Source organism: Triticum aestivum, chromosome 5D (genome assembly GCF_018294505.1).
Source record: "Triticum aestivum cultivar Chinese Spring chromosome 5D, IWGSC CS RefSeq v2.1, whole genome shotgun sequence".
Classification (NCBI taxonomy): Eukaryota; Viridiplantae; Streptophyta; class Magnoliopsida; order Poales; family Poaceae; genus Triticum; species Triticum aestivum.
The window spans coordinates 450,241,813-450,313,901 of NC_057808.1; the positions used below are offsets into that span (position 1 = coordinate 450,241,813).

Sequence of the window (72,089 nt, forward strand, 5' to 3'; positions counted from 1 at the left end):
TGTCCCGGTTGGTGCCACCAACCGGGACCAATAGGCAGGGCCTTTTGTCCCGGTTGGTGCCACCAACCGGGACCAATAGGCATCCACGCGTCAGCATTTCAGGGGCTGGGGTTTTTGTTTTCTTTGAAGGGGGGGGGGGGGTTGGGGGGTTTTGGGGGGGTTAATTTAGGTGTTTCATATATTGTGTTAGCTAGCTAATTAATAGAGAGAAGTGTCCTCTCTTATCTCCGTGCTTGGTCGACGCTACGTACTATATGCGTATGGAGAGGACTAGACACGCTAGCTAGTAATCAAATGAAGGAAACAGAAGATTGTCATGAACATATGCATACAGAGAGAAGTGATATCGACCACCTCTCCTTCTCCGAGAGATTGGTCGAACAACAAGTTCTTGTATATCTATCCGACACTACCGGCTACATATATACAATAATTATCTCTTACAATACAATCTCCTAATTAAATTGTAAGAACACAGGGTCCACATAGTATTCTCTGTTTTCAGCGATCACGTGGTCAAGGAAGAATGCCGCCAATTCCTCTTGAATTGCTCGCATACGATCTGGTGCTAGGAGTTCATCCCGCTTCCGAAACATCTAATTTGAAGAAGGGGGTCAATACATATATATATGAATAAATGAAACTCAACAGAAATGATGGTAATAAAATAAAATTGTGAATATTATTGCTTACGCACTTCATATTGTTCGTCAGAGTAGCCCCGCTCACAGGTCGTGTAGCGGATGGACTCGCAAACGTAGTATCCACAGTAATTATTCCCGGCTTCCTGCCACAACCACTTTACAAGAAATAGAGGTCAATCAAACTGATAAGCAAGTATGCTAAATGGTATTGATGAAACTAGCGTTTGAATCACTAGGAGATGCGCGGAACATGCTACTATAGTACTTACTTTCGGGTGTTTAAATTGCAGCTTCTTCGGCAGTCCCGGAGCTTTTGTGGTGAATTTTCTCCAAACCCTGCCAGACAAAGAAAACAATTACTTGATATCAGGAAATGAACAAAGTTGCTGATATGGTGGATAATGATCGATTTAACTTACTTCTCGAGCATTTGAGTCATGTTCGCATAGTCCTGGGGATCTTTTCGTCTCGAGTCTAAGACGGTTACTACTCCCTGCTCAAGCTTAATCTCTAGGAGAATATAGTGAAGCTGTGTATGCATGCATAAGTCATCAATTACATTATCATAACTTGGACTAATAAGGGAAAACGAATATGCATAAGACAGTAACACTCACTTGAAGTTGTAAGGAAAGAGTATTATATCTTTGTTTTGATTTAATACCAAAGGATACTAATGGCGCATCACTAAACAGTGCGCCATTAGTATGCCGAAGTTACTAATGGCGCATCCATCTGTAGTGCGCCATTAGTATGCCAAAGCACCTGGGTATACATGGCCCCCTGGGAGGCATACTAATGGCGCACTGTTGTATATACTAATGGCGCATCTGGGGTGCGCCATTAGTAAAATATACTAATGGCGTGCTACTAATGGCGCACCACTGATGCGCCATTAATGGCCAGATTAGGTGCGCCATTAGTAGGCCTTTTTCTAGTAGTGAAACACTCAAGAAGAGTAATGGAAGTGTCATGACAATTGCTGGTCGAGACACGGTAATTGTTGGTTCTGGTCAAGCTACAATTACACTCCCTATGGGTACTAAATTGGTAATCCCGGATCCTCTACTCTACTGTATCCAGATTCTACTCGTACCTTGCTGAGTTTTAAGGATATCCGCAAAAATGGTTTCCATGTGGAAACTAATGAAGAGAGTGGGGCTGAATGCCTACTCATAACTCAGCAAAAGGGATTTCGAAAGGAAGTCCTTGAGAATTTGCCTTCTTTATCGTGTGGGTTGTATTATACATACATTAAACCAGAGACACATTTGGCGTATAAGATAGTTTTTCAGAATTTTGATAAGTTCAAGATTTGGCATGGTCGCCTGGGTCATCCTGCTATTGGGATGATGAGAAAAATTATTGATGGTTCTGTTGGACACAACATAACGGATAGAAAGTTCCCAAAATCATCGGATTTTGTATGCACAGCATGTGCAACTGGGAAATTGATCACAAGGCCATCTTATGTGAAATTAAAGGATGAGCCGCTTAATTTCCTTGAACGCATTCAAGGAGATATTTGTGGTCCAATACAACCGTTATCTGGACCATTCAAATATTTCATGGTCCTAATTGATGCATCAACGAGATGGTCAAATGTGTGTCTACTGTCAACAAGGAACCATGCTTTTGCAAAGCTAATTGCTCAGATCATTAAATTGAGAGCAAATCATCCTGAGCATAGGATAAAAACCATCAGAATGGATAATGCTGCGGAATTTAGTTCACGAGCATTTAATGATTACTGCCTAGCTTTGGGCATTTCTGTGGAGCACTCAGTACCTTATGTACATACCCAGAATGGTCTTGCGGAATCACTTATCAAGAGGATCAAGTTGATAGCAAGACCGCTCCTGCAAAATAGTAATCTTCCAGCTTCATGTTGGGGTCATGCAGTTTTACATGCTGCAGAATTGATACAAATTCGACCAACTGCATATCATACGGTCTCCCCGTTGCAATTAGTACGTGGAAACCAGCCAAGTATTTCCCATCTGCGGCAATTCGGTTGTGCGGTATATGTATCGATCTCACCACCGCAGCGTACATCAATGGGCCCTCATAGACGAATGGGGATCTATGTGGGGTATAATTCTCCGCCAATCATTAAGTACCTGGAACCCCTGACAGGGGATTTATTTACAGCTCGGTACGCTGATTGCATTTTTGATGAGGACAATTTTCCGGCATTAGGGGGAGAGAATAACCACAAAGAATGCCGGGAAATAGATTGGGATGTGAAAGGCATCCAGTCCTTAGATCCACGTACGAATGAATCTAAACTGGAGGTTCAGAAGATTATAAATTTGCAAAATATTGCAAATAATCTGCCAGATGCATTTACTGATTATAAAGGTGTCACAAAATCAAATGTTCCCGCTATGAATGTGCCAGAGAGAGTGGATGTGACCCATAGATCTACTCAGCCACCTAAGAGGGGGAGGAATCTGGACACAAAGGACAAGGCTTTGCAGAAGCGTCCAAGGGGAATGAGGAATCCTCAAATAGTAAATGCAAGTCAACAAAATGTTGATAGTCAACCTAGGGTTGAAGGACACATGAAGGATGTTGGACATCCAGAACCCAGCACGAGTGTGCACACAAATTTTGGTGTTGGGACATCGGAAGACCTTGATCCAACTGTTGAGGGAAATCACAAAGGATCAAAAGGTATTGATGAGATATCCATTAATTATATTGATTCAGGAGAATCATACAATAGAAAGACTATAGTGGTCGATATTTATTTCGCCTCTAGAATTGCAGAAGGCCTTGATTTGGATCGAGAACCTAAGTCCATGGCAGAGTGCATGAAGCGCTCAGACTGGTCCAAATGGAAGGCAGCAATTGAGGATGAATTGCGCTCGCTCATAAAAAGAGGGGTATTTACTGCTGTAATACCCACTCCTCAGCATGTGTTCCCTGTGGGAGCAAAATGGGTTTTTGTTCGTAAGAGGAATGAGAACAATGAGGTGGTGAGATATAAGGCGAGGCTTGTAGCACAGGGGTTCACGTAGAGACCCGGCATCGATTATGATGAAACATATTCTCCTGTTATGAGTGGAACAACGTTCCGATATTTAATATCACTGGCAGTGAAAATGAATTTGTCTATCCAACTGATGGATGTTGTGACTGCATATTTGTATGGGTCACTGGATTCAGATATTTATATGGAAGTTCCTGAGGGAATGAAGCTTCTGAATCCAAAGGCTAATTGCAACATGTATTGCGTAAAGCTTCAGAAGTCATTGTATGGCTTGAAGCAGTCAGGAAGAATGTGGTATAACCGACTGAGTATATTCCTTCTCCAGAAGGGTTACTCAAACAACAGTGATTGCCCATGTGTGTTTATTAAGAAATCTAAGAATGGATTTTGCATTATTTCTGTGTATGTGGATGATCTGAATATCATTGGGACTACACAAGAAATACATGAGGCAAGTAATCATCTTAAGACGAAGTTTGAGATGAAAGATCTAGGTAAGACTAAATTTTGTTTGGGCTTACAACTTGAACATCTTCCTTCAGGAATACTTGTTCACCAGTCTGCTTATATCCAAAAGATTCTTGAGAAATTTAATATGGATAAAGCGTGCTCATCGCTGAGACGGGCTGGTTTCACAGGGATTTGTCCACAGATCTGACAGACCCAACGCGTGGCCAGTGGCAGAAGACCATTCTGCGGGTCCCCTTGATTCTCAGTTGGGTGGTGCCGCAGGGCACGTCCCATGATATGAAATACCCCGGTGAGGCAGCCTGGAGAATCTGCAAGAGCACCAACAGCGAACCCAGAGCCGCCGCATATTTTCCAGTAAGAGGCAATTCGTGCGAGTGCAAGGAGGGGTACCAGGGCAACCCTTATATCACCGGCGGATGCCAAGGTATGCATGCATGCGAATCATGTCGTTGTTGTTCATAATGCTACTTTTTGCTACTTTTTTAATAAGACATTGGATTAATTTTTCCATACATATATAAATATAGATATCAAAGAGTGTGATCAGAAAGAAGAACATGGATGTTTCGGAGACTGCGAGGAACTACCGGGGACGTTCCAGTGCCGTTGCCCCGAAGGGTACCAGGGCAACCCTTACCTCACTGGCGGATGCCAAGGTATGTATGAATGTGAATCATGTTGTTGTTGTTGTTGTCGTTCATAAAGCTACTTTGTGCTACTGTAAGACATTGGATTACATTTTCTATACATATATAAATATAGATATCAAGGAGTGTGATCAGAAAGAAGAACATGGATGTTTCGGAGACTGCGAGGAACTACCCGGGACGTTCCGGTGCCGTTGCCCCGAAGGGTTCCATGGCAACTACTCCATATCCGGCGGCTGCTTTAAGTCTGTAAACACAGGTATGCAACAACTGAGAAGTTCATGGTAATTATTTCAGGCATACCATCCAAACGTGACTGAGCAAACAATAGCAGTTAAACAAATGTTGTGTATTATTTCTCAGGTCGCTCGGGTTTAATCATTGGTCTTTCCGTTGCTAGTGGCCCATGCATTCTACTTTTGATTCTTGGCGCACTTCTCATAATCCGTGATATTGAGCAACACAAGGGAAAGATGATGAGACAGAAGTTCTTTAATCAAAATCGTGGACAATTGTTGAAGCAGTTAGTGTCTCATAGGGCAGACATTGCGGAGAGGATGATAATCCCCTTGGAGGAGCTACAAAAGGCCACCAACAATTTCGATCAAGTTCGTAGGCTCGGTGGAGGAGGGCATGGCACTGTTTACAAGGGGATTTTGTCAGACTTGCATGTCGTGGCCATCAAGAAGTCAAATATCGTGGTCAAGAGAGAAATCGATGAGTTTATAAATGAGGTTGCCATACTATCGCAAATCAACCATAGGAACATTGTAAAGCTCCATGGATGTTGCCTCGAGACAGAAGTCCCTTTACTAGCCTATGAGTTTATCTGCAATGGAACCCTTAGTGACCATCTTCACACGGGAGCACTAGGATCACTATCTTGGGATGATAGGTTAAGGATCGCAAGTGAAATAGGCAAAGCTCTTGGTTACCTTCATTCTTCCGTAACAGTGCCTGTTATACACATGGATATCAAGCCTTCCAACATACTTCTTGACGATGCCTTGATAGCAAAAATTTCAGATTTTGGAGCTTCGAGGTACATTCCCATGGATAAAACAGGGTTAACAACAATAACCGCAGTGCAAGGAACTATAGGGTACTTAGACCCTATGTACTACTACACGGGACGCCTAACGGAATGTAGTGATGTCTATAGCTTTGGAGTCCTTCTCGTTGAGTTGCTTACTAGGAAGAATCCATCTTCCTATAGATCATCTGAAGGTGATGGGCTTGTCATGCAGTTTGTTGAACTACTTGCCGAAGGCAATCTGGCCGAGATACTAGATCCACAAGTTTTAGAGGAGGCAGGTACTGAAGTGGAAGAAGTAGCTATCTTGCTGTGTCATGCATGAAACTGAGAGCAGAGGAGCGACCAACCATGAGGCAAGTAGAGATGGCACTGGAAGCTCTCCAAGCGCCCAAGGAGCGTGCCATGGGTGATCTGCCAACAGAAAAAGATGACAGGAAATATGTGGCAGTGGGTTATGCATCTACCATCGGAGGAACAAGCCTGCCGGAAGCGAGCAGGCGTCATAGCCTAGAAGAAGAGTTTAATTTGTCTGCAAGATATCCTCGGTAGTTTTGCCGTGCTTGTGACTGGTTTTATTTATTTTGGAGCAATCCTGCTGTTATTGTTACATGTAGAATCACTGATTCAGTCTGTGATTTGTATGAAGAATATGTGTTGAACTCTTGTATATTTCTTGTTTCTATATGCATCATTATATTTCCATTCTGGACATGCATTACCTTCAATTTGCATTGATCCCTCTTTCTCAACCGCTTATGTAACTAACCACCAAAGATGGTTATTGATTATGGAAAGCTAACCACTAGCCAGTATAAAAAATGGTTAAATCTGCAGATTACATGTGCCTAAGCTTGAAGACTAATTCGCACCATTTATATTTTGTATTTGTGACAGCCTAAAGAGCAATGAATTTTTGACTAAGTCAACTAGGAGCTTAGTTTGTACGTCTGACTTCCTTGCTGACAAAATCGAATCTCCTAAAAATGAGCACCCGGTCCTTGATCTCCCCACAGGAGAGCCAGATCTTCTCCATACGCCACAACCAGTCTGCATCAATATTACAGATTCTTTTTGGAGGGAAGATTAACACAACATTTCTCGCCAAAAAAAGAAGATCAACACAACACCTCACACGTGGAAGTAAGGAAGAGGACCAAAAATTCAAAACAAGTATGAATGCAACGGCACAAATACTTCTTTTTAGAGGTGTTTCACGGTACACTTCACAGCGCTAACAGTAAGGGCATCTCCAACGTCATCTCCTAAAATGAACACACTATTTGTCCATGGACTGATCAGGACCAATCCGTGGACACTGATACGGGAGTCAGCCATCCAACCGCATCCCATAAATGTCTGCCCAAGTCCGGCTAATTTCATTTCAAACACATAGCAATATGAGAATATTAAAGTGTGGTGTTCATAGAGCCCAATCAATATAAAAAAGAAACGGATGTTCATAGTTATTACATACGCCCGATCACAAAAGTTCTAGTCTGGTTGTCCGTGCAAAAAATGGCTATCCGAGCCTCCTTGCTCACACTGCGGCCTGCTTCCCCTCACCAGCTGCCTCCTTCTCCTCCGCCGCCAAGCACTTCCAACATCCTAACACGAATTGTGTGTATGATCATCACCGCATCGGCATCCAACTCATCCATCCTCATGGTCAACATGTTGGTATCCTCCAAACAGGCTGCGAGCACGACCTTTTTCTCGTCGAGTTTGGTCTTCTTCTTTTCGATGTCAATCTTATTCTCGGTTGCCGCCGCCAAGAGGGTAAACATTTCTGCCTCCTTTTCATCCTTCACGTCATAGTGCTTAATATATGACTCCTTCTTTGCCTAGATGTCCTCAAACCTCTAAGTCATCTTGGCAGCCGCCCGTTCTCGCTTCATCTTCTCCTCCTCTCACTTCCTTCCAAGGACCCCCTTCTAACCTTTTTGGGCGACTCTTTTGCTGGTCGGTTGGATCACCCACTTCTTCCTCATTGTCCATGTCGACGGTCTTGATGGAATTGATAATGCCATTTTGTCACTATGGTTGTGCATTCAACTTCAACCAACAATGCTTTAGGATGAAGCTCTTCTTCTACACCTTCAAGAACAAGTTTCATGCACGGAATCACTATAAGAAAAGTCATTGTCAACAATGTGCATATCTGGCTAAATGACCAATACATAGAGCATAGCCGGCCAACAAGTTGCACCTTCGACTCTGAATCATCCACTTGTCCGTCCTAGTAGCAGCCTCCGCCTTCGCCTCCGTCATGGATCATCTCCATCAACTGCATGTCTGTGTTGTCATACACCGTCTCACCCGATGGAGACATACCAGTGAACACAGAACGAGCACCGAGCTGATCCATGCCCGGCTTCCGTGACCAGACAAGATGAGGCAATGATGAGTCAGGAAAACGGAGTGGCGTTGTGTTTACGTCGACGCAATACGTACCCGGCAGAGGAGGCCGTGGGCGATTACTGTCAGCCAAGCTACCTAGTGGCGTAGAAGTAGAGTCGATGCTATTTCTTCGGCCAGGGTGGTGTGTGCATGGACAGCTGCGGCAAGGTGCGCTACTTGTCCCCGGCACCGCCCGGTCCCGACACCTTACCCCCAACCCTGCCAGCGACACCCGCGACCCTTCTTTTTTCCGGCTACCCCATCCTTTGCATTTTCTCTGCGGCGGCGGGCTTGCCGTGTTGCCAAGTTGATCTTCTGGGCAGCCACCTTCTCTGGATTCTCCACTCTGCTGGCTCCAGCAGCTCTTCGTGCGGGTCCATGTGGTAGCCGAAGCGAAAAGGGCATGAATTGGGCGGATAACGGCAGCGATCGGAGCGGAGAGCATGGAGAAAGGGGGTTGGTGCGGAAACAGTGCAAACCGCTCCAAATGCGCGGGCTCTGCCTTGGTTTTGGGTGGGCCGGGTTTGTGGGAGTCCTATGTGGCGGATATTTGTACTCACAAAGCACCCTTGTTTGCTTCCGATTTACGGAAAAGCGGACGTGCGAATTGGTCCAAGGACAAATATGTGACCCGTTGGATGACTTGTAGCGTCTGGACAGCTCGGTCCAGACGCTTCCGGGCAATTGGTGGGTTGGCATCGAAGATGCCCTAAGTAGTATAGTACAATTGCCCATGCCTTGCAAAGAGTGGTAAAATTAATAGAATCTGCTCCGCGTGTCATTCCGCACCACTTCTTATATCCAATTTTGACGGATGTCAGAAATAAGGCAACCCTAAGTACCACTTTCCAGTCCATGAAGTGTGAATGTGAAGAAACCTCCCTAACATCATTCTTCAGGATGTATTTCAGCGACGCCGTCTATTTTCTGCAATAACAACAAATTTTAAGTTAAACCTCCAATTTTAACACTAGTAGGAAATGGGGCTTTTACCCCGGTTTGTAAGGGCCTTTTGTCCCGGTTTTCGAACCGGGACTAAAGGGTCGTTACTAAAGCCCTAACCCTTTAGTCCCGGTTTTTACACGAACCGGGACAGAAGGTCCTCCACGTGGCCGCTGCTGCCAGTCCAGGCAGGGGGGCCTTTGGTCCCGGTTGGTGCCACCAACCGGGACCAATAGGCAGGGCCTTTTGTCCCGGTTGGTGCCACCAACCGGGACCAATAGGCAGGGCCTTTTGTCCCGGTTGGTGCCACCAACCGGGACCAATAGGCATCCACGCGTCAGCATTTCAGGGGCTGGGGTTTTTGTTTTCTTTGAAGGGGGGGGGTTGGGGGTTTTGGGGGGGTTAATTTAGGTGTTTCATATATTGTGTTAGCTAGCTAATTAATAGAGAGAAGTGTCCTCTCTTATCTCCGTGCTTGGTCGACGCTACGTACTATATGCGTATGGAGAGGACTAGACACGCTAGCTAGTAATCAAATGAAGGAAACAGAAGATTGTCATGAACATATGCATACAGAGAGAAGTGATATCGACCACCTCTCCTTCTCCGAGAGATTGGTCGAACAACAAGTTCTTGTATATCTATCCGACACTACCGGCTACATATATACAATAATTATCTCTTACAATACAATCTCCTAATTAAATTGTAAGAACACAGGGTCCACATAGTATTCTCTGTTTTCAGCGATCACGTGGTCAAGGAAGAATGCCGCCAATTCCTCTTGAATTGCTCGCATACGATCTGGTGCTAGGAGTTCATCCCGCTTCCGAAACATCTAATTTGAAGAAGGGGGTCAATACATATATATATGAATAAATGAAACTCAACAGAAATGATGGTAATAAAATAAAATTGTGAATATTATTGCTTACGCACTTCATATTGTTCGTCAGAGTAGCCCCGCTCACAGGTCGTGTAGCGGATGGACTCGCAAACGTAGTATCCACAGTAATTATTCCCGGCTTCCTGCCACAACCACTTTACAAGAAATAGAGGTCAATCAAACTGATAAGCAAGTATGCTAAATGGTATTGATGAAACTAGCGTTTGAATCACTAGGAGATGCGCGGAACATGCTACTATAGTACTTACTTTCGGGTGTTTAAATTGCAGCTTCTTCGGCAGTCCCGGAGCTTTTGTGGTGAATTTTCTCCAAACCCTGCCAGACAAAGAAAACAATTACTTGATATCAGGAAATGAACAAAGTTGCTGATATGGTGGATAATGATCGATTTAACTTACTTCTCGAGCATTTGAGTCATGTTCGCATAGTCCTGGGGATCTTTTCGTCTCGAGTCTAAGACGGTTACTACTCCCTGCTCAAGCTTAATCTCTAGGAGAATATAGTGAAGCTGTGTATGCATGCATAAGTCATCAATTACATTATCATAACTTGGACTAATAAGGGAAAACGAATATGCATAAGACAGTAACACTCACTTGAAGTTGTAAGGAAAGAGTATTATATCTTTGTTTTGATTTAATACCAACGATCGTAGCAAGTTGGCCTCGGCTTCTTTGGCATCTTTTTCAACCGTATATGCATCTATGAGATTTGTGTTAATGAACCCAATGTCACCGATTTGTCTTTTCTTCAATTCGGCGATCTTCAATCTGCATAATATAGTGAGGATAATTATAAATACATGCAATGAAAGAGCTGACCTATATAGAGAGACTTAATGACAGAAGTAGTACTACTTACAGACAGTAGCAAGTGATCGTTGTTTTATCGAGGGCCTTTTGATTGTAAAACTGGAAGAAATCCTCAAATGGAACATTCAGCAGATCAATTCCAACGAGGTCATGCTCCGGTTTAACTCTCAGCGTCAAAGTATTCATCCCATCAGACTCTCTGCAGGTTTTCATGTACCAATCATGTAATCTTCGCATCATCGTTGTTAGAGATCTTTCATCTTTGACGAGAGGCTTCCCGTAATGGTATTTGTGTTCGTCGACCTCCATGATTTCATAATGTACATCGTTGGGTAGATAATCTCCAAGATGCTATAACCGGCCACCATCCTCGGATCATTAGCGACGATGTCTTTTGACACCTTGAGCGGGGGGCACGATTGGTTCGCTTGTTCGCCGAGCTGGGCAATTTTTTTCCCAGCTCGTCGTTCTTTTAACCTTTGATCACTGACAGTACTTCCCGACCGCTCCTTTTCGGCATATGTCTTTGCAAGAATGCGCTCATAGTTGCCTCTCGGCGGAGACTTTGGTGGTTTTGTCAGGGCAGCCAGAGTGCGCTTTGCTTTCACCGGATCTACCTTCTCCTCCGGAGGTGGATGTTTCTTTGCTTTCACCCCTTCAAAGAAGTTTGTCACTTCGGCTCACACGATCTTCCTGGTTTCCTCCTCGGTCCTCTCGTATGGTAACTGCTCTAGAGTCTTCAGAGAAGGACCGAATCTGTATTGCCTCCCGCCTCTGGCAGCTGTACTACTAGACACCGGCAGAGCAGACGGAGCGGCTGCGGCTGTCTTCTTTCCTTGCTAACGAGGCGGAGGAGAAGGACTACGACGCGCCGGAGCAGCCAGAGCGGCGGCGGGTCTCTTCCGCCCTTGCTGACGAGGCGGAGAAGGAGGAGGCTGGCTGCTCTGGCGCGCCGGCGCAGGCGGAGAAGGAGGCGGAGTGCCGCCACGCGCCGGAGAAGGAGGCTGAGTGCCCTGATCACTCGCCGGAGGAGGAGGCGGAGTGCCGCCACGCGCCGGAAGAGGAGGCTGAGTGCCCTGATCACTCGCCGGAGGAGGAGGCAGAGGAGGAGGCGGAGTGCCCTTACTCGCCGGAGCCGTCCAGTTCAGAAGGTTGATGAGCTCCTTCCGCCATAGGCATGGAGTCTTCAGAGCAGAACCCAGCCGAGTCTCCCCTTCACCGGTAGAGTGGTCAAGCTGGAGCTCCTCAAATCCCTCCGTTATTTCATCCACCATCACCCTAGCATATCCTTCTGGAATCGGCCGGCAGTGGTAGGTTGCGCCGGGTTCAGGAGGTAAAACAGAGCCAACAGCCGCCTTGACTTTGAAGTTCTGCCATTCCGCCATAAGGTGGCAATGTTGAGACTCCGTGATAGCATCCACGGGGTAGCTACCAGGAGCCGTCAAGACATGCTCCAGCTGAAGCAGCTCGGTGGAAGCCACGCTGCTTCTCCGCTGAGATGGCGGTGTAGCTTCGGGGGTAGTTTCTGCATGTCGATTGCCGTCTCATTCCTCTAGCGCTTGAACCCTTTCGTGCAGCTTCTGAATTTGGATCTGCTCCACTTTTTTCCTCCTCTCCTGGCTTTTGTAACCGCCCGTGTCCGGAAAACCAGCCTTCCACGGAACGGAGCCTGGCGTGCCTCGTGTCCGTCCAGGGTGCTCAGGATTCCCGAGGGCCATTGTGAGCTCGTCATTCTCTCTGTCTGGAACGAACGTCCCTTCCTGCGCTGCATCGATATATTGCTGAATCTTCTTGACTGGTATTCTCAAAAGCTCGTTCGTCCAAACGCACCTCCCTGATACAGGGTCCAAGGTTCCGCCAGCCCCGAAGAACCAAGTCCGGCAACGGTCTGTCCAGTTCATTGTCTGTGGTTCGATCCCTTTTTCAAGCAGATCATTCTCAGCCTTGGCCCACTTAGGTCGGGCTTTGAGGTAGCCACCTGACCCCGTGCGATGGTGAAGCTTCTTCTTCGTAGCATTCTTCTTGTTTGTCGCTGACATCTTCTTACTCTTTTCCGATGTCTTGTGGGCCACAAATGCGGGCCAGTGATCTCTGATCTTCTCATACCGGCCGATGAATTCTGGTGTCTCTTCTTTGTCGACAAACGTTTTCAGCTCATTCTTCCACGTCCTGAATAGGTCTGCCATCTTCTTAAGAGCATGAGACTTGATTAATTGCCCTTTAACTGGCTTCTCCGGATCCTCCTCTGGCGGTAGGGTGAAATTTGCCTTCAGCTCAGTCCAAAGATCATCTTTCTGCATATCATTGACATAAGACACCTCAGGGTCTTCCTTCTTAGGCTTATACCATTGCTGGATGCCGATCGGGATCTTGTCCCTAACTAGAACCCCGCACTGAGCAGCAAATGCATCCTTTGTCCGGATGGGTTCAATCGGTTGGCCGTCGCGCGCGATTGCTGTGATCTCAAACCTTTCATCCGAGCGCAACTTTCTCTTCGGGCCTCGTCTCTTTACCGCAGTTGTGCTCGATCCGGAGGGCTAGAAAAAAGAAGAAAGACGAGTGTTAATTAATATGTGTACATACCAAAACAATGAATGCATCAATTAGCTAGTCAGCACAGGCTTAACTAATATATTTACCTGGCCGGACTCTGTTCGGTCACCGGAGCCATCACCACGGGCTCCTTCTTGCACCAGCATTGGGTCACCGGAGCCATCATAATCATGTCTTTCCTCCTCCACTCTTCGATCACCGTATCCTTCTTCTTCACCCTGTTCTTCCAGACCATCATTGTCGTTAAGATACGACAAGATATCACCTCCGGCTAAGATTATGTCCCCCAACACCTCTTCTGCTTGCTCGTCTCGTCCGTGCTCCATTGTTTCTGCAAATATTACAACATGGCAATTATTACACAAACATGACAACAGGTGGATATATTAGTGCAAACGTAGACCTAGCTTATTCCGGGTTTGGGGTGGCCTCGGCAACGCTTCAAGGGTAGGGGCGCGGCGGGAGGGGGTAGGAGACCGACATCGTTTTTTTCTAGAGTTTGGGTGTCCTCTAGAGTTTTGGTCGAGCGAGAGGGCCGGGTGGTGCTCCCGTGCTATAAGTTATCACAGTCGAGAGGGGGTATAAATATCGACCGTCCATCATGTCGAAGTTATCTGGGAGGGAGTTATATATATCGACAACGACGACATACATACATGGGAAAATAATGTTATCGGGGAGGGGGTATATCGACCCCCCCCCACGTGTTGAAGTTATCGGGAGGGGCTTATATCGACAACGACGACATACGTACATGGGAAAATAATAATATCGGGGAGAGGGTATATCGACCCCCCCTCGTGTTGAAGTTATCGGGAGAGGGGTATATCGACGACGACAGACCCGATAAAACATAAGAAAACGAAGAAGAAATAAAAAGAGGAGAAGAAGAAAAGGAATAGAGGAGAAGATCGAAGAAAAAAAGAAGAAAAAAAAGAGGAGAAGAAGAAAGGAATAGAGGAGAGAAGAAGAAAAAATAGAATTTTTTCTATTTTTTCTTCTTCTCTTCTATTCCTTTCTTCTTCTCCTCTTCTTTTTCTTCTTTTTTCCTCTTCTTATTTATTTCTCCTCTTCTTCCTCTCCTCTTCTTCTCCTTTCTTCCTCTTCTTATTTTCCTTTTTCCTCTCATTCATAAAAAAATGTTCAAATAGAAAATTTTGAAAAAAGTAAAGGTTTTGCCTAATGCATTGTTCATATGAATATACAAACATTTGCATATTCTACAATAATTAATATCACCAAAAAAATCTATGAACAGAAAAAAATTCTAACTTTTCTAAAAATCTATCTTTTGCATATATACATGAACATATACACAAAGAACATATATACACATAGAACATATATACATGAACATACATATATATACACAGAGAACATATATACATGAACATACATATATACATTTTTATAAAAATGCAATAAAAAGACAGGGAGGAAGGGGGCAGTGCCGGCCCTGACCAAAGCGACGGCGGCGCGTCGGGGCAGGGGCAGAGGCGACGGCGGCGTGGTCGGGGCAGGGGCAGAGGCGTCGGCGGCGAAGGGCGGGGCAGGGCGACGGCGACGACGGGGACGAGCCGGGGCGGCGCGTGTTGGGGCAGGGGCGCGGCTGACGGCGAGGGCGCGGGCAACGGCGACGGCGACGACGGGCGCGGGCGACGGCGACGGCGGGGGCGGCGGGCGGCGTCGGGGCAGCCTGGCGGCGTCGGCGTCGTCGGGGCAAACTGCAGATGAACTCTGAAAAATTTCCTAAGTGTTTGCTTATATAGCAAAGTCTTTAGTCCCGTTTCGTGGCACCAACCGGGACTAAAGGTAGGCATTAGTCCCGGTTGGTGCCACCAACCGGGACCAAAGCCCTCTTTTCAGCAATGCAAAGGGCGGGAAGCGGCGGCCTTTGGTCCCGGTTGGTGGCACCAACCGGGACTAAAGGGGGGGCATTGGTCCCGGTTGGTGCCACGAACCGGTACCAATGCACCCCTTTAGTCCCGGTTGGTGGCACCAACCGGGACCAAAGGCCTCTTGCTGCCCGCGTCGCGGCCAAAATTTTAGTCCCACCTCGCTAGTTGAGAGGGGCTCGGAGTGGTTTATAAGCCCCGCTGCGGCTGCTGTCTCGAACTCTTCTCTATAGCAGGCTTCTGGGCCTAACTTTGGCGCGCTGCCCGTTGAGCCCTCTAGCCCTTCTGGGCCTGTATTTGCAAACCCGAGGGTTGGAGGGCCCATCGGGCAGCGCCCCAACAATTTTTTTTGTTGTATTTAGTTTTTTTGTTTTCTTTTTTGCTTTATTTATTTTGTTTTGTTTCTACTTACAACAAAAAACTTATTTGTTTTATTTTATTTTGTTTCTAATTACTTATTTTTTTTAGTTTATGATAATTCTTTTTTGCTATTAAAGTTTCTATCAAAAAAAGTTCTTTATGAAAATTCTTTTTGCTTTTAATGATTTTGAACAGAAAATACTTCGATAATTTTAGTTGCATCAATTTTATATGATTTTAGTTTCAATAATACTAGAGGTTTCTTATAATGTTTTGAACAGAAAATACTTTGTTAATTTTAGTTTCATAAATTTTATTAAAGTTTATTTTATTTTGTCGGAACACAAGAAGTTCGGAGTTGTAATAAGTTATTAAAAATAAAAAAGATGCGCAATGCTCGTTGATTTGCTTCAAGCCTTTCGGAATAGTGTAGACTGCACTGCACATAGCTCCATGCAGTCTACCTTACTCCTCAAGGCTTGAAGCTAAGCAACGTGAGCATTGCGCCTCTTCTTCATCGTCTCTGCACTCAGGGCTTATAAACTGCTCCTAGTGCCTCTCAGCTCGCGAGGTGGGACTAAAAAACTGCTTAGTAAGAAACTCTAGTACCGGTTCGTGCCACGAACCGGTACTAAAGGTGCTCGTGGGGCCACAGCCTCATTAGTACTGGTTCGTAGCACCAACCGGGACCAAAGGGTGGAATTGGTCCCGGTTCGTGCCACCAACCGGGACCAATGGCCTTGCACAGCGGCGTGGTGGTGGGAGTTTAGTCCCACCTTGCTAGCTGAGAGAGAGCCGCACCTGTTTATAAGGTGCGGTGCGCCTGAGCTGTCGAGCTCCTCTCTAAAGCAGGCTTACGGGCCTAACCTCTCTATACATGCCTGTGGGCCTACTGGGCCTTCTGCGGGCCTGAATCCTGGCCCATGGATGGGTTTCTAATCGTATTCAGGCCGTGGTGGCCCAGTAGGTGGCATAATTTTTAATTTTTGGCCTGTTATTTTTTATGCATTTACTAATTATTTTGATCTATAAGACCCTAAAATTGAAAAGCATTTCAAATGAACTCTGAAAAGGTTGAAAGTTGGCATGGTATCATCATTTCATCCACATAGCATGTGCAAGAAAGTTGAGAGGGTTACGGAAAAAACTAGATGCACTTCGTGTACAAAACGGACAATGGTATCATACTCGTCTGTTACAAAGTTGGCATGGTATCATCATAATAGTTGCGGAAGAAAGTCTCCACTTTTTCTTCGCTTGTGTCATTTGCTTATTGTGCCGTAACCATGGATAATCTTCATCGTTTATCAGGATGCTTGGGTCAGCCTTGACTTTGAAGGGAGGAATTTCATGAAACTTTTCATAATCTTCAGACATGTCTGTCTTGCCCTCCACTCCCACAATGTCCCTTTTTCCTAAAAGAAATATGTGGCGCTTTGGCTCATCGTATGATGTATTCGCTTCCTTATCTTTTCTTTTTCTCGGTCTGGTAGACATGTCCTTCACGTAGATAACCTGTGCCACATCATTGGCTAGGACGAACGGTTTGTCAGTGTACCCAAGATTGTTCAGATCCACTGTTGTCATTCCGTACTGTGGGTCTACCTGTACCCCGCCTCCTGACAGATTGACCCATTTGCACTTAAACAAAGGGACCTTCAAATCATGTCCATAGTCAAGTTCCCATATGTCCATTATGTAACCATAATATGTGTCCTTTCCCCTCTCGGTTGCTGCATCAAAGAGGACACCGCTGTTTTGGTTGGTGCTCTTTTGATCTTGGGCGATCGTGTAAAATGTATTCCCATTTATCTCGTATCCTTTGTAAGTCAATACAGTCGAAGATGGTCCCCGGACAACGAGTACAACTCATCACAAACAGTGGTGTCACCTCTGAGACGTGTTTCCAACCAACTGCTGAAAGTCCTGATGTGTTCACATGTAATCCAGTCGTCACACTGCTCCGGGTGTTTGGAGCGCAGACTGTTCTTGTGTTCATCGACATACGGGGTCACCAAGGTAGAGTTCTGTAGAACTGTGTAGTGTGCTTGAGACCAAGAATATCCGTCCCTGCATATTATTGAGTCCCCTCCAAGCGTGCCTTTTCCAGTCAGTCTCCCCTCATACCGCGATTTAGGGAGACCTATCTTCTTAAGGCCAGGAATGAAGTCAACACAAAACCCAATGACATCCTCTGTTTGATGGCCCATGGAGATGCTTACTTCTGGCCTAGCGCGGTTACGGACATATTTCTTTAGGACTCCCATGAACCTCTCAAAGGGGAACATATTGTGTAGAAATACGGGCCCCAGAATGACAATCTCGTCGACTAGATGAACTAGGACGTGCGTCATGATATTGAAGAAGGATGGTGGGAACACCAGCTCGAAACTGACAAGACATTGCGCCACATCACTCCTTAGCCTTGGTATGATTTCTGGATCGATCACCTTATGAGAGATTGCATTGAGGAATGCACATAGCTTCACAATGGCTAATCGGACGTTTTCCGGTAGAAGCCCCCTCAATGCAACCGGAAGCAGTTGCGTCATAATCACGTGGCAGTCATGAGACTTTAGGTTCTGGAACTTTTTCTCTGGCATATTTATTATTCCCTTTATATTCGACGAGAAGCCAATCGGGACCTTCATACTGAGCAGGCATTCAAAGAAGATTTCTTTCTCTTCTTTCGTAAGAGCGTAGCTAGCAGGACCTTCATACTGCTTCGGAGGCATGCCGTCTTTTTCGTGCAAACGTTGCAGGTCCTCCCGTGCCTCAGGTGTATCTTTTGTCTTCCCATACATGCCCAAGAAGCCTAGCAGGTTCACGCAAAGGTTCTTCGTCACGTGCATCACGTGATTGAAGAGCGGACATCTAGCTCTTTCCAGTAGGGTAGGTCCCAAAATATAGATTTCTTCTTCCACATGGGTGCGTGTCCCTCAGCGTCATTCGGAACAGCTGGTCCGCCGGGACCCTTTCCAAAGATTACATGTAAATCATTGACCATAGCAAGTACGTGATCATCGGTACGCATGGCGGGCTTCTTCCGGTGATCTGCCTCGCCTTTGAAATGCTTGCCTTTCTTTCGACATTGATGGTTGGTCGGAAGAAATCGACGATGGCCCAGGTACACATTCTTCCTGCATTTGTCCAGGTATATACTATCAGTGTCATCTAAACAGTGCGTGCATGCGTGGTATCCCTTGTTTGTCTGTCCTGAAAGGTTACTGAGAGCGGGCCAATCGTTGATGGTTACAAACAGCAACGCGTGCAGGTTAAATTCCTCCTGTTTGTGCTCATCCCACGTACATACACCGTTTCCATTCCATAGTTGTAAAAGTTCTTCAACTAATGGCCTTAGGTACACATCAATGTCGTTGCCGGGTTGCTTAGGGCCTTGGATGAGAACTGGCATCATAATGAACTTCCGCTTCATGCACATCCAAGGAGGAAGGTTATACATACATAGAGTCACGGGCCAGGTGCTGTGATTGCTGCTCTGCTCCCCGAAAGGATTAATGCCATCCGCGCTTAAACCAAACCATACGTTCCTTGGGTCAGCTGCAAACTCAGCCCAGTACTTTCTCTCAATTTTTCTGCACCGCGACCCGTCAGCGGGTGCTCTCAACTTTCCATCTTTCTTACGGTCCTCACTGTGCCATCGCATCAACTTGGCATGCTCTTCGTTTCTGAACAGACGTTTCAACTGTGGTATTATAGGAGCATACCACATCACCTTCGCAGGAACCCTCTTCCTGGGGGGCTGGCCGTCAACATCACCAGGGTCATCTCGTCTGATCTTATACCGCAATGCACCGCATACCAGGCATGCGTTCAGATCCTGGTACGCACCGCGGTAGAGGATGCAGTCATTAGGGCATGCATGTATCTTCTGCACCTCCAATCCTAGAGGCAATACGACCTTCTTTGTTGCGTATGTACTGTCGTGCAATTCGTTATCCTTTGGAAGCTTCTTCTTCAATATTTTCAATAGCTTCTCAAATCCTTTGTCAGGCACAGCATTCTCTGCCTTCCACTGCAGCAATTCCAGTACGGTACCGAGCTTTGTGTTGCCATCTTCGCAATTGGGGTACAACCCTTTTTTGTGATCCTCTAACATGCGATCGAACTTCAGCTTCTCCTTTTGACTTTCGCATTGCGTCCTTGCATCGACAATGACCCGGCGGAGATCATCATCATCGGGCACTGGTTCCTCTTGATCTTCAGCAGCTTCCCCCCTTGCAGCATCATTGGGCACATCGTCTGGTTCCTCTTGATCTTCAGCAGCTTCCCCCGTTGCAGCATCACCGTATTCAGGGGGCACATAGTTGTCATCGTCCTCTTCTTCTTCGCCGTCTTCCATCATAACCCCTATTTCTCCGTGCCTCGTCCAAACATTATAGTGTGGCATGAAACCCTTGTAAAGCAGGTGGGTGTGAAGGATTTTCCGTCAGAGTAAGACTTCGTATTCCCACATATAGGGCATGGACAACACATAAAACCATTCTGCTTGTTTGCCTCAGCCACTTCGAGAAAATCATGCACGCCCTTAATGTACTCGGAGGTGTGTCTGTCACCGTACATCCATTGCCGGTTCATCTGCGTGCATTATATATAATTAAGTGTGTCAAAAACCATTACAGAACATCATGAATAGATAATTAAGTGACCAAATTAATAGAAGTTCATCATCACATTAAAACCAAAGTACATACATAGTTCTCATCTAACAACATATATATAGCTCTCCAGAGCATCTAATGAATTAAACCATACATTGAAACTATGTAAAACATTTCAATGCGAAAACAAATGCGATCATAATCGCAACCAAGGTAACAATTGATCCAACGGCATAATGATACCAAGCCTCGGTATGAATGGCATATTTTCTAATCTTTCTAATCTTCAAGCGCATTGCATCCATCTTGATCTTGTGATCATCGACGACATCCGCAACATGCAACTCCAATATCATCTTCTCCTCCTCAATTTTTTTTTCCTTCAAGTAATTGTTTTCTTCTTCAACTAAATTTAACCTCTTGACAATAGGGTCGGTTAGAATTTCCGGTTCAACCACCTCCTAGATAAATAAAATCTATGTCACGTTGGTCGGCATATTTGTCATAAACAATAAATGAACCAAATAGTTATAAAAAGATAATATATACCACATCCGAATCATAGACAGGACGAGGGCCGACGGGGGCGGATACCAAAACCATCGCACTATGTAATAAGAAGGAATAATAAAAGTAACAAATTAGACAAGTATCTATCTAAAGTAAGAATTTTTTTCCTTTCAGAAAGAAGATAAGAACAAGAGGCTCACCACGGTGGTGCTGGCGACGAGATCGGCGCGGGCGATCGACGGCGGTGAAGACGGGGACGGGACGTGACGGACCGCTAAACCTAGACAAATCTCGGGGAAAATGGAGCTCGGAGGTCGAGTTTCGAGAGGAGAAAGATTAACTAGTGTGGCTCAGACATTTCATCGAACACCTCATGTGCATAGGAGGTGAGCTAGAGCACCCAAATGCCCTCCCCTCGCCGGCCAGAAAAAATAGAGCATTGTGGAGTGCTATGCTGTGGCGACGGGGTATATATAGGGAACTCATTGGTCCCGGTTCGTGGCACCAACCGGGACTAAAGGCCTTTGGTCCCGGTTGGTGCCACAAACCGGGACCAATGACCCCCTTTAGTCCCGGTTGGTGGCATCAACCGGGACCAATGGCCTTGTGCTGCCCCGCGTCAAAAGTTTAGTCTCACCTCGCTAGTTGAGAGGGCTCGAGAGTGGTTTATAAGCGCTGCTGCGCCCACCCTCTCGAGCTCCTCTCAACTGCAGGCTTTCGGGCCTAACCGTTCTCTTTGCCTGTGGGGCCTACTGGGCCTTCTGCGGGCCTGAATCCTGGCCCATGGATGGGTTTCAAGTCGTATTCAGGCCGTGGTGGCCCAGTAGGTGGCATAATTTTTTTCCTCTGTTTTTTGTTTTCTCTTTTGCTTTATTTGTTTTGTTTTGTTTCTACTTACAACAAAAAACTTATTTATTTTATTTCTAATTACTTATGTATTTTACTTTAATTATTTTATTTTTTTAGTTACTATAGTTTATTTTATTTTATTTTATTAAGGTTTATTTATTTTATTAAGGTTTATTTATTTTATTTACTATAAAAAATGAACATAGATGCGCCTATAGAGAAAATTCAACCTAAATTCATAATAAATTTCTATGAAATTCAAAGAAATTTACTATGAATTTAGGTCAAATTCCCTGTATAAGGGCATCAATTTTCACTTTGAGAGGAGCTCAACAAGGCAGAGAGGGACGGGCTTATAAACTGGTGTGAGCGCCCTTCGGTTGGCGAGGTGGGACTAAACACTGGCCATAACTAGGACCAGCCCTTTAGTCCCGGTTTGTGGTATGAACCGGGAGTAAAGGGTGGTGGGCCAGGAGCGTGGCCCATTGGTCCCGGTTTGTCCCACCAACCGGGACCAAAGGGGCCGGACGAACCGGGACCAATGCCCCCACGAGACCCGGCAGGCCCCTGGCCGCACGAACCGGGACCAATGCTCGCATTAGTCCCGGTTCGTGACTGAACCGGGACTAATGTGGATATTGCCCTGTGACCAAAGCCCAGTTTTCTATTAGTGTAAGTCATCTAACAATATTGAAAAGCTAATTATAGGCTGCATAAGCTACTGGGTTTTTGGACTTCCAGCAAGATACAGGCAGGAAACTATGTATATAAGTAACCGGCAAGCTAAGTCTGATCAAAGTATCTATGACACATTAACATAAAAAAAATAAGAAGGCAATATTGTGATACTGCAGCAAAAAAGAAGTGTACTATACCACACACATACTAGAGAATCAGGAGCATCTTGTTCATGGTTACTACTTTCTTGCGTCAATTCAAATTGCTACTTGCTGCAGCTAGATTCATAAAGGAGCAGTACTCTCTGAACAGTACTGCAGAGTTCAATTTGTCACCAATGAAATAGTACTGCTGAGTTCTGAGAGTGTAGGCCTCGGGATTTAGATGGAAACAAAATGAGAATTGGATGCTAAATTATCAAACAACTCGAGGTGATTTCCTCAAATACCTCTGACTCGTTCACTGCTTTAGGGGTGAGATGATCCACAACGCATGTCAAATACTATGTGCTCATGCTACAGTGAAGTACCAAAAACTTCAGGAAGCACATGAGAAATAAATTAATAGTACAGACTACTTTTAAATTAGTACGTGAGTGACATGTAAAAGTTGTGCCTCCAAGAACTAAATGCATCAAAGATCTGCACTAATTCACTCACTCTTGCAAGCACTCATGAGTACTCACCTAGCATGCCAGAGATTGCAATGGGATTGTTTCCCTTTCCATCAGTCAGCGGCTGTCCCCTTGTAGCACGCCTGAAGAGGCCGAGGTGTCTGCTATCCTATGGGGTTTGTCCGAATTAAGGAAGATGTACCGCAGACCTCTTTGTATCGAGACGGACTGTGCCAACGTGGCCTCACTTCTGTGCTCAAACGCCAAAAAACAATCGGCCATATTTCCTCTCATCGCTTATGCCAAAGTTCTGATGAGTAGCTTCAAAGAAATACCAGTTAACGCGGTAAAACGTATCAGGAACAAACTGTCTCATAAGCTCGCTGCCTATGCGAGAATACTGGTAATTCCTACCGCTTGGCCGATGTGCCAGATGCACTCAGAAAACTAGATGATACCCCGCGCGTTGCTGCGGGAACTTATTGTGATTTTTCTTAGCAGTAGATAGAAAAAATATGAACAATATCGCGGTACATTATTATGCCAAACTACTTCAAGAGACAATATATTACAAATGTGAGCGGATGCAAGGAGATGAAAGCATGAAATAGGGATACATTGTGTAAGCTTCCGAAATTGTCCATACAATTAACTTTTCTGTTGAGCGTGCAAACAAATTCCCTACCCTATTTTAAATTCATAGTTCTTTTCAGGGTGCCTTCCAATTACTATGAATGGCTATATAGTAAAGAAGGTCTACCACTTGTCAACTCCCCAGAACAACAAAAAGTATGAAATGACTAAAAATATTTGAACTTAGTTATTGAGCAAAGTCGCACGCAAATACCATGAGGAAACCATAAATATGTCATCTTGAAAAATCTGCAGTCAAGGGAAAATAGCATGTTTTGACGACAATCTTTATCAAAGTAGTTGACACATTGTTATGCAACTGTAAAAATTGTGGTGAGAGAAACATGTGTACTGTTACATATGAGAAGATGACAACTTGATTAGTCAGGACTTATTAGTTGGTTAAGTGCAATTTTTATTAAAGGTATATGCTACTGTACTACTTTTTGTCAGATACAGGAATTAGACTTTATGCAATAGTTTTTTATGCAAATTGTGTGATCGTCTTACCCGCAAAAAAAAAAAGATTGGTGCGATCGTGAACATTTTATTCACATCAACTGAAACATTAATTTTAATGAAAAAAATCAAAATAACCTAGGATTACCTGGCACGATGGCTTGAGAACCAATAGTGTAAAAAATGGTGAGGAGCCACTTAGAATAAACAATCTTACATCGGATAATTTGATGTTTCTTGTTGAATCGAAAAAGAGATCAAGAAAACATGGCCTCAAATAAGGGCAAAGTTTGATACCCATGTGAGCCATGTGTCGGATCCCCTATTGCACCACCATGTCTTTTGGACAACCTGCAATATCTCAACATGGTTTAAACCTGCAATTTTTGGATAACCTGCAATGAAGATAAATATGGTTTAAACCATGCACTTTTTTCCTGGATATGCCAAAACAGAATTTACGTCACAATCCAAAAAGACAGTGTCAGAATGCAGAGCCGAATTGTCAATTAGCTATACCCAGAACACATTGACAGATATAAAATAATCGGCAGCTTAATTAACTGCTAGATACTGTGGCGGCAAAGCAACTAGACAACATATAAGAGTACTGTGAAGAGGGGGATTTGGACGAAACCTGATACAGTAGGGGAATTGAAACCAGATGTCTGCGATGGATAGGCCTCGAGAATCATCCCATCAAGCATGCGTAGTACCAACAGGCATGAGCGCGGACGACCGAGGCTGCAAATTCATCTTATCAAAGGAGAAACCCGTGAATCAAAAATTATGCTCGGGGTGGAGACAGATCCCACTTGCCGAGGGACCTGGGAGGGGTGGAAACACATGCAATAGAAAAGGTGGAGAAGAAGAAGGGGATGGCTCCCCGGGGATGATGGGTTGAGATTTCAATCGAGGGGGAATGGTTGCAGCCAGCAGTTGCCGCGGGGACGATGGTTGGGGCTGCTCCGTGTACCACTGCTTGAAGGCGAGCGGAGCTACTATAACGAATCCGTCTGCTACTCTTGCTTGGAGAATATGTAGAGGAAGAGCAAATTCATCAATCCTTTTAGTACTTGAGTGGACATCGGAGAAGATGAGGACGAAGCGTATCAAACTAATAATGGGGAAAGACAAAGTGAAGCGTACAGGAGAAGGGTCCGTGGAGATGGGAAAAAAATCATGGGAGATTATTAGCAGTGACATGGTAGACCGGAATCAGACTGATTGGTTTGGTTTTGCAAATTGAACGCTGATGTGGCACCATGCTGATGTGGACGTTGTGCATGTTGAGAGAATTGCTAGTAGCGGGATTAACTTTTTAAGAGTGTAAGATTCCTTAATGGTAATTCCTTGTTTTTTCTTAAAAAAAAGGAAAAAAAAGAGAAAGGGAAACACTTATACCCGGTTGACCGGTCAAGTGTTGGGCCGGCGCGTCGCTAGAGCGCATTCTTCGGGAGAAACCACTGGCCACTTGCCCTGGCGGGACCCACCTTATCCCAACCAAACTCACGCCATGCTCTGGTCAACGACCAATTTTTTGGTCAGGCGCGTCAGGGCTGTGATCCAAACAGGCTCTCGCTCTTCCGCTCCCTTGTCTTCTTCTTCAGAATTGGCTGCATGCTTTTTTCTCTCCTCTCACCAACCAGCCATGACCGCCGCCTCCCCTTCTACCAGCCATGGCGTTCTCCCCCAACCCTCCTGCTACAACGGTGCCACCTGACGGCGGTGTTGCAATCAGCACCAACCGGAGCTGGAGACGACGTACATAGCTGTTGCAACCGGCACCTACTCAAGGGTGCTTTAACCGGCTTTGAAAAAAGTTTCTACCGGCATAGAAAAAAGCTTCAACCATGGAGAAAAGCTACAACTGGCATAGAGGAAAAGCTTCAAACGTGGAAAAATGTTTCAACCGGCGACGAGAAAAGCTTCGATCGGAATGAGAAAAAGCTTCATCCGGCGTGTAAAAAAGCTCCAACCGTTGTGAAAAAAGCTTCCACCGTAAAACTTAAAAAAAGGCATCGTCTGTTGACGATGCTATGAGCGGCGACGCCGGGAGCAATGGCCAGCGGCATGGTGGTGCTGCGACGGGCGTGTTACGATGGCGACGACTAGTTGCTACAAGGATGAAGGCATCATGCGTTCTACAACATTGGACACTGCTACGAGGGCGACGTCGTCCTGCTGGAACCGGCGGGGATGGCGAGCGGCGGCGAGCCGGCGGTGCTTCAAGGTGGGGACGCTCTCGTATCCATGGCGAGGGAGGTTGCTGCAGGGACGTCAATGGCAGAAGAGGGCTTTTTTTTCTGTTTCGGCCGGCCCGCCGGCGCCTAGTACCCGCCAAAGAGAAACGCCACAGCCGCGAACACCTTGCCACCTGGATTTGGGGACTAACATATCAAACTGAGATTTAACTAGTTCTTTATAAAAAAAGGTGGCCTGCTCATGCAACCAGAGATCATGTTTAATTTCCTCAGGGATTGGCTAGGTATTTATAAAGATCATTGTAAACGATTTGTCTTCTACCACCCAAGATTTTTTTTTCACGAATACGTAAAGCTTGTGTATCATTCATTTATAGGTAGAAAAAGAGCGTACAAGGAGGGGCGCTAGAGTGCTACATACACAGGGATGGCGTAGACGCTAGCGCGAGCATGATAGAGGATGGGTATACTCAGCCCGAGTACATTCATCTAGCGCCTACGGTGCTATGGCGGCTAACCAGGTCGCTCCTACCTTGATCCAGGAGCGCGCTTCTTCGCAGATGTCTAGGCATAGCTGCGTGGCTAAGGGGGAGCCGCCGTCGAACACGCAATAGTTGCGGTGCTTCCAAATAGACCAGGCGATGAACCAGATGAGTGAGGAGAGGCCCTTCCTTTGTGCCACCGGGGCGTTTGACGTGGTAGTGTGCCATCAGTCAAGGAACCGAGAGCTAGCGGACAGCGCATGAGCTGGAGGGGTGCACCAAGCAAGGCAGCTATGCCAAATATACCTCGAGAAAGGACAATCTATCAGTAGGTGTTCCATGGACTCGATTTCCTGGTCACGGAGCAAGCAGAGGGCATGGTGGGGGAGACCGGGGCGGGCCATGCGCGCAGCGCTCCAGCACCGGTCCTGGAGCGCCAGCCACGTGAAGAACTTAATCCGAAGGGGGGCTCATGATCTCCAAGTCAGCTGCCAGTGCGGCGCATGGATGGAACTAATGAAGAGCGCGTTGTAGCAGGACTTAGCGGAATAGCAGCTGCTGTTCGTCCAGCGCCAACTCAAGTGATCCGGCTCGTTGAAGAGGGTGGTATGATTAAGGCGGCCAGAGCTCAAGGTACTGGACCATGGCCACCGGAGTAAGGGCTCCTCTAAGGTCGCGGATCCAGGCGCGATGGTGGAGGCCGTCCGCTACAGAGCAGGAACAACGGCGTCGCTGGGGGACAAGGGAGGCAAGGGCTGGCGCCAAATCATAGATGGATTGGCCGTCCACCCAATGATCCTCCCAGAAGAGGCAGGAACGCCCGTCGCCCACCGTCCACATAGTCGAGGCGCGGAAGATGGCGCGAGCCTCTGGGTCGTCGGGCAGCTTGAGGTGTCTCCAAGGGCGTGCCAACTCTGTGCGCTGTAGCCAGCACCATCGCGTGCGCAGCGCGATGCCAAAACGCCGGAGATCCAAGATGCCGAGGCCGCCGAACTCGAGTGGCCGACACACCTTTTGCTGGTTAACCAGGCAGTGCCCGCCGTTGGCCTCGCGGCGCCCATGCCATAAGAAGTCTCTGATGATGCGATTGACGCGCTTGAGATCTGGTTGGCAGATCGCCATGGCCATGAGGAGATGTGTCGGCATCGCGGAGTCCCTCATGCGAAAGGACTCCGTCAGGGCGATCCGGTGTCCCCCATGCTCTTCACCTTGGTGATCGACATCCTCAACTCCCTCCTGCAGCGCCGCCACGGGCATGGGCATCCTCCGGCGCCTCACCCCCCGCCACGTCGCCCCAAGCGTGTCCCTATACGCTGACGACGTCGTTATCTTCTGCCATCCGGACAGGGCCGAGCTGACGGCGGTGCGCTCCATCCTACAAGCTTTCGGGCATGCGTCGGGCTTGCACACTAATTTCGCCTTCAACATATGTGCATTCCATCCTACATGTTTTCAAATTTGATTTGATTTTTCTTTTTTAATTTTTTTTCTTAGTTCCTTTTCCCTTCAACATATGTGGTAAGTGTTTTATAAATACACCTCGAACATTTTTCATATACTTGTTGAACAATTATTAAATACACGGTGAACATTTTTTCAACACACTTCACAAAATTTTCAAATACATGTTGAACATTTTCTTAAGATACATGTTGAATATTTTGTAAATGCACAATGAACATCTTTGAAAACACGTCAAACGTGTTTCAAATACATGTTAAACATTTTTTCTAAGTAAAAGATGATTTTTTAAAAAATAGGTTGAACATTTCATAAACAGATGGTGCACATTTTTTCACGTCAAACGTTTTTCAAATACATGTCAAACATTTTTGTAAATACACGGTTAATATTTTTTACTTACATGCTTAACATGTTTTAAACACACGTCAAATATTGTTCAAATCTGTGTCAAACATTTTTTAGTACACAGTGAACTTTGTTGAGGCACATATCAAACATATTTTAATTACATGATGGACATTTTTTAATACACGACGACCAACTTTTTGAAGTACATAGTTAATACACAATGCTTTTTGTAATTCTGGATGAACATCTGTATGAATTCAGAAAAATAATTTTTAAATGGCATATCACAAGTTAAAAAAACTCATGTATCGCATAACAAAATTGGAAAGAAAAAGAAATAAATAACATCAACGAAATTGGTGTACTGTTATACGGGAGCGAATAAGACCAACGCTGTAATGCAACGGATACACAACTAGTTATTAACATCAGCTACAGCAGCACGGAGATTGATTGTCTTGTCACTAGAGTTAGCTGATTTCAGTTTTGCTATATTGTAGTATCTGGTGTTATCAGTTGACAACGTCAAAGCGTCGTTGGCGCGTGAGAGTGAACAAAAACTCTACTATACTCCATTCAAAGTCAATTGTTGAGTTTACCTAACCTCAATCTTGAGAAATGGCGGTCGATCTATTTATTTTATTTTATTGCGAGGAGGAAAGGATTTTATTCCATAATTATAGAGTTACAATCTTGTCAAATGGCCGTCGATTTCCTGGGGCGTTCTGTCATTGTTGTAGTCCTTCACTTTCATTACATCAGTGTGGATTACCTAAATTAAGATTAAATTAACTTTCTCTAAAGATTTTATGCTATATAATACGCAGTCGTTTGACTTGGGATCTCCAGACCAGCTTTTAGTCCCTTCCTGCAAGTTTAATCGTGGTCCAGTCCTGCAGCCCCTTTTCTATCCAAGTTTCTAACAATGAAATTCAGTAAGCAATGAATAAAGAGTTGCGTTTGAAGAGGAAAATCTTTCCATTTTTCGTAACAAACCCAATTCTTTTCCTCGAGGTGTCCAGAATGAAATTAGGTGGTGGCGTAAGTAGATTATATGGATTAATAACCCAAATACTTACTACTCCCTCTTTTCCAAAATATAAGGCGCGCTTACTTTACACGGTCTTTGATGCATGATTTTTACCATTAATATATACCAAAGTACATGCATGGATTGAACATGTATGATTGGCATCATCGTATTTGTCTTGCAAAACAATTCTATTTCATATGTCTTTATAATAATTTTGTAGGCATATAGTAAGTGAAAATCATAGTCAAAATTGTGCGATGAAGACCAGAAAAGTCAAAGTTCAATGCGTGCCTTATATTTAGGGAAGGAGGGAGTATCTATCATTAGTTTGGAACAGCAAGTATGGAGAAAATGATAAGAATATATATTTGAACTTCATTTTGAAAAAGTTGACAAAAGCAGGTGTTCAATTTAGTCACCCAAGGTCAATTTCGGTGGGCGGCACGGATCTAGTTCGTGGTTGTCGGCAATGGGCGGTGGCGCGCAGGTACGACCCGTATGGGGTCTGACTTGGTCCGTGTCCGTTGCCTTCGTGTTGTGTTCTTATTGCTTGCTGCCTGTCCATGTCGTCCGTCCGAGTGGGGCTCTCGAGTGCTGTTGTTTCGTCTGACGGATTGATGTCGATGACTACGGACATGGCGGCGTTCGAGCTAGCTCGGCGGCGGCTGTCGGCAGTCACTGGGCCGTCTGGGTTCTATCCCCCCGGTTCACCGAGAGTGGATGGGGGCGCAAGTGTGGACGCTACCTATCGTGGAGGCGCCGAACCCAAACCCGATGTTGATGGCGAGCTAGGAGTGAAAGGAGGTGACTTTCACTCCTCTTATTGTTGTCGGCCGCGGTGGCGTGGATGGTTGGCGATATCTATGGGAATGGATGTCGAGGCAGCTGTCCCGAATGGTGGCTTCACGTTTGGCTTTTCGAGAGGCTCCGTGATGTCGGTGATGGCTCTACCTCTTGGTCTTGTGAGCGGCAAGGGGTGTAGGCTTTGGTCTGCTCTGGCCTGTGGTAGTGCCTAGATCTGGTGTGGATGGGCTGGCCCTGTTTGTGGCGGTGATCACGGCTCCTCTTGGTGGATTAGTCGAGTTTTCGAGTGAAAGCTTCACGCTATTTGGCACAGCCGCACAGGCGACAACGAGGCCCGTGGGTACTGCTTGCTTCCTAAAGACGTCGTCGTGGATCTCAAGCCTATGTCTGGGTTAGGGTGAAAACCTCCATCTGTTTGCGCAGACTCAGTAGCGTTGGCGTTCTGTGTCATTTCCCTCATGAGGGCGTTGTTGTGCAGCTCAGGTGCCGTGAGTCATGCTTCGGTGAGATGTTAGCCTATTCTAGGCTTCTCATTTTATCTTTTGATCTACTTTGTAAGAGGGTCTTCTCATCACATTTTATCGTTCGGCCATGTACTTTGATGTGTTTCTTTATTTGTAAAGCGGGGCGAGAGCTTAGTTCGAGAGAGACCAGGGACTAGAATACAATAGTATGACCTTCCATGAGCAGGAGCGCGAGCAGGTACCTGTCAATCTGCACCAATGAGTAGCCATTATCGTCATTCCGGTCTAGCCCCTAGGATCGACATCATGATCAGTTAGGGCTCGATGGGTTATGATCACATTTCATCGTTCGGCCATGTACTTTGATGTGTTTCTTTATTTCATGATGATTTATGAAAGGACTCTTTTGGAATAGCAGAGGTCTAGCTGACTTGGCTAAACAAAGATTCTTAGCAGAGACAACGTTAGAACAACACTTAGACTTTATTGCACTTTTGGAAACTGGATGAGATAATTTCACATCACAGTTCCTTCAAACCCTCTCCAGTGGTATCGATTTTGACTGGCACATTTTACCTCCTAGAGGAAGATCCGGCGGGATTTTACTAGGAGTACGGTGTGAGATGTTTGAGGTGCTTAATGTGGTTCAGGGAGACTTCTCGGTTAAATTCAGGGTAAGATCAAAATTGGATGGGTTCCGATGGTCACTAGTTGCTGTATATGGGGCAGCACAACCTGAATTTAAACCTGACTTTTTGGCCGATCTGGTGCGGATTTGTGGAGATGAAAGTCTGCCAATACTTGTCCGGGGGGATTTTAATATCATTAGGAGGAGAGAAGAAAAGAATAATGACAATTTTGATGGGCGTTGGTCTATGATGTTTAACATGATTATCGAGAGTCTCAATTTGAGAGAAATAGAGCTCACCAGTAGACAGTTTACATGGGCCAACTCGTTACCTATTCCGACTTATGAAAAGCTGGATAGGGTACTTGCTAGTGTGGAGTGGGAACAAAAATATCCGTTGGTGTCGGTTCATGCGATGCAGAGAGAAATCTCGGATCATACACCACTCCTTTTAGACTCGGGTGAGGCTACCCATGTGGCAAATAAGAACATCTTCTCCTTCGAGCAAAGCTGGTTTGAGCGAGAAGGATTTATGGAGATGATTGCACGCGAATGGGCTAAGCCGGTTATGGGTAGGACACATGTCGAGAGATGGCAAAATAAAATTAGACATCTCCGACAATTTCTGGGAGGCTGGGCCAGAAATGAGAGTGGGATTTATAAACATGAAAAAGAGCGTCTTACTCAACTGATTGAGGCATTAGACTTAAAGGCTGAAACCACTCTCCTTTCTGTTAATGAGCACCGAACCAAGTCTGAAGCTGAGCAAGGCCTATGTGTTCTCCTGAGAGAGGAGGAGCTCAAGTGGGCATTGCGTGCCAAAACGCTTAAGGTTGTCCAAGGGGACGACAATACACAATTCTTCCATATGGTTGCAAATGGTAAACATAGGAAGAAGAAGATCATACAACTTGAACAGGACGAGGGGACAATAGTGGGACATGAAAATCTGAAAGCGTATATTTCTAATTATTATAAAAAACTTTTTGGTCTCCCGAATACAACCACGGTGTCTCTTGATGAAATGGTGATTGATGATATACCTCAATTACAGGTAGCGGAGAACGATGTTCTATCTGCACCATTTACGGAAAAAGAGGTTCATCAGGCCATAACCCAAATGAAGCCGAATAAAGCACCAGGACCAGATGGGTTCCTAGCTGAATTTTATAAGAAATGTTGGCATATTATCAAAGATGATCTTATGCCTATGTTTCATGATTTTTTCGATGGCCATTTGGAGTTGTTTCACCTCAACTTTGGCACGATAACATTGTTACCTAAGAAAGAGGAGGCTGTTCGGATCGAACAATTCCGGCTCATTTGCCTGCTGAACGTGAGTTCCAAAATTTTCACAAAGGTTGGAACCAATAGATTGACACAAATTGCTCACTCAGTGGTTCAACCCAGTCAGACAACGTTCATGCCGGGACGACACATACTAGAAGGGGTGGTCGTCCTACATGAAACGCTTCATGATATTCACTCGAAACTAGACGGGGTTATCTTCAAAGTGGATTTTGAGAAGGCTTATGATAAAGTAAAATGGCCTTTTCTTCAGCAGGCAATGCGCATGAAGGGTTTTAGTGATACCTGGAGGAACCAAGTGGATACTCAAGTCCAGAAAGGTAGTGTTGGAATTAATTAAGGTGAACGATGACATCAGTCACTACTTCCAGACGCATAAGGGGTTGCGACAAGGGGATTCCATGTCACCTCTGCTGTTCAATATTGTGGCAGATATGCTGGTCGTCATTATTGGTAGAGCCAAGCAGCATGGCCATGTAGAGGGTCTAGTTCCTCATCTAGTTGATGGAGGGGTGTCCATTCTACAATATGCGGATGACACTATTTTATTCATGGAACATGACATGGCTAAGGACCGTAACATGAAACTTATCTTGTGTCTATTTGAACAACTGTCTGGCTTAAAAATTAATTTTCATAAGAGTGAGGTGTTCTGTTTTGGGAAGGCCAAAGACGAGGAACAAACTTACAGACAATTGTTTGGATGCGAATTAGGTGCCTTACCATTCAGTTACTTGGGTATCCCGATTCATCACCGTAAGCTATCCAATAAAGAATGGAAATATATTGAAGAACGAATTGAAAAAAAACTCAGCTGCTGGAAGGGCAAGCTGATGTCATATGGAGGTCAGCTAGTTCTGATTAACTCAGTACTGACTAGTATGCCGATGTTTCTACTTTCGTTTTTCGAAATTCCGAAAGGGGTCCGAAGGCGACTTGATTTCTTTAGATCTCGTTTCTTTTGGTACTCTGATGAGGCCAAGAGGAAATACCGTCTCGCGCGATGGGATATCCTTTGCCGACCTAAAGACCAAGGTGGTCTCGGTATTGAGAACTTAGAAATTAAGAATAAATGCCTTATGAGCAAATGGTTGTACAGGTTAGTGACAGAACCGGAGGGCATGTGGTCTCAAATCCTGCGCAATAAGTATTTGCACTCGAAAACACTAGCGCATGTTACTATGAGACCGACAGACTCGCCGTTCTGGAAGGGACTTATGAGAACGAAGGACATGTTCTTTCGTAGGGTCAAATTCCTGGTTGGCAACGGTATGTCAACAAGATTTTGGGAGGACACGTGGTAAGGAGAGACGCCTCTAGCCATACAATATCCTATCCTCTATAATATTGTGCAACGTAAGGAGGATTACGTAGGCACCGTCCTTCAAACTATTCCCTTAAACATCTAGTTCAGACGTGTGTTAGTGGGTGAGAAATGGATAGCATGGCTGCACTTGGTTCGGAGATTGATTGAAGTTCAACTCTTCGACCTGCCGGACTCAGCACAGTGGAAGTTAACTAAGAATGGGATATTTACGGTGAAATCTTTTTATATGGATTTGATTAATTCTGGCCCCCTCTCAAGGTCACTACATATTTGGAAGGTTAAGGTTCCTTTGCATATTAAAATGTTCATGTGGTTTGTCCACAAGCAAGTAATACTCACAAAGGACAACTTACTTAAGAGGCGATGGGTAGGCAATTCACGGTGTTGTTTTTGTGCTCAGGATGAAACAATACAACACTTATTTCTTGAATGCCCACTTGCCAAATTACTTTGGAGAACGATTCATATAGCTTTCAATATTAATCCTCCAGTAGATATTGCGTCTCTGTTTGGGACTTGGTTAGCTGAGGTTGAACAGATTACTGCAGCTCGTATTCGGATTGGAATATGTGCGCTGTTATGGGCTATATGGAACTGCAGGAATGATATGATTTTTAACAGACAACACAACTTAACTTTTTTGCAGGTTATCTTCAGAGCTACAGCTTGGATCCGTACGCGGTCCTTACTCACTCCTATGGACTCCAGGGAGCCTTTGGTTACTGGGTGCAACCAATGAGAGATGGTGACTCGGGTTATATTCAACCGGTTCGGATGGCGCTCGCATAACAGGATAGAAGTCTAGGGAGCTTATTCTTCTTATTACCGTATCGGTTGTCATTGTCCGCCTGTACTCTTTCGTTTTTTTACTTTGTTTCGCTCCGTTTGCGAGCTGTAAGACCTTTATGACGTTACTTTCTGGATTTTTAATAAGATGAACGCATGCATCATCATGATGCGAAGGCCGGGGGCATGCCTCTATTTTCCAAAAAAAAAAACCTCGTGTGGTACTGCTTTCACCAGTGGATGCCATAAATTATTGTGCATCGGTCAAATTTATATGTAACCTTATCCTTACATCCTGATACTTAGTCTCACCAAGTTCCTTTTGTTACTTTTTCGTGGTGATTTTTCAGTGGGTTTCTCTAATAGCAAGGAACTCATCGACTAGATTCTTCTTCATGCTGCCTTGAGGTTGACGGCTGTTGCTGCCACTGCCCATTGTCGATTCTTGTGGCCTTGTAAACCCATGCTTGTGTCATTTTGTTTTGCTAATGAACTTATGCTCGTGCTAATGAACTTGAAAGCTTTTTCTTGTGCTAATGAACTTGTCGGTTTGCATCATGGACGCCGCCGACGATGGAGCTTATTGTGTCGTTGGAGTGTCTATGGTGCTCCTATGTCATTAACTTCTGAACTTGGCGATGCTTGTTTGCTGGCGGTGGTGATGCTTGCTTGTCTACGTGACTTGTTGCTGTAAACTTCTTAATTTGTGTCTGTGTCAATAGTTGCTCAGATGGACCAATGGCTATGTGCTTGTTGGTTCATATATACTAGATGAACTGTTGTGCCATTGTCGCAAACATGAACTACAGCTAGGAAGCTAAGCAAGCTATGGGTGACACGTACAACAAATTCGTTTTTAGAATTATTTCCAAAGGGCATTATCAAGAAATGCAACCCAAACGGTAGATCAACCATTTGTTGGAGCCTTTTTTCAGAATCATCTGCAAAATATGATGCTGCTGACACGACGTATCTATAATTTTTGATTGTTTCATGCTATATTTAAATAATTTTCTGGGGTAGTGATATGTCTTCGACATATCTATAATTTTTAATTATTTTATGCTATATTTATATCATTTGTACAAAGTTTTGGCATCGATTATATCATTTTTCTTTGTACTAAACAATTAAGCAAGTGACAAATGTCAGTTCCTGTTTTCTAGTGTTTTTGGTTTTTTAGGTGAAAAATTTTAGAACGAAAAGACTCCCGTAGATGGTGGCCAGGAGGGCCACCAGATGGCCACGCGGCAGGCTCACACGGGGGCGCGTAGGGCCTTCGTAAGCCGGTTGGGGCTCTACTTGAGCTCAAGAAAACTATAATAATAATAATAATAATAATAATAATAATAATAATAATAATAATAATAATAATAATCCCTTCAAATTTTAGCCTGATCGGAGCTACATGTCCAACAAAATGAAGAATAATGTCTTGGTCAATCTCATGAGTGGGAGTGGAATTTATGCAGGATGAATATATCATCATCAAGAGTTCAAGACTGAGCGTGCGACAACATGCAACCGAGTGTTCTGGTGGGCACATATATTCGTACAATAACACACACTGGTTCACAATAAAATAAAGAATACCCCATGGCTAAAAAATCACTTACAAGAACCAAAACTATCGAGGGTATGTCGCGGATAACAACACCTCTTCTTCTTGGCTATAACATCTGCTTGCTTCGCTTCCCTTTAGTCGTTTTCTAGTTGATGGATAATTTGTCGCCGTGTGTTTCTTCTCATCTCTTTCTTCTATCGAATCACCCATGGCGCTTGGAGAGCTTCCAACGCCATCTCCACTTGCCTCATGGTTGGTCACTCCTCTGCTCTCAGTTTCACACATGACACTGCTAGAGTAGCTACTTCTTCAACTTTAATACCTCCCTCCTCTACAACCTGTGGATCTAGTACTTTGGAGAGATTGCCTTCTGCAAGTAGTCTACAAAATTCCATGACAAGCCCATTTCCTTCGATGGATCTATACAAACATGGCTTCCTCCTAGTAAGCAATTCAACAAGAAGGACACCAAAACTATAAACATCACTACTTTCCGTTAGGTTTCCAGTATAATAATACATAGGGTCTAAGTACCCTATAGTTCCTTGCACCGCGGTTGTTGTTCCAGTTTGATCCACGGGAACGTACCTTGACGCTCCAAAATCTGACACTGTCACTGTCAATGCATCGTCAAGTAGTATGTTGGAAGGCTTAATATCTCTGTGTATTACAGGGATTGAAACAGCCGAGTGAAGGTAAGCCAGAGCTTTGCCTATTTCACTTGTGATCCTTAATCTCTCTTTCCAAGGTAGTGATCTTGGTTCTTCCGTGTGAAGATGGTCACTGAGTGTTCCATTGGAAATGAACTCATAGGCCAATAAAGGGACTTCCGTCTCGAGGCAACAACCACGAAGCTTTACAATATTTCTATGGTTGATCTGTGAGAGTATAGCAACCTCATTTATGAACCCGTCGATTTCTCTCCTGACAACAATATTTGACTTTTTGATGGCCACCACATGCAGGTCCGACAAGATCCCTTTGTAGACAGTGCCATGCCCTCCACCGCCGAGCCTACGAGCTTGATCGAAATTGTTGGTAGCCTTCTCTAGATCCTCTAAAGAGACGAGCATCCTCTCTGCGATGTCTGCCCTATGAGATACCAACTGCTTCAATAGTTGTCCTCGGTTTTGACTAAAGAACTTTTGTCTCAACGCCTTTGCCTTGCGTCGCTTAAAACCACGGGTTACTAGCAGCACACCAAGAACCAAAAGTAGAAAAAATAGGCCACTGGCAACCGAGAGACCAATGATTAAACCTGAAAATTAAGCAATAAACAAACACATATACTGTCACTATCTTTGGCCAAGCATTTAGATGGAATGGCAGGGCCCCAAAAAATAATTATTACATCGTTTGCATGCACTAGCTAGTTGTAATCCATAGGCTGAGGATCGTCATACCTTTGTTTGTATCTGCGGACTGGACGCAGCCACCGGGTATCATAGAATTGCCATGGGTTCCTTTTGGGCACCGGCACCGAAACGATCCCGGCAGTTCCTCACAGTCGCTGAAGCAGCCATGTTTTTCTTTCTGATCGCACTCCTTGATATCTGCATGTACACAATCTAATTCATCATCTCTTGTTTAAGACTAATAAGTTACGTAAAAGTAGAATCATGTTTACAGAACAACGACATGTGTACATGTGATATAAAGTTGAAAACTCACCTTGGCATCCATCGGTGAGGTAAGGGTTGCCCTCGTAGCCCTCGTTGCGCACTTGCACGAATAGGTGCCTCTGTGTCCCAAATATCGGCCATGCATCTGTGCATTTGCTGTCGGTGCTCTTGCAGATGCTCTGCGCTGGGTCGTCCGGGCATGCTGATCCCAAAGAATGATGCACAGCTGCGTCGTGCGCCACTGCCCAGTCGACAATCACTGGGACCCTGAGCTGAGCAGCCTTCCGCCGCCAGACATCACTGTCGTGGCCGTAGGTAAATTCTAGAACCACGCCCAGGTTGTGCTCTAACCAACCCACCTCGGCGATAAGCAGTACATTATTCACCTTCCTGTTCTTGGGCAGGCTGTAGTTGAGCCGGTTGAGCTCCACGCCGATGGACACGCTGTAAGTGAAAATAGACGACTGGCAGCAGCCTATACTTGAGCAGGGGGGAAATATCCTGTGATACCAAGTATCACATGATACCATGATACCAAGTTTGAAAACTCTAATTTTTGTGGTTCAAAAAATTTCGAAAAAAATCACGAGTATTCATAAGACACATGTCTACCAACCCTAAAGAATTCAGATCCAAAATCAAAACACACACTGAGAAATAAAAAAAAAACAAATTCTGCATGAATAGTGCCACAAAAGACAAAAGCAAAGTTGGCACTATTCACATGAAGATTTGTCTTTTTTGTTTCTCCATGTATATTTCGAATTTGAATTTGATTTTTTTAGGGATGGTAGACAGATGTCTTTTGAACATCCATAATTTTTTTTTGAAATTTTTTGAAGCACAAATTTTGAGTTTTTAGATGTGGTATCATGGTATCATGTGATGCTTGGTATCACAGGATATCTTCCCCTTGAGCAGGTGTTGGAGTTGGTCCCCCCGACATACGAGGTAAACCCACCGCCATCATCGGTGGGGCAGAAAGAGGCGCAGCTGCTGACAACGCTACCGTTTCGCAGCAGTGTCGCCTGCACGTTACAGCCCACCAGGATGAACTCGCTGTACCACGGCTTCAGGAAATACAACATCCTACCGACGGGGTCACCCAGGCTCCACCGGCCGGAGCCGCCGCTCATGTTGATGGCTTGGAGCCCGTGGCTGATGATCCGCATCGTGGTGTTCTTCAGGGAGATGTCGACGACCTCGAACGTGCTGGTTCCTCCATCGCCCAGGAGCAGCCGCGGGGGCTTGCTTCCGTGGTCGCAGGTGAGCCTGAACCCCGGCAAGTAGCAGCTGGCCGGACCGATGCCGAACGGGTACGGCACGCTCACGTTGCCGCAGCTGGTCTCGCAGCCCGGCTGCCCTATCTTCATCGGCGGATCCCCTGCGGCCACCGCTGGCGCCGAGATCAGCAGCACCAGGGCCGCTGTTGCAATGTTTACACAGCAGGTTAGCATCGGTTACGGCTGAACGTGCGGTAGATTGTCTTGTCGCCACCGCCTATTAATTGCTAAACTGATTATACGTTTGCTATATAGTACTCCATCTGTCCGAAAAAACTTGTCCCTTAAATGGATGTATATAGCATCAAGTTAGTGCTAGATACATCCATTTGAGATACAAGCTTGGGGCGGACGTGGCTAATCTGCACCCGGGCTCATATGCTCTCGGGTGAACAGTAAAATCAAAACTAAATAAAAAAAATTCCAAAAATTTCAATTTTTTTTTGAGAAAAACATTGACAAAAGTTCTAAGTGCCTGCAAAAATTCGTCATGAAATCACATTCCTAGAAGGCGTGGCAAAAAAAACAAAAACAGTACTCTGAAAAAGCTACTTTCAAACGCATTTTGAAGCACTGAATTTGTTTTTTTTTGCCACGCCTTACAAGAATGTGATTTCATGATGAATTTTTGCAGGCACTTAGAACTTTTGTCAATGTTTCTCTCAAAAAAAAATTGGAATTTTTTGAATTTTTTTCGATTTTACTGTTCATGCGGGAGCATATGAGCTCGGGCTCAAAAGATGACTTTCGGCTTGGGGCAAGTTTTTTCGGACAGGGGGAGTAGTACTAGTACTGGTAGTACTACGTGCTAGCGTGGAAACTTCAAGCCGCGCGAGGCCTTCTTTGAAATAAAATACTCCATCCATATTGTAAGTGATCCAAGCAATGTTTCAATGAACGATAATCTATCTATCTATCTAGTTGTACTATACTTCAGTCAAAGTCAGCAACTGAGTTTACCTATCTAGTTGTACCACCTGCAGCGAGCGCTGGCTAATGCAACGGATACACAACTGGTTAGCATCAGGTACGGCATGACGGACATGTATTACCTTGTCGCCAGAGTTAGCTGATTTCAGTTTTGCTATATATTGTAGTACACGGCGTGGTACTATCACTTGACAACGTCAAAGCATCGTTGGCGCGTGAGAGTGAACAAGAACTCTACTATACTTCAGTCAAAGTCAACTGTTGAGTTTGCCAAATGGCAGTTGATTACTCGGGGCGTTCTGTCATTTTTATAGTCCTTCGCTTTCAGACTACCCACAGTGAAAGTAACATAGGTAGTAACATCATATATATCTAGGTTAAATAGATGATGTGGCATGCAATAAATGAAGAAAAAGATGAAAGTGATAACATAGCTAGTTACTACTAGTATGAATAACATCACACATATCAAGGCAAGATGCGTCTATAGCCTAATAAATGAAGTGCTCCATGTTACCATACATATGTTATTCCCCACTATAGAGGTAGTAACATAGACTAATAACATGGGCATGTTACTAGTGTATGTTACTACCCATTGTGGCTAGTCTCATTACATCAGTGTGGATTACCCAAAGATATCAAATTAAATGAAGTACCTCTAAGATTTTATGCTATTTAACACGCAATCGTTTGACTTGGGATCTCGAGACCAGCTTTTAGTCCCTTCCTGCAAGTTTAATCGTGGTCCAGTCCAGCTGCCCCTTTTCTATCCATGTTTCAAACAATCAAATTCTGTAAGCAATGAATAAAGGTTGAGTTTGAATAGAAAAACCTTTTCAAGTTTGATATCAAATACCTGTGTGCATCGCTTGATAAAAAGGCCGGGGACAATCCTCCTTTCCAAAAAAATATAAGCCAAATACTTATTATCTGGCTTTAGTTTGGAACTGCGAGTGTGGAGAAAATAATAAGAACATATTTGAACTTTATTTTGAAAAAGTTGCAAAAGCAGGAGTTCAATTTAGTTGCCCAAGGTCAATATAGATTTATTTTAGAGATTTTCTTTACTTCCACCTATCCATATTAATTGTCACTGGTTTAGTACAACTTTGTTATAAAGTTATACTAAAACAGCGATGATTAATTTGGATAGGAGGGAGTACTATTTTTGTGCCAATGAACAATTCAACATATCTTTACTTTTTCAGAACAAGCGAAAGATCTGACACAGGTTGTGATTCTGTGTGACGACCACAAACACCCTGCCATTATACACTTGATTATATCCAGCCGCCATTTATAAGTGTAACATTTTCCTCGTTAACTACAACGAAGACTCTTCCACTTTCACTGTAAAATGCTACATGTGCACCCATGGCATGTGAAAGTAATGCATATATATTATATTCTGCATCCCAACTCCTAATGAATTTGCAGGGAATTCCATACTGAATCGACGTGCAGGTCAAGTGAACAATGTGAAAGTGATTAGTCAATACGTGGTACATGTTATTCACAAGGACAGATGATACAAATAAATCCATAGAAACAAAGAAAGGGCTACATTATTATTTAATCATTTTTAAATAAAACTACCGAGGATATCTTGAGGATAGCAAGAACTCTTCTTCCATGCTATATTGTCTGCTTGATTCTTTTATATTTGAAAAACTTGCTGGAATTGGGCCACTCATTGCAGTACCATCCTCCTCAGATATCTCAGCCAACCCACTATCTGAAACATTCCTCCTGGATGCTTGAATACATTCCAGTGTCAATTCCACATGTCTCATTGTTGGACGACCCTCTGCTGTTAATTTTAGGCATGCTAACGCAAGCTTAGCTACTTCTTCTACTTCTTGGCCTCCTCCATCCATGACTTGAGGATCTAGTATCTGTGGCAAATTGCCTTCTGCAAACAAGGTGGTAAAATGTCCAACAAGGCTATCTCCTTCAGAAGACAAATATGAGAATGGCTTCTTTGTAGTTAACAACTCTAGAAGCATGACACCAAAGCTGTAAACATCACTTTTCTCTGTGAGCCTCCCTGTGCTAAGATACATAGGGTCCAAATATCCTCTTGTGCCTTGTACTACGGTTGTTACACCTGTTTTATCCACCGGAACATATCTTGATGCTCCAAAATCTGCTACCTTTGCTGCTAGAGTATCATCCAGAAGTATGTTAGCAGACTTGATATCTCGATGTATAATAGGCATTGATACTGTCATGTGTAGATAGGCTAGTGACTTGGCTGTCTCAGATGCTATTCGCAACCTATCATCCCATGACAATGATTTTGCTTCATGTGTGTGCAAATGACTGTAAAGAGTTCCATTGGATATGAACTCATAGACCAACATTGGTACTTCTGTTTCAAGGCAGCAACCATAAAGTTTTACAACATTTCTATGGTTTATTTGTGATAGGATAGCAACCTCATTGATGAACTCGTCAATCTCCTTCTGAATCACCATCTTTGGTTTCTTGATAGCTACAACATGGAGGTCTGATAAAATCCCTTTGTAGACGGTACCATGTCCACCACCACCAAGCTCGCGAGTTTTGTCAAAATTGTTTGTTGCCTTCTCTAGCTCCTCCAAGGATATAATCATTCTTTCTGCAATATCAGCTCTTTGAGATACCAATTGTTGCAATAGTCGCCCACGATTCTGCTCAAAGAACTTCTTCTTCAACATTTGTTTTCTTTGGTGCTTAAGCTTTTGTGTGAAGGCGAATACAATGAGGATCAAAAGAATAGCTCCTACGCCACTAGCAACTCCTATTCCGATGGTAACACCTGAAACTACACACACACATGGTTTTTGTTTATGACAAAGTTTGAGGCTATCAGATTCATCATGAAATATGTTTTCATATGGTATATACTTTCTCAAAACATGCATTGCCCCACTTTATAGATAAGGTCACACAGCCCGAATGATACAAGCTAGGTTCTAGGAAACCCTCTTACAAAGTTTATCAAAGAAAAGCTAGACTATACAAGGCGAGGTCCGCCAACACTGCACCAGGAGTGCATTGATGCACCTCACACGCTTGAAGCTGAGAGAAAGCACAAGTGGCAGAACACCCAAGAAGCTACCTAGGCACTTGAGCTTGTGACTCCTGTAAGAAAACACTGGACTTCATCGCACCGTCCCCTACCAAACTTTCAACGGAGTGGACCTCTGGATCATGGAGCGCCAATCATGCGTGCGATAAAAAGGGCCTGGGAATTTTCCGACGCGGTCGCATGTATCTGAGAAGAGTTAAAAATGATCACGCACTGCCGAAACAGCGGAAGTTTCTCGAGACTCTCCAAGCCCACTCAAGAACGTCACCGTGACTGGAGGAGACATGTACTCACCAATGACGCCCCCAAGAGGCATACGACCTTGGTAGATGAACCAGGATGACGAACCTAAGGGGGGAAGCGATATCGCAGGCATCGTCGTCGCTAGCACCGAAGCCCGAAGTTTCCACTCACTACCTCCCTCATACCTTGTCGTAGACCCAGGCAAAGCCTATATCCTGAAGAGTGGCCTGCTATGACGACTATGACTTTCCAAATCTAGATCCGAGTTAAGCCACCATCGCTGGCAGTAGCCTCGCTGGAACTACCCGCCGCTGCATCCCTCTGCATCCACATAGCCAAGGGGCCACCCAAACACCACTGCCACATGCCTCTCCAGAGAGCCTCCCACGTAGGGAAGCTTCCAGGGCTGCCGCCTCGACACCCAAGACCTATTGCCCACCGCTTCTCGTTGTCCTTGCACAGTCCACCGGAGAAAGGGCGGGAAGGTGCCACCTTCCTCAACTAAGCCACCTATGAATAACAACTATGGCTGGCTCTATAAGAGAACCAGCTAAACCGACGTACCTCGCCCTATATATCCAACCGGATCGAGGTACACACCAAACACCAGAGAAGGGACGAGAAGGCATATCCTTCCGCATCCCATGTCATCCAGCCACACAACCCATGCAGGCAAAGAAGATGATCCGACCACGTTAGTGACCTATGACCATCCCAGGCAGATCTAGCCGGGGACACACAACAGGAGCTGCCAGCAGCCAACACCTAGTACTAGGAAAACCATAGCGCTGCTGGCAACGACCCTGGTTAGGGCTTCCAGCGACTGAAGGACCAAGGGCCTGCCGACGGCGGCACACCTAGACTCTGGGAGGACTAGGATTCCGGGCTTCCGGCGATGGGGCTGTCTACGGACCACCAGGGGTGAAGACGTCGCAACCACAATGACTGCGACCCCCGAGGTCCATGTCCAAGCACAACCAAAGCCTAGAGAAGGGTGACGCCCTTCAACCGATGGTGAACGCAGGTACGGGGAGGGCACAGGATCCACCTTTGAGGCGTGCCAAGGCACGAGAGGGAGGAAGAAGCACCTGCACCACCATCCGCTGCACGAGGCTTCGCCTTGGCGGTGATGAGAGGGTAAGGAGTGGCGGAGGGGTGGTGGTGGCGGCGATTGGGATGCCGTATGAGTCACTTGGCGCGAGTGGCGCAGGGGCCAAAAGGGGCACTTTTTTTTATGCCTCCTCATATGGTATATAATTGGTATTGTAAATGCTCATATTTTTTCATGCAAGGTCGGTCAAATTTTACAATGTTTGACTTCGGCAAACCGTGTATGCAGCACTCCCTCTGGTCATTTTTAGTTTCCATATAAGTTTTATCTGAAGTCAAAATATCTCTTATTTGACCAAACTTCTAGAAAAAAATATCTACACTGGAAGTACTAAATCAATATCATTAGATTTAGTACACTGGGAAAAAAATATAGTTTCATATTATATATATTTAGTAGTGTGGATGTTGATATTTTTTAATATAAATTTGCTCAAACTTTACAAAAATTTGACTTGACACAAATCTTATATGCGGAGTAAAAAGGACCGGAGGGAGTACATTTATCAACAGGAAGGAGAATTTACATCCTTCAAAGTAGCATATACACATATGCAAAAATCCTATTTCCGCGTACTATTTACCTCTACAAAACTTTTACTACCTGGAACAAAACGTGGAAAACTAGTATAGCGTAAGAATATCACCCCGTACCTGTGGCGGACTTGATGCAACCACCTGGTACAGTGTGGTTGCCATGAGTTCCCCGAGGGCACCAGCAGCGGAACGTTCCCGGCAGGTTGGTGCACTCGCCGAAACAGCCGTATTCTTCTGGCCGCTTGCACTCGTCCACATCTAGACACAAATTTAACTCTAAATTAAGATAAACTGCGGTCGACGACCTTGTACCTCGGCAAGATTGTATCAAATCGAATGCAGCACGTACCGTTGCATCCACCGTCGCCGGCGACGTAGGGGTTGCCGTCGTGACCTGTGTAACAGGAGCAAGAGTAGCCTCTCTCTCGTCCCGGCATGCAGTTGCTGTTCCTGCTCTTGCAGACGTCGCGGTTGACATACGAGGGGCAGTCATCACCGGGAACGGGGCGACGACCCGCCGGCTCCCCGGCAACCTCGACCACCCAGTCCAGTTGAACCGGAACCTCCGTCGCTTCTTCCAGGACCAGCCGCTGCTTATCGTACCACCCCTTCTCCGCCACAAACACGCGCGTCGTCTTCCACATCTCGTCCACCGTGCGGTTCTGCCCGAACCATTTGAGCCGCGCGTCGAAGTTCATGCGCTCGAAGGGCGAGATTATCTCCTCCTGGCAGCAGCCCTTGCCGAAGCTGCACGCCTTGTGGCTGATGGGATACTGCATGCTGTCCGCGGAGTTAGTGCAGATGGAGGCGCAGCCGCTCCGGGTCAGGTTCGTGTGCTGCTCCACCAGCGTCGCCACCACGTTGCAGCCGGTCACCACGAGCTCGTTGGTGTAGGCGGACAGTGTGAAGGGCCCGTCGTCCCTGAGCCCGCCGCCGAAGGCGCCGGTGCCGTTGGCCTCCTCCTCCACTTTGATGTCGCCGCCGCGTAGGACGCGCACCGTGGAATTGTGTGCCCAGATGTGGTCGACGCGGAGGGTGCCGTCGCCGATCAGTAGCGTGTTGTCGACGCAGGTGAGGTTGAAGCCCGGCCAGTAGCAGCCGGGACCGATGCCGAAGGGGTAGGGCACGGCCACCTTGCCACAGCTGCGGGTGCAGTTGTCCGGCGGCGGAGGAGGAACCACCACAGCCGCTGCTGACAGTGACGAGACCGAGATCTGCAACGCCAACGCTAGTAACAGGACCAGCGCTGCAGCTGCTACCGAGATGCTACCTTGCGGCGCCATTAGTTGCCACAAAGTTTGAGAGATTCTTCTTGCTTGCGCTTAGTTGAGGTGAGTTACAACTTAGTACAACTGTTGTAAAAAACGGATGATTAAATACTAGAGTATGCAGCAAAGTGATGTGCCGTGTGCGCGGGCAATTTCTCAGTCAACTATATTATCTTCATCCGCAAGTTCTCCTCCGCATAGACTAAATTATCTTCATCATTGATTATATCATGATCCTAGTTATAAGTTTCAGATTTAATTTGTATGTGCAAATCCTGGGCAACTAGGTCCGCTGTTCCGGAAAAGATCCCCCCGCCCCCGCATCGCTCCGCTTGGGGCGACTCGGGAGGCGACGAAACCCTAGCCGCCAGCCCTCCCTCCCCTCCTCCTTCCCCCCTCGCCGCCGCCTGAGGAGGCCTCCGGCGATCTCCGCGTGGCCACCAAGGACGGCGGCGGCGAGGATCTGGCTGCTCCCGCGCGGAGGGCTTCGGCACCGAGGCGGCGGCCTCGGGTGGTGAGGCGGCGTCGTCTTCTACAGCGAGCGGCGTCGCAGGTGTTGCCCCTGTGTCTCCTCGGCCGCGTGGGCGGCGAGGGACGGCGGGAGCTGTCGCCGGGCGTAGCGGGTGGTCGTCCTCTTGGCTCGCGTCCGGATCTGAAGGTGGACTCCCTCCCCCCCCCCCCTGCAGCGCTGCTGCACGCCGGATCTGGTCGTGAGGCCTCAGGTCGAGGGTGTCGGTGATGGTGGACTGCCAGGAGTCGCGAACCTGGACCGGGAGAAATCCTTGGCTGGTTCTCTGGCCACGGCGGCGGCGACACCGGTCGGTGCCGTTCCCCTCCACGGAGGCGTCGTCGAGGTTCGGTTCCTCTCCCTTCCGCCTCTTTCCCGGGAGAAATCCCTTGTCTTGCTTAGACTGGACGGCAACGGCGCGGTGCGTCGCCTCCTTCTTGAAGGTGCCGTCTTGGGCAAGGTGGGAGCGTGCAGTGGGGCATCGTGGTGGCTGCGTCTTCGGCGAGGGAGATGGAACATGGTGCTTTGTTTCTGAATTAGTGCAGCTCGACATTCCTTGTTTTGTTCAGTTGCAGGTCAGCTTCTGCTTGACTGGCGTCATTGCCTTGGGCAGGGAGGGGATAGGGGTCCTCACTAGTAACTTCTCGACGCAATGACACGAACATAGCTGATTTCTGTGGGCCTGAGCTAATTCCAATTGTGGTGCTCCATCTCTTTTCGCTGTATGTTTGTTCAGTGACAGCTCCTTTGTGCAGTTTTTCCTCTTCATGCTTGTATCAGTGAGCCTCGGTGTGGATATCCTCGGTTTCCTTCGTGCAGCGACAGGTCGGGCTGAGTATCCCCCTTGGTGGCCGGAACCGTGTCCGTTCTTTGCTCTAGGGTGAGCAATTCCATCTTCCGGCGGTCCGGCGCCTTTCGAGCCAAGGCGAGGGGCAGGGGTCCCCTCCGGATTTGGAGAACTGCGACATGTTTTCGGTGTCCACCGTCCTGGGTTGATGAGGGCGCGGTCCTTTGTCGTTGGGCACTGGCGTCGTTTGATGTTCCTCTCTGTTCGCTCTTCTGGGTCAAGTGCACTTGGAGGACTCCGTCGACTACAAGCTAGAGCTTATTTTGGTTTTTGTGTAGGGCTTGTAGTCTTTGGTGCTTGTAAGCTGCTAGGCAACACTCTGTATCCGCTGTAGCTTTTCCTTTCTGTTCCGTGTTGGTTGTATTGGTGGCCTTGTGTAATCCCTGGCCGGTTGATGGCTTCGTTAATTCAAAGCCGGGCTCCTCTGGAGCCTTCGTTCCAAAAAAAAGGTCCGCTGTTCCGTTGTCAAGAAAAGGAGCAATCCATTGCAGTCCTAACCTTTGTTTGCAAGCAAGCAGTGATGTTATTGATGACGTCAACAGTCAATAAATCAATTATCCTTGTGTTCACTTCTTCCTTGGTACACCATTCATCCTGGTTTATAGGCCACACTCATATTTTATGTCAAATTGAAACTAACAAAATCTAAGTTGTATCTCATAAAAATTATATGTTGTTGAATTTATATTCGAAAAAACATTTCAGTGATATTTTTTTATGGTAGCATATAACTTCTGCTAGTTACATCTAAGATCAAAGTTCGATCCAAAATGAGAAGGTCTAATAAACTCGGAAGAAGGGTGTAGTACATCTTAGTGGACAAGGAAATACAATACTCCTTTCTTTGGTGGGAAAATGTTAAGCGGGTGAAATACAATACTCCTTTCTTTGGTGGGAGTATTAGTCATCAATCCGTGCACCCTACGTAGGCTGGTACACTTTCTTCCTTTCTTTGGTGGAAAAACGGTAAGCGTGTTTCTTTTTAACAAAAGGTGTATGTGATGTGTTCAGTTCAATCGTATGTCCTGGGTCTCTTAAATGCACTTGTAAATCTATTATTTAATCCTAGCCATATAATTGTGATCCGACGGTTCTTACAGTTGTTCTTCCGAGGATTAGAGTAGATGCTCGAAAGGTACCTCCAGTTAGTAATAAATACATTTAAATTAGCATTCTATGAACACATGTTTGCTTAAATTTATGGCAAGCGTCCCTCAAATAAATATTTATAGCAAGCGTATATTTCTTACACTAAGTTATAACTTGTAACATGCACACAAATAATGATACACCGAGTCATCAAATCGCCCACACACCAAACCCGGCAAAGAGATTAGCATGTACCAAGCCAAATAATTGATGCTCTTAGAAAGTAGATTCAATGCTCATCAACATCTAACTTGGTCATTTTGACCGGTGAAGAGATAAGAGCAGGAGACACTATTTGATTAATGCAGGAAGAACGAGTGATCTTCACTTGAGACCCGAGACTAAGTAAAACTGCGTGCGTGTCCATGGTGTTGGTAAGCAGGAGAATAAAGTAAATGCGGATATACTTGTTGACCAAAAATATAGACTTGCTTACAGAAAAGATGTTTGCTACTTCTAAGTAGTTGGAGAATCTATTCGGAGTATACAGCTATTTAGTCATTGCTGAATAAAAATGAACGTCCATGATTATGCCAGGGCTCTCATAATCTACACACCATTCAGGTGAGAATACTTACAGGAGCCTATATTAGTAATAAGACTGTCAAAACTTGCTTACGGCGTAACCCACAAACAAAAAAAAAACTTGCTTACTGCGAGAGAGTATAGCCAGCTAGCTAGTTACTGCTCCCTACGCGTACACATACCCTCTGTATGATTTTATATTTCAATACACAGCACGGGGAGTTTACTGGGCAACTATCCTAAGTCCTGGGACAAAACCATGACTTGTTGTTTATTCCCTATCCACATCTTGATAACCTTTAATATCATCAAGGCAACATATCTACTGTGCTCGGTAAATCATACTGCCGGGCTTTACTTGGACTAAAAGCCAACATCTCAGGAAGTAGCTATGATTTGCTTGTATCCAAAACAAGTTCAATCTCAATATATAGTAATCATAATGTTAATATGCACATGTACGGCCACATATATACATACTATTTTGATGTGGCAAACTTGTTTGAGAATGTACTCTTAATGAACAACCAACCATTATTAAATGTAATACTCCCTCCGTTCCTAAATATAAGTGTTTTTAGACATTTCAAATGAACTACAACATACGAATGTATGTAGACTGTTGGAAATATGCCCTAGAGGCAATAATAAAATGGTTATTATTGTATTTTCTTGTTCATGATAATTGTCTATTGTTCATGCTATAATTGTGTTATCCGGAAATCGTAATACATGTGTGAATACATAGACCACAACATGTCCCTAGTGAGCCTCTAGTTGACTAGCTCGTTGATCAACAGATAGTCATGGTTTCCTGACTATGGACATTGGATGTCATTGATAACGGGATCACATCATTAGGAGAATGATGTGATGGACAAGACCCAATCCTAAGCATAGCACAAGATTGTGTAGTTCGTTTGCTAGAGCTTTTCCAAATGTTAAGTATCATTTCCTTAGACCATGAGATTATGCAACTCCCGGATACCATAGGAGTGCTTTGGGTATGCCAAACGTCACAACGTAACTGGGTGGCTATAAAGGTGCACTACGGGTATCTCCGAAAGTGTCTGTTGGGTTGGCACGAATCGAGACTGGGATTTGTCACTCCGTATGACGGAGAGGTATCTCTGGGCCCACTCGGTAATGCATCATCATAATGAGCTCAAAGTGACCAAGTGGTTGGTAACGGGATCATGCATTACGGTACGAGTAAAGTGACTTGCCGGTAACGAGATTGAACGAGGTATTGGGATACCGACGGTCGAATCTCGGGCAAGTAACGTACCGATTGACAAAGGGAATTGTATACGGGATTGATTGAATCCTCGATATCGTGGTTCATCCGAGGAGATCATCGTGGAACATGTGGGAGCCAACATGGGTATCCAGATCCCGCTGTTGGTTATTGACCGGAGAGTCATCTCGGTCATGTCTGCATGTCTCCCGAACCCGTAGGGTCTACACACTTAAGGTTCGGTGACGCTAGAGTTGTAGAGATATTAGTATGCGGTTAACTGAAAGTTGTTCGGAGTCCCAGATGAGATTCCGGACGTCACGAGGAGTTCCGGAATGGTCCGGAGGTAAAGATTTATATATGGGAAGTCCTATTTTGGCCACCGGAAAATGTTCGGGATTTTTCGGTATTGTACCGGGAAGGTTCTAGAAGGTTCCAAAGTGGGGCCCACCTGCATGGGGGGACCCACATGAACGTGGGTAGTGGGGGCAAGGCCCCACACCCCTGGTCAAGGCGCACCAAGATCCCACCTTAGAAGGAATAAGTGTTGGAAATATGCCCTAGAGGCAATAATAAAATGGTTATTATTATATTTCCTTGTTCATGATAATTGTCTATTGTTCATGCTATAATTGTGTTATCCGGAAATCGTAATACATGTGTGAATACATAGACCACAACATGTCCCTAGTGAGCCTCTAGTTGACTAGCTCGTTGATCAACAGATAGTCATGATTTCCTGACTATTGACATTGGATGTCATTGATAACGGGATCACATCATTAGGAGAATGATGTGATGGACAAGACCCAATCCTAAGCATAGCGCAAAGATCGTGTAGTTCGTTTGCTAGAGCTTTTCCAATGTCAAGTATCTTTTCCTTAGACCATGAGATCGTGTAACTCCCGGATGCCGTAGGAGTGCTTTGGGTGTACCAAACGCACAACGTAACTGGGTGACTATAAAGGTACACTACAGGTATCTCTGAAAGTGTCTGTTGGGTTGACACGGATCGAGACTGGGATTTGTCACTCCGTATGACGGAGAGGTATCTCTGGGCCCACTCGGTAATGCATCATCATAATGAGCTCAAAGTGACCAAGTGGTTGGTAACGGGATCATGCATTACGGTACGAGTAAAGTGACTTGCCGGTAACGAGATTGAACGAGGTATTGGGATACCGACGATCAAATCTCGGGCAAGTAACGTACCGATTGACAAAGGGAATTGTATACGGGATTGATTGAATCCTCGGCATCGTGGTTCATCCGAGGAGATCATCGTGGAACATGTGGGAGCCAACATGGGTATCCAGATCCTGCTGTTGGTTATTGACCGGAGAGTCGTCTCGGGCATGTCTGCATGTCTCCCGAACCCGTAGGGTCTACACACTTAAGGTTCGGTGACGCTAGGGTTGTAGAGATATTAGTATGTGGAAACCCGAAAGTTGTTCGGAGTCCCGGATGAGATCCCGGACGTCACGAGGAGTTCCGGAATGGTCCGGAGGTGAAGAATTATATATAGGAAGTCCAGTTTCGGCCACCGGGAAAGTTTCGGGGATTATCGGTATTGTACCGGGACCACCGGAAGGGTCCCGGGGGTCCACCGGGTGGGGCCACCTGTCCCGGAGGGCCCCATGGGCTGAAGTGGGGAGGGGAACCAGCCACTGGTGGGCTGGTGCGCCCCCCTTGGGCCTCTCCTGCGCCTATGGTTGGAAACCCTGGGGGTGGGGGGGCGCCCCACTTGGCTTGGGGGGGAAGCCACCCCCTTGGCCGCCGCCCCCCCTGAGATGGGATCTCCAGGGGGCTGGCGCCCCCCAGGACCCCTATATATAGTGGGGGGAGGGAGGGCAGCAGTACCCTAGCCCCTGGCGCCTCCCTCTCCCTCCCGTGACACCTCTCCCTCCCGCTTGCGCTTGGCGAAGCCCTGCCGGGATCCCCGCTACTTCCACCACCACGCCGTCGTGCTGCTGGATCTCGATCAACCTCTCCTTCCCCCTTGCTGGATCAAGAAGGAGGAGACGTCGCTGCTCCGTACGTGTGTTGAACACGGAGGTGCCGTCCGTTCAGTGCTCGGTCATCGGTGATTTGGATCACGACGAGTACGACTCCATCAACCCCGTTCACTTGAACGCTTCGGCTCGCTATCTACAAGGGTATGTAGATGCACTCCCTCCTTCTCGTTGCTAGTAAACTCCATAGATGGATCTTGGTGATGCGTAGAAAATTTTAAATTTCTGCTACGATCCTCAACAGTGGCATCATGAGCCAGGCCTATGCGTAGTTTCTATGCATGAGTAGAACACAAAGCAGTTGTGGGCGTAGATGTTGTCAATTTTTCTTGCCACTACTAGTCTTATCTTGTTTCGGCGGTATTGTGGGATGAAGCGGCCCGGACCGACCTTACACGTATGCTTACGTGAGACAGGTTCCACCGACTGACATGCACTAGTTGCATAAGGTGGCTAGCGGGTGTCTGTCTCTCCCACTTTAGTCGGAACGGATTCGATGAAAAGGGTCCTTATGAAGGGTAAATAGAAATTGGCATATCACGTTGTGGTTTTACGTAGGTAAGAAACGTTCTTGCTAGAAACCTATAGAAGCCACGTAAAAACTTGCAACAACAATTAGAAGACGTCTAACTTGTTTTTGCAGCATGTGCCTTGTGATGTGATATGGCCAGAAGATGTGATGAATGATATATGTGATGTATGAGATTGATCATGTTCTTGTAATAGGAATCACGACTTGCATGTCGATGAGTATGGCAACCGGCAGGAGCCATAGGAGTTGTCTTTATTTTTTGTATGACCTGCGTGTCATTGAATAACGCCATGTAAATTACTTTACTTTATTGCTAAACACGTTAGCCATAGAAGTAGAAGTAATCGTTGGCGTGACAACTTCATGAAGACACGATGATGGAGATCATGATGATGGAGATCATGGTGTCATGCCGGTGACGAAGATAATCATGGTGCCCCGAAGATGGAGATCAAAGGAGCAAAATGATATTGGCCATATCGTGTCACTATTTGATTGCATGTGATGTTTATCAGGTTTTCCATCTTATTTGCTTAGTACGATGGTAGTAAGTAAGATGATCCCTTATAATAATTTCAAGAAAGTGTTCCCCCTAACTGTGCACCGTTCTGAAGGTTCGTTGTTTCGAAGCACCACGTGATGATCGGGTGTGATAGATTCTAACGTTCGCATACAACGGGTGTTGACGAGCCTAGCATGTACAGACATGGCCTCGAAACACACGCAATACACTTAGGTTGACTTGACGAGCCTAGCATGTACAGACATGGCCTCGGAACACGGAAGACCGAAAGGTCGAGCATGAGTCGTATAGAAGATACGATCAACATGAAGATGTTCACCGATCTTGACTAGTCCGTCTCACGTGATGATCGGACACGGCCTAGTTGACTCGGATCATGTTTCACTTAGATGACTAGAGGGATGTCTATCTGAGTGGGAGTTCATTGAATAATTTGATTAGATGAACTTAATTATCATGAACTTAGTCTAAAATCTTTACAATATGTCTTGTAGATCAAATGGCCCACGTTGCCCTCAACTTCAACGCGTTCCTAGAGAAAACCAGGTTGAAAGATGATGGCAGCAACTATACGGACTGGGTCCGGAACCTGAGGATCATCCTCATAGCTGCCAAGAAAGATTATGTCCTAGAAGCACCGCTAGGTGAAGCACCCATCCCAGAGAACCAAGACGTTATGAACGCTTGGCAGTCACGTGCTGATGATTACTCCCTCGTTCAGTGCGGCATGCTTTACAGCTTAGAACCGGGGCTCCAAAAGCATTTTGAGAAACACGGAGCATATGAGATGTTCGAAGAGCTGAAAATGGTTTTCCAAGCTCATGCCCGAGTCGAGAGATATGAAGTCTCCGACAAGTTCTTCAGCTGTAAAATGGAAGAAAATAGTTCTGTCAGTGAGCACATACTCAAAATGTCTGGGTTACACAACCGCTTGTCTCAGCTGGGAGTTAATCTCCCGGATGACGCGGTCATTGACAGAATCCTTCAGTCGCTTCCACCGAGCTACAAGAGCTTTGTGATGAACTTCAGTATGCAGGGGATGGAAAAGACCATTCCTGAGGTATATTCAATGCTGAAATCAGCGGAGGTGGAGATCAAAAAGGAACATCAAGTGTTGATGGTGAATAAAACCACTAAGTTCAAGAAAGGCAAGGGTAAGAAGAACTTCAAGAAAGACGGCAAGGGAGTTGCCGCGCCCGGTAAGCCAGTTGCCGGGAAGAAGCCAAGGAATGGACCCAAGCCTGAGACTGAGTGCTTTTATTGCAAGGGAAGTGGTCATTGGAAGCGGAACTGCCCCAAATACTTAGCAGACAAGAAGGCCGACAACACCAAAGGTATATGTGATATACATGTAATTGATGTGTACCTTATCAGTACTCGTAGTAGCTCCTGGGTATTTGATACCAGTGCGGTTGCTCATATTTGTAACTCAAAACAGGAGCTGCGGAATAAGCGGAGACTGGCGAAGGACGAGGTGACGATGCGCGTCGGGAATGGTTCCAAGGTCGATGTAATCGCCATCGGCACGCTGCCTCTACATTTACCTACGGGATTAGTTTTAAACCTCAATAATCGTTATTTAGTGCCAGCTTTGAGCATGAACATTGTATCAGGATCTCGTTTAATTCGAGATGGCTACTCATTTAAATCCGAGAATAATGGTTGTTCTATTTATATGAGAGATATGTTTTATGGTCATGCCCCGCTGGTCAATGGTTTATTCTTAATGAATCTCGAACGTGATGTTACACATATTCATAGTGTGAATACCAAAAGATGTAAAGTTGATAACGATAGTCCCACATACTTGTGGCACTGCCGCCTTGGTCACATTGGTGTCAAACGCATGAAGAAGCTCCATGCAGATGGACTTTTGGAGTCTCTTGATTACGAATCATTTGACACGTGCGAACCATGCCTCATGGGTAAGATGACCAAGACTCCGTTCTCCGGAACAATGGAGCGAGCAACCAACTTATTGGAAATCATACATACTGATGTGTGCGGTCCAATGAGTGTTGAGGCTCGCAGTGGCTATCGTTATGTCCTCACTCTCACTGATGACTTAAGTAGATATGGGTATGTCTACCTAATGAAACACAAGTCTGAAACCTTTGAAAAGTTCAAGGAATTTCAGAGTGAGGTTGAGAATCAACGTGACAGGAAAATAAAGTTCTTACGATCAGATCATGGGGGAGAATATTTAAGTCACGAATTTGGTACGCACTTAAGGAAATGTGGAATCATTTCACAACTGACGCCGCCTGGAACACCTCAGCGAAATGGTGTGTCCGAACATCGTAATCGCACTCTATTGGATATGGTGCGATCTATGATCATTTTGGGGCTATGCTTTAGAGACTGCCACATTCACTTTAAATAGGGCTCCGCCGAAATCCGTTGAGATGACACCGTATGAATTATGGTTTGGGAAGAAACCTAAGCTGTCGTTTCTAAAAGTTTGGGGATGCGATGCTTATGTCAAGAAACTTCAACCTGAAAAGCTCGAACCCAAGTCGGAGAAATGCGTCTTCATAGGATACCCTAAGGAAACCATTGGGTATACCTTCTACCTCAGATCCGAAGGCAAAATCTTTGTTGCCAAGAACGGGTCCTTTCTGGAGAAAGAGTTTCTCTCGAAAGAAGTGAGTGGGAGGAAAGTGGAACTTGATGAGGTGATAGTCACCCCTTCCGAACCGGAAAGTAGCGTAGCGCGGGAAGATGTTCCTGTGGTGCCTACACCGACTGGGGAGGAAGTTAATGATGATGATCATGAAGCTTCAGATCAAGTTACTGCTGAACTTCGTAGGTCCACAAGGACACGTTCCGCACCAGAGTGGTACGGCAACCCTGTCCTGGAAATCATGTTGTTAGACAACGGTGAACCTTCGAACTATGAAGAAGCGATGGCGGGCCCGGATTCCGACAAATGGCTAGAAGCCATGAAATCCGAGATAGGATCCATGTATGAAAACGAAGTATGGACTTTGACTGACTTGCCCGATGATCGGCGAGCCATAGAAAATAAATGGATCTTTAAGAAGAAGACAGACGCGGATGGTAACGTGACCATCTATAAGGCTCGACTTGTCGCTAAGGGTTATCGACAAGTTCAAGGGGTTGACTACGATGAGACTTTCTCACCCGTAGCGAAGCTGAAGTCCGTCCGAATCATGTTAGCAATTGCCGCATTCTATGATTATGAGATATGGCAAATGGACGTCAAAACGGCATTCCTTAACGGCTTTCTTAAGGAAGAATTGTATATGATGCAGCCGGAAGGTTTTGTCGATCCTAAGAATGCTAACAAGGTATGCAAGCTCCAGCGCTCCATCTATGGGCTGGTGCAAGGATCTCGGAGTTGGAACATTCGATTTGATGAGATGATCAAAGCGTTTGGGTTTACACAGACTTATGGAGAAGCCTGTGTTTACAAGAAAGTGAGTGGGAGCTCTGTAGCATTTCTCTTATTATATGTGGATGACATACTATTGATGGGAAATGATATAGAATTCTTGGAAAGTATAAAGGCCTACTTGAATAAGTGTTTTTCAATGAAGGACCTTGGAGAAGCTGCTTATATATTAGGCATCAAGATCTATAGAGATAGATCAAGACGCCTCATTGGTCTTTCACAGAGTACGTACCTTGACAAGATATTGAAGAAGTTCAATATGGATCAGTCCAAGAAGGGGTTCTTGCCTGTATTGCAAGGTGTGCAATTGAGCACGGCTCAATGCCCGACCACGGCAGAAGATAGAGAAAGATGAGTGTCATCCCCTATGCCTCGGCCATAGGGTCTATTATGTATGCCATGCTGTGTACCAGACCTGATGTAAACCTTGCCGTAAGTTTGGTAGGAAGGTACCAAAGTAATCCCGGCATGGAACACTGGACAGCGGTCAAGAATATCCTGAAGTACCTGAAAAGGACTAATGATATGTTTCTCGTATATGGAGGTGACGAAGAGCTCGTCGTAAAGGGTTACGTCGACGCTAGCTTCGACACAGATCTGGATGACTCTAAGTCACAAACCGGATACGTGTATATTTTGAATGGAGGGGCAGTAAGCTGGTGCAGTTGCAAGCAAAGCGTCGTGGCGGGATCTACTTATGAAGCGGAGTACATGGCGGCCTCAGAGGCAGCGCAAGAAGCAATCTGGATGAAGGAGTTCATTACCGACCTAGGGGTGATTCCCAATGCGTCGGGCCCGATGATTCTCTTCTGTGACAACACTGGAGCTATTGCCCTTGCCAAGGAGCCCAGGTTTCACAGGAAGACCAGGCATATCAAGCGTCGCTTCAACTCCATTCGTGAAACTGTTCAAAATGGAGACATAGATATTTGTAAAGTACATACGGACCTGAATGTAGCAGATCCGTTGACTAAACCTCTCCCTAGAGCAAAACATGATCAACACCAGAACTCTATGGGTGTTCGATTCATCACAATGTAACTAGATTTTTGACTCTAGTGCAAGTGGGAGACTGTTGGAAATATGCCCTAGAGGCAATAATAAAATGTTTATTATTATATTTCCTTGTTCATGATAATTGTCTATTGTTCATGCTATAATTGTGTTATCCAGAAATCGTAATACATGTGTGAATACATAGACCACAACATGTCCCTAGTGAGCCTCTAGTTGACTAGCTTGTTGATCAACAGATAGTCATGATTTCCTGACTATGGACATTGGATGTCATTGATAACGGGATCACATCATTAGGAGAATGATGTGATGGACAAGACCCAATCCTAAGCATAGCGCAAAGATCGTGTAGTTCGTTTGCTAGAGCTTTTCCAATGTCAAGTATCTTTTCCTTAGACCATGAGATCGTGTAACTCCCGGATGCCGTAGGAGTGCTTTGGGTGTACCAAACGTCACAACGTAACTGGGTGACTATAAAGGTCGCTACAAGTATCTCTGAAAGTGTCTGTTGGGTTGACACGGATCGAGACTGGGATTTGTCACTCCGTATGACGGAGAGGTATCTCTGGGCCCACTCGGTAATGCATCATCATAATGAGCTCAAAGTGACCAAGTGGTTGGTAACGGGATCATGCATTACGGTACGAGTAAAGTGACTTGCCGGTAACGAGATTGAACGAGGTATTGGGATACCGACGATCGAATCTCGGGCAAGTAACGTACCGATTGACAAAGGGAATTGTATACGGGATTGATTGAATCCTCAACATCGTGGTTCATCCGATGAGATCATCGTGGAACATGTGGGAGCCAACATGGGTATCCAGATCCCGCTGTTGGTTATTGACCGGAGAGTCGTCTCGGTCATGTCTGCATGTCTCCCGAACCCGTAGGGTCTACACACTTAAGGTTCGGTGACGCTAGGGTTGTAGAGATATTAGTATGCGGAAACTCAAAAGTTGTTCGGAGTCCCGGATGAGATCCCGGACGTCACGAGGAGTTCCGGAATGGTCCGGAGGTGAAGAATTATATATAGGAAGTCCAGTTTCGGCCACCGGGAATGTTTCGGGGGTTACCGGTATTGTACCGGGACCACCGGAAGGTTCCCGGGGGTCCACCGGGTGGGGCCACCTGTCCCGGAGGGCCCCATGGGCTGAAGTGGGGAGGGGAACCAGCCACTGATGGGCTAGTGCGCCCCCCTTGGGCCTCCCCTGCGCCTAGGGTTGGAAACCCTGGGGGTGGGGGGGGGCGCCCCACTTGGCTTGGGGGGGAAGCCACCCCCTTGGCCGCCGCCCCCCCCCCCTCAGATGGGATCTCCAGGGGGCCGGTTCCCCCCCAGGACCCCTATATATAGTGGGGGGAGGGAGGGCAGCAGTACCCTAGCCCCTGGCGCCTCCCTCTCCCTCCCGTGACACCTCTCCCTCCCGCTTGCGCTTGGCGAAGCCCTGCCGGGATCCCCGCTACTTCCACCACCACGCCGTCGTGCTGCTGGATCTCCATCAACCTCTCCTTCCCCCTTGCTGGATCAAGAAGGAGGAGACGTCACTGCTCCGTACGTGTGTTGAACGCGGAGGTGCCGTCCGTTCGGCGCTCGGTCATCAGTGATTTGGATCACGACGAGTACGACTCCATCAACCCCGTTCACTTGAACGCTTCCGCTCGCGATCTACAAGGGTATGTAGATGCACTCCTTCCTTCTCGTTGCTAGTAAACTCCATAGATGGATCTTGGTGATGCGTAGAAAATTTTAAATTTCTGCTACGATCCCCAACAATAAGATCATATCCCGAAGGGATAAGATCAAGATTCCTAAAAAGGGGGGATAACAATCGGTGGGGAAGGGAAATGATGGGATTTCTTTCCCCCACCTTTGCCAACGCCCCAATGGACTTGGAGGGCAAGAAACCAGCCCCCTCCACCCCTATATATAGTGGGGAGGCGCATGGGAGCAGCACCCAAGCCCTGGCGCCTCCCTCTCCCTCCCGTGACACATCTCCCTCCTCCCGCAGCGCTTTGCGAAGCCCTGTTGGAATCCCGCTACTTCCACCACCACGCCGTCGTGCTACTGGATCTCCATCAACCTCTCCTCCCCCCTTGCTGGATCAAGAAGGAGGAGACGTCGATGCTCCGTACGTGTGTTGAACGCGGAGGTGCCGTCCGTTCGGCGCTAGGATCATCGGTGATTTGGATCACGACGAGTACGACTCCATCAACCCCGTTCTCTTGAACGCTTCCGCTTAGCGATCTTCAAGGGTATGAAGATGCACTCCCTCTCTCTCGTTGCTAGCATCTCCTAGATTGATCTTGGTGACACGTAGGAAAATTTTGAATTATTGTTACGTTCCCCAACATAGACATATTTTAGAGTGTAGATTCATCCATTTTGCTTCGTATGTAGTTATTTGTTGGAATCTCTATAAAGACTTATATTTTGAAACGGAGGGAGTAGTAGTTAAATTAACATCAGTTGAATTTCAAGAAATCATGTGCACTCTGTTAGAATAAATCCGAGGCACTCCGTCGATTATCCAAGGACCAAGCAATCACACGAGCACTACACCGAAATTTGTTAACGAGGTTCACCGATATGTCTACATCCCCGGGGCCTGACTACGGGCGCTCCTCCCCGTGACACCATCACAATACCGCACACCGGCCACCCGGGCGCCGGCACAAGCCGCCGGCTCCCCCTTACGCGCCTGTGCTATTATGTTTACATCGTGTGTCTACCCCTACTATATATGAGAGGCCTAGGATACAAGTGTCCTACTTGAACACGACTCCGTATCCTATCTAAACAAAATACAACTACAAGTCCAACTGTAACCTACCTTGTACACTATATTCGACACAACTCTAACAAACTCCACCTTGGCGAATATTCTCCACCACCTTGAATTCGTTAATGCGTCAAACTTCCATGTACATTGGACTTGAGCTTATCCCATGAGTACGGCTGCTACTCCAAAGACTCCATGTGACTCCACCTGCAATTTGTAGTCCCTTTTTTTTTTACCACAGTCATGCTCGAGCAAAATTAAGTTCCTTGTTACTCTAGTTTGTGCCCCCAACTTCCAGAGTATTCGTCCAGTGCCATCACACACTGATCACTGACTTGCGTGAAAGTGAACAACTCACATATCGGATGTCACACATAAGAGTTACCTGAGCTCAACATCACAGCTCCTTTCTTAACCGCCTGTCTGAAACTTGAAGGAATTTCACTGTTGCTTGTAGTCATTCCGAGTCAAATTCCCAGTTGTCTCACCACATGTATGACCACCAGAGCCCTGGCCCGTCTCCATGCCCCGTGCATACCGCACGCCTCGCCGCTATTACCGCGTCGAGCCTCCGCTGTCCTGGTCGAGTCTCAAGGGTCGCGAACCACACCACTCAACCCCACTGTAGAGTACCATCGATCATCGCTGACCGATGACAAGTTTCACGCTTCCATCAAACCACTGGGCTCCAGTACGAACTACGTGTCACTCGCTTTTTTTCCCCGCTGAATAGGCTTCGGTTCTCTATATCTTTACACCGTAGCCCCTCAATCCAGCTCCACCTTCAACATGACTCCATGGTAGATGATCAGTCCACCCTCGCACCCCGTCGACTTCAAGCTCTCATGTGCACCGTCTTGAATCAACCCCGCGCCATAGTCTTGTCGAAGCCACACAAGCACTCAGGCCCGTGCCGTGTGTTTCCACGCCCAGAAGTCGGTCACCATCAGCATCACGCACCTATGTCGTCGTCGCCGATTCCACCACCAACTTCTGTACCAACCGACTTATGTTGATCCCGTCAGACTATTTAGTCCGACCCAGCCGAACTTGTCCGGCTACATGACACGACACGCTCGAGGCTCCCAAATCGTCTTCCAAGAATTTCTATCCATCACTTGATAATTCCATCTTAGCTGACATGACTTCCTGCAATGCCTTCAAGCATCCCCATTGTGCCAACAAATCTTTCACCCATGTCTGCCATAACCCAAGGTTTTCAGTTGCGTGAAATTCTCTACCTTAAACCTGATACCCATTGGCGCCATGGTTCTATGTTCGGCTGACCTGCGAAAAATTATCCGAGCTCTCTTCTCACACAATGCCCAAGTACACGAGGTTGTACTACTAGCAAATTCCAACCAAAAATCTTTCTGGTCTTCACGTGTGTAGTGCTCCCTGGCACAAAATTCCAATGCTAAGCTTTGCTTCGCCTTCTGCTATTTCCAATGGATGCCAACGTGATGGATTTGTTTTTCCTCGCCGAATCGATCCGCCTCTCGCCGCGTCCACACAAGGATTCGGTCCTTCTTTTTTGGTCAAAACAAAATCTCGTCGAGTATCAATGGGATCTGCAGTACAGCCCTTCCATGTAGCGTCTAGTCAGCTCCTTCCACGCCTGGTCCGCAAGCACGACGCACACACCAGCTAGCCCCGCTGGGCCAGCCCACACAGCGCGTCTCCGTACTGCACCATCTTGCGTGATCGAGCCGCACACGCTGCCTGGTTGTCGCCTTCGCTGCCATGCGTGCATGTGTATCGCCTGTACGCTTGCCCGGTCGATGCACCGATCGATCTCCGCACGCCACTGCTTGTCGCTCATCCATCCAGTCCCTCGTCTTGTCTGCTTTTTCCGATCTCGCTGAGAACGACGCCGCACCCGGCTGCATCTCAAACTCGATTCTTCCTCCAGATCAACAATCCGCAGCCTCCTCGTAACCTTTGCTCTGATACCACTTGTTAGAATAAATCCGAGGCACTCCGTCGATTATCCAGGACCAAGCAATCACACGAGCACGACACTGATATTTATTAATGAGGTTCACCGATATGGCTACATCCCCGGGGCCTGACTACGGGCGCTCCTCCTGTGACACCATCACAATACCGCACACCAGCCACCCGGGCGCTGGCACACGCCGCCGGCTCCCCCTTGCGCGCCTGTGCTATTATGTTGGCATAGGTTACATCGTGTGTGTAGCCCCACTATATATGAGATGCCTATGATACAAGTGTCCTACTTGGACACGACTCCGTATCCTATCTAAACACAATACAACTACAAGTCCAATTGTAACCTACCTTGTACACTATATTCGACACAACTCTAACAAACTCTACAATAACATAAGGCCTGGGACACTGGGGAATGGTCCAATATCCAGACTGAACCAAATCCAAGAGGCATACAATTTGTTAAAAGTTCCAACCTACGTACTAATTCACTCCATATACGAGTTCTCCACTCCAGACCGCATCGAACTATTGATAGTATCAACCCAATCCATAAAGAAACAATTCTGTTAGATTGCCCATATTGCCGTAAGACTAACTAGCAGACATGTACTAGTTATAATTTCCCCAAAACAATAGGAGAAAAATAAAGACAAAAGTGGCAGGAAAACAAAAAAAAGAAAGAAAAACTACAGGAAAACTAAGAGGAAAATGAAAAAGAAAAAAAATAAGTGGGAGCCTCATACAAACTAGGAAAAGAGAACGAGAAGGAAAACTAGCTGCTCTTTTTGGATCGGCCCGTACATACGAGATTTAATCTTTTCTTCACACGAACAGAAGCAACTAGAAGGATTTGCTTCGGAATCCTATTCCGTGTGTGCGTTGTTGGGTACTCCCTCTGTTCGGAGTTACTTGTCTTGGAAATGGATGTATCTAGAACTAAAATACGTCTAGATACATCCATTTCTGCGACAAGTAATTCCGAACGGAGGGAGTAACAACCAAACCCATAGCCCCGCACGTTAATGGCCATTCCACTCGGGTGTTCTTTTGTGTATTTTCTCGCGAACCATCCCTAGACCTTTTTTTCTATGTCTCTTTTAGCCAGGTTTCACCTTTTTCTGGATGTTTTTTCCATTTCTGAATTCTCAATTTTTTTAAGATTTTGGGCGACATTTCATTTCAAGTTCGGAACCTTTTTTGAAATGTGGAAATACTTTTGGAATTCTCAAATTTTATTTTGAAATCTACGAACATATTTCAAATTCACAAACATATTTCAAAATACAGGACATTTTCTGATATTCAGGATCTTTCTTATATTCATGCACATTATTTGAATTAAGGAATGTTTTTTCAATTCAGGAATTTTTTATTTGGGAATTGTTTTAGTTCACAAACATTTTTTAAATTTTGAATACTTTTCAAATTAGTGATATCAAAATCATGAACATTTCTAATTACATGATATTTAAATAAATGTGAATATTTTAAAATTTGGAACACTTTTTAATAATTTAACTGTTTAAAATCCAAAACTAAATAAAAATATTAAAAACCATGCAATATCAACTGTGACCCCTAATTGGCCCGTCCTGTTTTGCACTGTACACACCCCTCGTGGGTATTTGCGCCATATCCAGCGCCCTATGAGTGGACTAGGGAGAGCAACTAACAGAAGGTTATCCCTTGCCGGCATCTCGAGGGGTCATTTTGGTGCCTTAGAAGCACACCAAATGGTGCGTCCAGCCGACATCACATGTCGCGTGTTGGGTGATTCCTTTGGATTTCATTTTTCTTATTTTTTACACGTTTCCGGTTTTAGATCTATTTTCTCGAGTTGTTTTGGTTTTTCTTTTTTCGCTTGTTTTTTCCCTGGGTTTTTGACAAAAAGAAATGGCAGAAAAATAATTTGCTCGGAAAAAATGTCCTTCCACGAGAAGCACATATTTGCTTCTGTTAAAAGCACATCTGTGCTGAAAATAATTTGTTCTTTCACGAGAAGAAAATATTTGCTTCTCGTGGAAGCATAAATGTGCTTCTCGGGAACAAAAATTATGCTTCCCTGGGAAACACTGATTTGCTTCCGTGAGAAGTAGTTCTCAAATAAAAAAATGTGCTTCCACGAGAAGAATATATTTTCTACTTGTGGAAGCACAGTTGTGCTTCTCCTAAAAACATTATGCTTCCATTAGAACCAAAGATTTGTTTCACGTGGAAGCACAATTTTCTTTCCACAATAAGAACAGTCGTGCTTCTCCAAAAAAAGAGAAAAATCACAGTCCGTGCTCGAAAAGAGAATTGAAAAATAAAATCACAACCGTGGTTTGGGCTCTTTTGTTTTCATTCTTTATGTAGTTTGTTTTGTGCGAACTGTGTTTTTGGGTTTTCATTTTTTGGATTTTGTTTTTTAGGTATTCATTTTCCTTTTTCAATAATTTATTGTGGTTTTTTGTGCACTTTTTTCATCAAAACCTATTAACATGGTATCTAGTTTCAAAGATCTTGAGGCAAAAAATTCAATAGTGAAGACGACTCAGGATTTGGACGCATGATTCAAGAGATAAAACATTTTGAATAAACGAATCCAACAAAAAAAGGGAAAACACTCAGGTTGCGATAAGTGGCGCACATGCAGTTCATCACTTGTCAGCGCCTGAGAAGGTGAGGGTGAACTTTGCAAGGGGTAACCCTTAAGTAGTGATTTCGTGGACTGGGAGATCCTAATTTGCTTGCCCTCTCTGTCAAACACCTTTTTTTAGAGAAACCTAGGAGAAGCCCAACAAGCAGACAGCCCACTTATGAATTCGCTGAATTCTTTGCAAGCACAGTTGCCAAGACACAAGGGACAGGTCATGTTGTGCTAAAAAAAATCTACGTTCCACAATGTTGTGCATATTTTGCGTTCTAAAAACAAATATGTCTATCTTCGACCAAGTTTAAAAATATCAACATCCACAATACAAAATTGTTTCATTTGATTCATTGGGAAGTGTATTTTTTTATTTTATTTATTTAGTATTTAGAAGTTGATAATTTTTTAGAAACTTGGTCAGACATAGACATGTTCGAGTTTTGAAAAACAAAATATGCACTATATTGTGTGAAATCGACTCAATTGTTTTTTTACTTATAACCTACACTGGTTAGGTTGCTAGTCATGGGTAAGAATATCTACAGTTGGGTGTCTCAAATCGGTCTCAAACGTCCGGGCAAATGTTCCAGTCATTGACCAGTAAAAAAAATACCAACCCAGCGGGTGTCTCAAATCGCCCCCAAATGCCTGGGCTGTCCGCCAACCCTCATATCCAGCCCAAATCTAAGACGAATATTGAAAGGCCCGGGCACATCCGCCACGCCAGCCCGACCCACGCTAGCCCATCACAACCCCACTCCGTCCCCACAAAAACCCCACCCGAGAGCAAACCCTAGATCACTTCACTTCACTCTGATCTTCGTCTCTTCTCCTCCCTTTTCCCAATCTGACCCCTTCCTCCTCCCCGTCCATGATGTCCAACTCCGACAGAGGTGGAGGTGACGGATCCGGCGACAATTGGGATGCCTTCCTCCGCGATGCGGTGGGCGACGAGGACGAGCTGGGCTTCAACATTGCGCAACAACGCTCGCGGGCTTACACGAGCGGCAGCTCCGTTTCTGCTACATCCCATGTCGCCCGCTGCCGCAATGCCGAAGCTGGAGCAAGCCCGTCTCGCACCGCGCTGTGCACCCACTCGGCGCTGCTGGCCCGCCGCTGCTCCTGTTAGTGCCTGCTCCACCTGCGCCGCGAACGCGCACTCTCTAATCCGAGGAGTGCGTCGCCCGTCGCGAAATGCAGCGGGCAAGGGCGAGGGCGGCGACGGTGGAAGCGGCCGCACAGTTCTCCCGTCATTGCCACGAGATGCCGACGGTGCCCAATGAGAAGGAGCGGCTCCTCGCGTTGGTCTACCGCCGCTCACTTACGATGGCGAAGAAGGACACCCGCCGGCTACGTCGAAAAAGCGTGAAGGCGCTTCGACGAGGGCTGGAGCAGTCCGCGCGCGAGGCTCCGGAGGCGGCGAGAGCGGCGAAGCTAAAAAGGCAGCAGGACCGCACCGTCCAGAGAAGAACGGGCTACATTGACTCCTCCTCCTTGTCCGACATCACCGACGGCTCTGACAACCCACCTCGTGTCGCCGACGCTTACCCGAACACCTACAGCAGCGCCAGAGACCGAAAGGGCAAATGGTCTATGAGGAGGTGGTGAAGCTCAATTCTCTCTCCGTGTTTATTTTTGTTATTAGTAATCTCTGTTTGATAGTCTACCTAATTTATTTTTATGTTGCATGCTTTAGTATGGATATATGGTATCATATGGATATAAGGTACATGGTTGTAGACGCGGCGATTTGAGCATTGCCTGGTTAGTGTCCACGGAATCAGCCGGGCGCCGGTGGACATATAGGAAACCGGATTTAGCAAGTCCGACTATAGATGCACTAGGGGCAGTGAAATGTCTGACAGTGTCGTGTGTCGTCTCCTCAAGTGACCGATAGAAAACGTGGATACTTTTTTCCCATACCATCCTCGTAAGGATAAGAAAACGTGGTTACTTTCTGGTGAGAAACATCGATGAGGTTGGTATGCCGTCCGGTGTAGCAGTACTCAACAAACCTTATTATCAGTCCTAATATTCTTTAGATCTCCTTTCTAAAAAGAAATTATACCGATTTTTCTGAAGCAAGCATATGTTGGGGTCGAACCCTACTCTCGTTGCTGGACCAAGGTAGACGAAGCAATAGGCTAGTTGTTTTTATCTGGCGACAAACGCCCCAGCGCTCAAACGCCTTGTCTTTTATAAAGGTGGACAGACCACGCACTCGATCAGTTCACAACGGAAAAGATTGGAAAAGGTCCAAAATAAACCTCGAACTCGTAGATGAAATCTAAATCGAAACCTGAACTTTCAATCCCTGAAATCAGCACACCGAACTCTTCAATCCCGGTCTATTTTGAACCTTGAGAGCGTTTCCAAACAGGGATTGTTGACGTGACGGGCTGGATCCCGGGATTGTTGACTGTGCACACGACTGGGCCGGTCCAATAGGCGCGAAGCGAGTTTTTCTTTTTTGTTTAGTCTTTTTTATTTCTTTTCTGTAATACACGACGTGTAATAATAAAAGGACGTGACTAACGTCCTAACGTACGGAATTTAAGGGAGATATCCGAACGATCCTTCTTATCTCCCTCCCGTGACCTTTCATGCATGCGTGCATCCTTTTATGTGTGTTTCCATCAATCCTTGTTTAATTAGAACCTAATTACATGTATGCAGTAAAAAACAAAACTAATGATGTCAGCAGATTCTTTTTCAAGACTCAAAATTCAAAATGTTTTGTAGCTCAAACCATCGGCCGAATTGAAAAACTATCTTCATAAAAGATTCGTCGCGACGAGACCTTCGAAACTAGATCCCATGTTGGTATGTTTCGACGACTTTTTTTCCGGTAAAATGTTACCACGCATGTGCTAGGTAAGTTATCACGACTGTGACACATAGTTACCAAGCTATTTTTCATAAGAAAAACCGGGCATAAAAAGATGGCCTTCCAACTTTTCTTCTCATGTGTATATGCACTAGATGACAAAACTATGATGTCATCCTAGATTCTCCCTATTTCGAAACTTCAAAATGTATTGTAGCTCAAACCGTGGCTTTGATCGAAAAACTGTTTTCACATAAAAGATTCGTCAGGACGAGATCTTAGAAATCAGATCCCATGTTGGTATGTTCCGACGACTTTTTCAGATAAAAAATTACCACGCATGTGCTACGCAAGTTATCATGCTAGTTGAGCGTAAATTATCGTGTTGTTTACATAGAAATTACCGAGGTATAAAAAATGGTTTCTTCGACCTTCTCCCCACATGCACATGCACGCGCCCTAGAGAACGAAAAATGCTAATGGCATGGAGGATTCCACCAAAATTTTAAAAAATTAAAATATTTTGTAACTCAAATAGCCGCTTTGATAAAAAAACCATTCTCACATAAAAAATCATTGCGACAAGGTCTTCGAAACTAGATCTCAAGTTGATGTGTTTTGACAACTTCTTTCGGTCAAAAGGTCATCAGGCGTAGACTAACTAAGTTATCAACTCTGTTGTGTGTATATTACCATATGCTATTCACACACAAATTACCGAAGGGTGTTTTTCAACAAGTCCCTCCCCCTCCCGGTCAAAAGTTATCACACCTGGATTAAGTAAGTTATCAACTTAGTTGTGCGTATATTTTCAATAACTTTTTTCATGGGTCAAAAATATCGTCGTGTTTGTACATAAGTTATCAGGTCCGGGAGCCAGTGTTACCAATGTTATTTACAGAGTATGTTTTTCAATAACTTTTTTCCACGAGTCAAAAGTTACCGTGGTGTTTGTACATAAGTTATCAGGTCCGGTAGCCTGTGTTACCATGTTATTTATAGAGTATGTTTTCAATAACTTTTTTCACAGGTCATAAGTTATCGTGGTGTTTGTACCTGAGTTATCAGGTCCGGAAGCATATATTATCACGCTTTTACACAAAAGTTATCGGTGGTGTGTTTTCGACAACTTTTTTCCACGAGTCAAAGTTATTGTGGTGTTTGTATCTAAGTTATCAGGTCCGGAAGCCTATATTATCATGCTATTTACACAAAAAGCTATTGGTTGTATGTTTTTAATATCTTTTTCTCCGGGTCAAAATTATCGTAGTGTTTATACCTGAGTTATCAGGTCCGAGGGCGTATATTACCATGCTATTACTTAGATGTTATCAGCGGTATGTATTAATTTCAACAACTTTTTTCCACGGGTCAAAGTTATCATGGTGTTCGTACCTAAATTATCAGTTTAGGGGCGTATCTTACCATGCTATTACTTCGAAGTTATCGGTGATGTGTTTTCAACAACTTTTTCTCACGGGTCAAAATTATCATGGTGTTTGCATCTAAATTATCAGGTCCGGCAGCCTATACTATCATGTTATTTACACAATAGTTGCTGAGGAATGTTTTCAACGATTTTTTGTAAACCAAATAATGGGTAAGTCGGTGTACAATAATCATGTTTCTATAACATATACAACTTGGTAACTGTAAAAATAACCATGTTGATAACTACAACCCGGTGACTACATAATTGTTATGTTGGAACTACATATAGTCTTCCCTCCTACGATGACCCCTCTCTCACCAAATTACTACGAAGATTTGCTTGGATTCTACCATGACACGACGCACCACCTTCCCTTTGCCAACATGTCCCACCTGTCCAAGGGCATCTCATGTAGAATCCTCTTTGATCCCACCACCAATGTCGTTCTCGGCGTCATCAGAGTGCTCGCAGGGATGCCTACTTCCATCAAGAAGTGAACCACAAATGATTCATGAGTGGAAGAAAAACCGAAAATGCATTCTCTATAGAAATACAACAAAATCCAAGTATTACCAATTCCTAACAGAAAAAAAAATCAAATGGAGGGCTGCACCATAGCCGTGGCCTACTCGCGGTCATCAAATATCTACAGAATTAGCCCACTTCTAAACAAAACATCTGGTTGGCTGAGATGGTCACCAACTATAGTCAAAGTCAGTAGCGAGGCTGCAGTTGCGGGGTTTGAATCCTGTTGCTGCTACTTTTTTGAAAAAAATGAGTCAATGTCGCGGGATTTAGAATGTACGCGTGCGGGAATCGTACGTGCCTATCCCTAACGACCAGTCAACAGGAACTTAGCTTTCTCGATAATAAAAATAGCCAAAAAATAGTCAACAGTTGATTGCACAGGGACGGCCCACTACGTGATGAAGCGAGTTTTTTTTTCGTTTATCATATCGCGCGATGTATGAAAATACAAATTAAAAGACAACTATCGCGCGACGTATAAAAATACAAAGAAAAAGACAACCGGGAGAGAGTCGAACTTGCGATGCTGAACTCGTCGCGCAAGCCACCAGAATAAATGACTGCTATTGATTTATTGAGAGGCCCGAGGTATTTAATCACACCGCAAAGTCCAGATTAGCAAGAAACATTTTCAAGGACAAATAAATATCGAAAACGTAAACAATTTGTGAAAACGAATAACTTTTGAAAACAAAATCAATTTCAAAAAAGTGAACAGTTTTTTAAACATAATGCTTCTTGAAAAGATGGGAACAAATTTTGAAACCAGAACAAAATTTAAAATGCAAACACTTTCTGAAAAATTAAAAATGGCAGCAACTTTTGAAACTTGAGCAAATTTCTGAGAAAAATGTTGAATACTCCCTCCGTAAATAAATATAGTGATCTAAGCACCTTTATAATTCTTTACAGAGGGAGTACTTCTTAAAAAATGGGAACACTTTTTGAAACACAATCATGTTTTGAAAAAAGTGGAAGTAATTTTAAAACCTGAAAAAAAGTCTGAACATTTGATTTTTTTTAAATGGGAGCAGCTTTTTAAACAATGTAAAAACTGTTTGTATAGTTTGATAAAATGTTTATTGTCATTTCAAAAATGTTAAACATTTGGCAAAATGTTACTATATACTCAAAAAGTGTTGTAAACATGTATTTTAAAATTTTTACATAATGTATTTAAAAAATGTCAAAAGTGCGTCAAAAAATGTTTCATGTGCATGTTAATGTATACAATATATTTGAAAAATGTCGAAAGCTTAACAATGGCAGAGCGTGACAATGTACATAATGTATTTGAAAAACGAAATATAACAAGGGTAAAAAGCCGAAGAAAACCAATGAATATAAAGAAAACGCGAAGAAAAAAAAAGAAAATGAAAAAAAAATGAAAACCCATAGTAGAGCGGGCGCGCAAGCTACTGCTCTAATGGGCCGGCCCAATCTAACTTGCCACGTCAGCGAATACCAGCGAAATACTCTCAAGGTTTAAAATACACCGGGATCGAAGAGTTTGGTGTGCTGATTTCAAAGATTGAAAGTTCAAGATTTGATTTAGTTTTCATCTATGAGTTTAAGGTTTATTTTAGACTTTTTTCGAAAGGATTTATGCGTGCATGCATACGCAACGCCACACCCTCCACTCTGGCGGGCTTGCCCGATCCGCAC

At 45.3% G+C, this 72,089-nt stretch overlaps 2 protein-coding genes and 1 pseudogene across 3 annotated transcripts; 1 reads left to right on the top strand and 2 right to left on the bottom strand.

Moving 5' to 3' along the window:
• The first annotated feature begins 3,772 nt into the window (after positions 1-3,772).
• Positions 3,773-6,342, top strand: LOC123120891 (putative wall-associated receptor kinase-like 16). Its single transcript, XM_044540867.1, has 6 exons — positions 3,773-3,933; positions 4,245-4,534; positions 4,638-4,766; positions 4,873-5,016; positions 5,121-6,071; positions 6,125-6,342. The coding sequence occupies exons 1-6, from the start codon at positions 3,773-3,775 to the stop codon at positions 6,340-6,342; spliced, it is 1,893 nt and encodes a 630-aa protein (XP_044396802.1).
• A 30,156-nt stretch (positions 6,343-36,498) lies between these two features.
• Positions 36,499-39,514, bottom strand: LOC123120892 (wall-associated receptor kinase 3-like; annotated as a pseudogene).
• Positions 39,515-41,675: 2,161 nt separating this feature from the next.
• On the bottom strand, positions 41,676-46,566 carry LOC123125459 (wall-associated receptor kinase 5-like). Of its 2 annotated transcripts, XM_044545947.1 has the most exons (5): positions 45,586-46,566; positions 45,354-45,494; positions 45,284-45,303; positions 44,154-44,292; positions 41,676-43,073 (listed from the first exon to the last, which is right to left on the bottom strand). In XM_044545947.1, exons 1-5 carry the CDS (start codon positions 46,517-46,519, stop codon positions 41,866-41,868), a joined length of 2,442 nt encoding a protein of 813 aa, XP_044401882.1. In that variant the 5' UTR covers positions 46,520-46,566; the 3' UTR covers positions 41,676-41,865. The 2 variants fall into 2 exon arrangements, with proteins under 2 accessions (XP_044401882.1, XP_044401881.1); XM_044545946.1 differs by lacking the exons at positions 44,154-44,292; positions 45,284-45,303 and having other exon boundaries at positions 41,676-43,079.
• Between the last annotated feature and the right edge of the window lie 25,523 nt (positions 46,567-72,089).

Excerpts from the sequence above, each read along its gene's own strand:
- LOC123120891 (XM_044540867.1), top strand. The coding sequence starts at position 3,773 with ATGGATGTTGTGACTGCATATTTGTATGGGTCACTGGATTCAGATATT. Across the intron at positions 4,767-4,872 it reads CCTCACTGGCGGATGCCAAG|ATATCAAGGAGTGTGATCAG; the intron begins GTATGTATGAAT and ends ATATAAATATAG. Across the intron at positions 6,072-6,124 it reads ACAAGTTTTAGAGGAGGCAG|CAGAGGAGCGACCAACCATG; the intron begins GTACTGAAGTGG and ends TGAAACTGAGAG.
- LOC123125459 (XM_044545947.1), bottom strand. The coding sequence starts at position 46,519 with ATGGCGCCGCAAGGTAGCATCTCGGTAGCAGCTGCAGCGCTGGTCCTG. Across the intron at positions 45,304-45,353 it reads TTGCATCAAGTCCGCCACAG|GTAGTAAAAGTTTTGTAGAG; the intron begins GTACGGGGTGAT and ends GTTTTGTTCCAG. Across the intron at positions 43,074-44,153 it reads GGTTGGATATATAGGGCGAG|GTGTTACCATCGGAATAGGA; the intron begins GTACGTCGGTTT and ends GTGTAGTTTCAG.